This window comes from Podarcis liolepis, assembly GCF_965112155.1.
Source record: "Podarcis liolepis genome assembly, chromosome: 11".
NCBI classification, from domain to species: domain Eukaryota; kingdom Metazoa; phylum Chordata; class Lepidosauria; order Squamata; family Lacertidae; genus Podarcis; species Podarcis liolepis.
The window spans coordinates 2,265,266-2,336,599 of record NC_139565.1 but is presented as its reverse complement, the minus strand read 5'-3'; the positions used below and the strand labels follow the sequence as shown (position 1 = coordinate 2,336,599).

The window sequence follows — 71,334 nt, the reverse complement described above, 5'->3', positions numbered from 1 at the left end:
AGAAAGCAGCTCCGAGCATTTTATTCTCCCCCTTGCATAGCATTTTATATTGAGTTTAAACAGACAAACCCAAACACTAAGTTACCTTCATTATATGCTCTGCTGTCTTCCTTGATTTCTCTGTTGTTCCTTGATGCCATAATCTCGATTAAAATGTCTTCGTCAGTTCCAAGACCCTGTATGGCAGTAAATCAATAATATGTATTCCTCTAAAATGACTTTAATCTAAAAAGTGCATAAAGGACCCAGAACAGGTGGTATATCCAGTCAAAATCACAGCCGTGTCATGCATTCACAAAATAAGAGTTTATCTTCAACCTTGGGGGCCAATATGTTGTTGGGCTACATCTCTCGTGATCCCCAGCCAGCTTAGCCAATGGTCAGGGGTGATGGAAATTTGAGTTCAATGTCATCTGGTGACCCAAAGTCCATGGGACCTAATATATAATATCTGAAAGACTGCTGCCTTTCCTATAATCCCTCTCAGGCAGTAGGATCGGCAGAGAGGCGGCCTCTCTGAAGTTTGTGGGGCTGGCCCAAAATAGAACATTCTCTGTGGTAGACCCTAAACTATTTAATCCACCACCCCAGACATCAGTCTGGCTCCTTCATTCTGTAGTTTCCATACCCTGAACTTTGGCACTGGAGATACATACACATGGACATGTATATGTACATGTATACAGTTGTACCTTTCTCAAACAGAATGCATTCTGGGAGTCCATTTGACTCCTGGAATCATTCAAAAACCAAGGCACGGCTTCCGATTGGCTGCAGGAGTGTCCTGCAGCCAACTGGAAGCCGCACCAGATGTTCAGCTTCCAAAAATCGTTCAAAAACCAGAACACTCACTTCTGGTTTTTGATGTTTGGGAGCTGAAACATACGAGTTCCAATGTGTTCAGCAACCAACCTACGAGTATTATATATATATTTATATATATATATGTAAGCCGTGCTTTTTTTTCTTGAAAAAAATGTTTAGGGGTACTCTCATTTTCCTACTCATATTGAAATACTGATCCTCAATGAAGCCAAACTTAGATTCACAAAGCGTTTAGGGGTATGCGCACTGGCAGAGGAACAGGAATGCGTAGGGAGCGGATCACCCCCGGCACCACTATTCCACTAGGGTGCCATCGTGACAGGCCCCCGGACACGCACTGTGCACCCTCCCACACCCCAGGCATCACACCCTCACAGGCAGTGCATCATGCCCACAGAACGCGCGGGTGGTGTACCACACCCCGGGATGGGCAGCGTGCCATGCCCCTGGGATGCGCACAACGCCCCCTCCTGCTCTCCGCCCCCAGTAGTGGAGCATTCAGCTTTGCCACTGCTCCTGCGTCCCCCAGAAAAATCACTGTATGTAAGGTAAAGGTAAAAGGTATATATTTAGGACCCATCCTGTTCTCTTGACTGTAATTTGTTCTAACTGATTTTACTATTGTATTTATAAACTATTGTAAATCACCCTGGAATCTCATGGTGAAGGGTTGGGCAAGAACCACAGAGACCAGAAAGAAGAAATGGTCAGCCACAATCTACCTGTGCAGTTTACACAACAATATTTCTGCCTGTAACTGACCTGTACATGAGTGGAGCCAATGAGCTTCTTCGCCCTGCTCCACTCTCACACTTGAGGTTATACACATTTATTAGATTTGTTTTTGACTCAATAATGCTGAAGACCAGCTCTTGCTTGGGTACAAGACCCAGCTTATCCCAGTCAGCAGAGAGACCTACCTTCATGGCGTACCTGAGCTCATCGGCATCAAACTGGGCTGGAGTCTTCAGCAAACCCAGGACAACATCTTCTAGTTGGCTTTTAAGTGCTTTTTTCAAAGCATCTTCCAGGGGCTGTAACCGAAAGCAACATCAGTGTAAACTACCCATTTAAAGAGTTATTTGGATTATAAAATAAATATCTAATCTACTTCCCCCCTTTGACAACAATTCCCTCTCTGCCAAGAAGAATATTGTTCAAGCGTCAAACACTCCATATACTTGTGTCTATTAAACTTGTAATGCCATCTTAAACAGCCTCATTGCCATGTACAGAAACCTCACACATTCAGGAAAAGCCTTTTTTCCACTTGAAATTGGCCATAGCTTCCTCTCTATACCCCATTCTCATGGGTGCTGATGGAATCTGCCTTCTGTTGTTCCTGATTCATTTATCATTCATTTATGGTTAGAAAGTGGCATGGCATTATCCCTTCAGATTCTTTTATTAAAAAACAATTTAAAGAAGCCAAGGAAAGGCCCTCCGTTCAAATCAGAACCATGGTGCTGGGGGGGGGCAATATCCCTCCCCCATGCCAAATCTGGGACACATTGACATCCACCTCTTCAAACCTATATTCTAACAACCAGAAACCATGAGGATTTTAAAATGTTGATTCCTTTTTCTAAAGCAATGCATCATGATCTTCAAAATGCAAACATGTATATATAAGATAGTTCTTCAGGGTGATCCTTTATTAGCAGCTGTACCTTTCCCTTTAACTGCTGGTAGGCAGCTTTGATCTGCTGGCGTTGGGCATTGTTTCGCTTGGTCAAAATATCAATGATGGTTGCTTCATCAACTCCTGAAATGCAAAGAAGAAGTATTTGTAAGCCATAGCACTGTGTGCAGATCATTTTTCCTAATCATAATACTGAGAGACAAATAAAGTTTCAGCCATAACTGGCCCATGTCACTTTTTTCATGAACATTTTCAGCGAGTGAAAAGATGGGTTTTCACTACTCATTCTTAAGCCATTCACTTATGTTTTGCCCTTACTTCCCCTCCATTTTATAATCATGCTGCTATATCTGATGTCCTATGCAGAGCTGTGAAATCAACCTCTTCACAACACTTCATTGGGTGGCGTCATGCAAAAGAGGAAGAAACAGCAGCCAGGAGAAAATAAGGACAGATTTTTAAAAGAATGTTTACAGACTATTTAAAGGGGAGAATTCTTCATTAAGGTTAGTAAAAAATGATATTCTCAAATTTCCAGGGCTATTTGAGTGTAGGGAAGCCATGTGTGGAAGGGGGTTCCACTGAAAATTATTGGAATAGGGAGGAGGCAGAATGGATATATATTTGGATTTTTATAACTTTGTATTTGTAAAACCAAATAAAAATGATTTTTTTAAAAAGGTTTTTTCACAGAAACCTCTCCTGAGAAATGCTGGCTTGACCAGCTGTTACTTTCTTCATCCTAACAACAATCAGCAGAGAAAGGAGAAGACTGGGAAGAATAGGAAGTCAAACCCATTGATTTATTCAGCAATTTTGGTGTAAGATGAAACAATATTTAAACTTAATGCACACTTTTGCCAAAATTGGATAGGCCATTTTGCTGAATATTCTCCAGGTGAAGACTGAAATTCTCCAACAACTCAGATTGGGATTAGGAAAATTTGGGGGTTTTTAACTGTAAGAAAGAAGTCAACTCAGCCCTAATTTTCCACCCAACTAAGATTTCTAATTTTGACCAAACTTTGGAACTGGAGACTATCCAGCCTGAGGCTAAAGTTTGTAGGAAAACCTCACACATACCAGGCAGATAAAGGAGGATCTTTGAATCCCATGAACCATGATGGACATACCAGAACAATTTAGAAGACTGGGGTAACAAATTGGATGAAAAATCAGTTTCCATTGACAACCTTGGAAAAAGGACTGGTGATCTAATCTGGTCTTCAAAATAGCAGTCCTCACTATATTAGGGACATGTCGATGGAGGACAGTTTCAAACTGCTTCCACATGCATGATGAACAAGCCCATCTTACCTTTAGCTGTTATGGCCTTATCCAGGGCAGCAGCATCAGTAGATGGATCAAAGCTAGGATAAGCATGAACTGCAGAGCCACTTTTAGTATTTTTCTAAATGAAACAGAAGGACTGAATGAGAAACTTACATTTGCTTTAATTTTCTATCCTCTGAGGTTCAGGATGAATTGCATTTAGAACCAGGTAATTGAAGTATAAATTATCAAAAGATGCAAAATAATATATATATAGCATGCTACAGTTATTCCATTGACATATTGCCCTTACATTTTCAATGACAATTAAGGCTTGGATCTAAGGGACAATTATGAGTACCAAGCATAGCATTAATTCCATATTAACTAGAGTTGCCATATGTCTGGACATATACTGAATACTGCTGTCTCTAGCAGTGTCTGGGCGGAAATCGGTGAAATGTCCAGGAAAATCCAGGTGTATGGCAGCCCATGTTGCTGATTTTCCATTAAAAAGAAGCTCAAAAATGGCCTGGGGAAAGTGACCTGAAGCTTAGACCCTGCTCTACAACGGAAGGCTCCCTGTATAATGTAGAAGCATGATCATGTACAAAGAACCTACATGCACAGAACAACCTTTTCCCTTCAGATGTCTTCTCTCTTCCCATGCATAGAAGGTGGCAAAGACAGGCAAATAGGGACATGACAAAGGGGGTGTGGCCAACAAGTGATGGACAGCGCATGAAAGGGGCTCTTGCTTAAGCAGCAATAGTGCTTGTTAATAACACTGGGGCTCTTATAGGAAGACACATTGACAGGTCACACCCATGTTCTGAAATCTATTTGTGTTGACACCCTAATACGAAGTCATTCTCTGACTATGAAAGAAAAACCTCCCACAGGCCAAAAGGTATCATCCACACAAAGAGGGATGTATTTGCATACTTAGGGAAACCCCAAGATTTGTAAAAGTATAAAATATATTTAAGGAAAAACACCCCAATGAAGACTGAGTATTGTTTAGTGGCTGTAGACCAATGGCTGCCTGATGCTGGCAGTGGGAGTGGGGATAATGCATCCTGGAAAATGGTACAGATGGCTGACTGGCAGGAATCCTGAACAGCAGCATATTCCACATTGGAACATTTTGTTGCAGACCCCGTGTGATTAACTCTGTCTTCTACTTTTCTTTTTTTATGCACATATTATTTGAAAAATCTTACCACGTATTGTGCTTCATCATTTTCAATAAACCAGGCCTGTTTCAGAAACTCTTGCACAAAAGCCATGTTGTTTCAAGGTTCTGCAGGGAGAAAGCAAGGATTATAATGAAATGTTACAGCAGTCTCTTTTCATGTTTTCTAAGGTTAATAATCATCTATATTGTCAGGGCTTTCTGAAAGCCATGAAAAGAGATTAATGTTTCCCAACAGCCCTCTGAAGCAAATGAGACTATGACATTCTCATTCTATACTGGGAGGAGGGTGACTAGGTCAAAAAGATCACATATGCGTCTCACATGCTGATTTTAGCATTGGCACAAAGGGATAGGTGGAGGGGTCAAATTCTGTTTCTCTCAATTTCTCATTTTTCCAATCTTAAATTCAGTTCTCAGTTTAGAAAATTCATCAGTTTAGAAAATTCATCAGCATTTGGGTGAGAATTTCTCCTAATGTTACATTTTTTAGCATGATTTTTTTGCCCAATATACACATTTTTGCAAAGCAATTTTTTTGTAGTATGATGCATGTTTTGTATTTTATTTTTACTAATATATACATTTATATGCACAGTTTACTCCAGTACATGCAATTTTGTACACATCACACAGCTAAGAACAACACTGCAAAATTCAGAGTAATGCTGATTTGGAAGGATGGCTGTGTTTTAGTCCACTGAATTTTGTATGATTGCCTTTAAATACAAACTGAATTGAATTTCTCCCCCATCCCTTCTTGGCAGTGCTACTTCCATAGAGGAAGTGCCCAGCCCAAACATAGCATATGAGTCACACACCACTTCTAAGATGAAGTGAGAGAGGCAGAAGGAAACCAGGGGTTCGCTAAAAGAGACCCATGGGCTGCGCAGAAGGCCATCCCCAAGCTGGACCTTCATTAGGGACACAAACAAGGCATATTCAAAGAAGGCCCATTGAAATCAATGGGCAAAAGTTAGTTATAACCACCGTTAGTCCATTGGTTTAATTAGGTATAGTCCTGGCATGATTTAATCAGATACAACCCATAGTATATTCTTATTTCTTACACACACACACCCCATATCACTAGAGTTTGGGGAGGCAGTAAGAGGCTGGTAAAACAATCCTCAGCTTCATGCAACAGAGGAGGAACTCAGGCTCAGAACCACCAAGTTGGGCTGAGATAAGATTTGAGAGGTTAAGAAATCAAGATTCAGTGCTTTTAATCTTCTTGGTTCAATCACAATTCCATTCAGATATTATTTCAGCAAAGTCCTTCTTTTAGTGTTATTTATTTTGGTACTTTGTGAAAGATTAATTTCCCATTGAATTCCAAAAATAGGACAGCTAGAAAGTTTGTCACCAGTGGCCTACTTGGAGGGCTTTCCAGTGATGCAAAGTTTGCAGGAAGTAAGTAGGATGTATCCAGGGACTGGCCAGGAAGGTAGCACCCAATAACCTTTTATATCTCATCTCTGTGGTGGTTTTCACACGACAGTTTATTCCATTTCCCCAGTCCCCTAAGTGTTAATCTCCATGTTATGTTCCACAAGACCACAGGAGTCAACTCCTTGGGGCCGAGGTCCTTTTGCCCCCCCCCCTAAAATATTTGAGGGGGGCCACCCCCACAAAGATAATGGGCATTGCCCTGTACCAGACAAAGAAGAGTGGCTAACTAAATTGATGGACTATGCCAAAATGGCAAAATGGGTGGGTGTAATAAGAAACCAAGAGGAAAACAAAATATTAAAAAGTGGGGGAAATCTGAAAAATTCTGGCATGCAAGTAAGTTTATTAGTAGGGTTAACTTAAATCAAGTAGTTAAAATTATCATTAAGAGAAAAGGAAGAATAACTTAAAAATGGAGTAAAGTGGAAAATGCAGTGTTAAAATTTTAAATTAGAAAAGAAACCACAAAAGTGGGAGAGGGAAGTCATATATATAATTGTACTGCATGTATGTGTTTGCAAGGTGTGTACCTGTAAACTTTTGAAAACGGAAAATAAAAATATATATAAAAAGTTAATGAGCATTGCCATTCAAATGGTGTGCATGTGTCACATCTTGCTAGGCACCCCCAATATTTTATTCAAGTTGCCACCCCTGCAGAACACATACAGTAAAGGCCACTTCTGGAAATCTAGTGGAATACAGTGGAAGCTCAGCACTCATTTCCATGTTAATCCATTTGCAAGCCCATTAACCCAGAAAACTGTGAGAATAGTGGGGCTAGACAATGTACCACCAGTATATAGGTCTTTCCTGCTATTTTCATGAGTGAATCAGAGAGGAATCAATGGTGAAATTTAGCTCAACATGCTGGTATATCAGTCAAAAAGCCATGGCTCCATAGAACGGCCATGTGAAAGGAATGTTAGAAAATGGAACCGAAGTGCTAGCAATCAGGAAAACTAATGCAATGCTCTGCCTGTCTGGATGCCCCCTGTGCCCCCAGCCAGGCTAGAAGTTGCTCTAGATGCTTTGCAGTTTATACAAGACAGCTGCCCTCAATTCAGGGTTGGCTAACACACAAATCCTGCTAGTTAGATGTATAAAACCAAGAGTTCCAAAGCCATTTTTTGCAAAAAAACCAGAGTTCACATGCAATACTTGCATAACAAGAGGAATAATCCTGTGTCTACAAAAATGTAACCTGATGCAAAGGCCTAAGTATATTTCAAAGAGCTTCTTTTGCAACATTCCAACATGTTTACTAAGAAATAAATCATATGATGTTTAATGCCACTTTCTCAAAAGTAGGCACCCACCAGATCAAGTATATCAAAGTACCCTCACAAGGACACAGCTATTTATGGCATTTCATGTCCCATAGGCAATCTCCCCTCATGTCCAGAATGGATCAAAATCTTGAAAAACTTGTCCCTTGACTCAAAAGAACTACCAAGCAGAAAGAAACAGCCCCACCCTCTTTTGAAAGCAGTTGTGGAAAGTATGAATAGACTAGGGGTGAGATTCTGCAGTTCTTACTCATACATACACCCTCAGGAGGAGCCGTCTGCAATTTTAAAAAAGGAAGGGGACTAATTACTGGCTCCCCTGCCTTCTTTCTTGAAGGAGAGCTCACATTTTAATTTCATACCTTGGTAATGTTTGCAAGAAGTGACAACTCGGCTGTTATTAAAACAGTTAAGCAACGTCATAACCACAGGGTGCATGTTTTTCAAAAAAAAGTTTCCATACAAGGAAGTCACATTTCCCCCCTCTTAACTCACTCTTTTGTGGTTAAAAATAATTCAGTTTTCCATGGTCACACACATCCACACAAAAGCCAGTCCTAAAAGAGCTGGTTTTAGACAAACTAAAAAAAATAAACCTGCACTGGCAGCTTCAGAAGTATTGCTGCTTTTTCACAATCCCCCCCCCCCCGAAAAAAATACAGCAAGCAAACAACTTTTTTAAACAGACTACAGCCTTGTTCCTAAGCACATTTGGTTGAAAATAAGTACGTAATACCTGAAAGTAAATTTGCACAGGATGTCATCCCACAAGTTACACTTTTCTACAACTAACAAGCAGTAAAGAGCAAGGAATGAAGAAGCCATACCTTTCGATTTCCAAACTCAGAAAGACTCTTTTTTGCTCTGGAAAACTACAGACTGGAAGAATCAGACTGCCGACTTGTGGCTTTTATAAAGCTACCAGGAAGCCACACCTAGCAACCAATGCTTACTTCTACAACTCAGATGATTGGTTGCTTGGTGGGGGAAGGCTAAGAATCTAGGCAAAACTCACACCCAAACATTTTGGAAACAAACTGTCCACTGCAGTGAAGAAACAGATCAGTGAGCTAATGCTGAAACTGCTAGAACCAGATGAATAACTGAGATGGCTGAATCCTGAGACATTGAACTCAATGGTATTAACAATTAAGCTGCAAATTAGACACTCTTAACTGTTCAAAAATTAACACATTAGATTGCCATGTCAAAGTCAGTTTCTTTTTTGTACTGTTAAAAGCAGTTTCTTTGTAGACTGCCATTATTGTCATGGTTCATATACCCAAATGAGCACAGAAATATGCCATATGCATGCACACTCTGCCATAGGCTGGTTCATACCATCCTGTTTCAGGATGGACCTGCATTGTACATAATATCATGAACATCTCTGCATATTCCTTCGGCTTTCATCTGAAAATTTGTTCACATTTCTGAAACTTCCTTCAGAAACAGCCACCAGCTGCTACATGCATGGCTGACTCAAGGCATCCACCCATTATGATTTTCATACATGAAGAAGGATATTGATAATTGGTAAGCCACGACCTGGGATGCGGGTGGTGCTGTGGGTTAAACCACAGAGCCTAGGACTTGCCGATCAGAAGGCCAGTGGTTCAAATCTCCGCGACGGGGTGAGTTCCCGTTGCTCGGTCCCTGCTCCTGCCCACCTAGCAGTTCAAAAGCACGTCAAAGTGCAAGTAGATAAATAGATACCGCTCTGGCGGGAAGGTAAACGGCGTTTCCGTGCACTGCTCTGGTTCGTCAGAAGCAGCTTAGTCATGCTGGCCACGTGACCCGGAAGCTGTACACCGGCTCCCTCGGCCAATAAAGCGACATGAGCGCCGCAACCCCAGAGTCGGCCACGACTGGACCTAATGGTCAGGGGTTCCTTTACCTTTACCTTTACGCCACCACCAAGTGCTTCATTCAGCCCTTCCTCTGGAAAAGATACAGCCAGTGTGGGTTGTGAGCACAGGCATAGAGTCAAATGCAAACAAGTGAGATGCTGGACACTTGAATGTCAGTGGACAGATTAATGGGTAGGGGAGAAACATTTTTACTAAAATGACTTTTCTTTAAATAATCCCCTCTCTAGATCATCTACAAGAATGATCCATATGTTTGATGTTACTGAAGAAATCAGCTGATGGACAGAAGGGCAGGGAACAAGGTGGCACAGCAGGAATTTAATCCTTATTTATCAGATGAGCAGGATTAAAGCCCTGTGCCAAACACCCCTTGAAGCAGTTTGCTCACTTGCTTAAACTGGTCAACCATGGCCACTCATTGGTGGGCAAGGTTCGTGACCTAGCGCCAGCCCTGGAATCCTCTCGAAGGCACACCACTCCGCTGGCTGTTGCTCCGCTCCCTTGGACATAGTGATGCTTGCTGGGGTTCCTGCCAAACCCCAAATTCAAATTTGACCTATCCGCGGCGGTTTTGGGGGCGGGGCAAGAGGAATGGACCGTGTTGGAGCAGGCTTCACTCCAGTCCGCTCCTAAAGTGGGAAAGAAGGCCAGAGCTGATGCCAGAAGAGCAGTCGGCCCCCAGAGCCCACCCAGCCCTCCCTCTAATTTTATCCTTCTTTACAGGCTAACCTTTCTCCTTTCCAGGTCCATGGGCGTTACTACAGTCGTTAGTTGCTGTTTTTCTCAGAGCCAGGAAGGAATTTCCCCTGCTCTGCAGGTTTTGCCTTTCCCGTAGCAATTGTCACAACTTTGGCAGTTTTAGGCCTTGGGTGGAATCCTTTAGTCTAACAATCAAAGAAGGGGTGATGCGGTGACTCACCCCTTTTGTGGTGGCGATATCAGGGTTCCCCATTAGAGGGGTTCTGAAGGGAGTCTCTGACCACAAGCACACAGAGTGGGCTGTAGAACTCCCCTCAGCAATGTGGAAGGGGGCCAGCTGTGTAAATGCATGTTTTGCAATGTCCCCATATTCCCAATTAACCCTGTCTTGCCTCAGACCCCCAGTAAGGGGCTGAGAGGGCTACACACTCAATGCCTAAACCAGGCATTGCCAAACCTGGCCCTCCAGCTGTTTTGGGACAATTCCCACCATCCCTGACCACTTGTCCTATTAGCTAGGGATGATGGGAGTCAAAACAGCTGGAGGGCCAAGTTTGGCCATGCCTGGCCTAAGCTAAGGTTTCCTACATCTGAAATGTAATAAAGTTGTGGCCATTTTAATCCTAAATATGTTGTCATGTCTACTCCTTGATCCTGAGGTATGGCTCCTGGGGGGGGGGCTGTGCCTAGGCACGCAATTACATCATTGGCAATGGAATAGAATCATAGAATCATAGAATCATAGAATCATAGAATCATAGAGTTGGAAGAGACCACAAGGGCCATCGAGTCCAACCCCCTGCCAAGCAGGAAACACCATCAGAGCACTCCTGACATATGGTTGTCAAGCCTCTGCTTAAAGACCTCCAAAGGAGGAGACTCCACCACACTCCTTGGCAGCAAATTCCACTGTCAAACAGCTCTTACTGTCAGGAAGTTCTTCCTAATGTTTAGGTGGAATCTTCTTTCTTGTAGTTTGGATCCATTGCTCCGTGTCCGCTTCTCTGCTCCAGAGAAGCGGACACGGAGCAATGGATCCAAACTACAAGAAAGAAGATTCCACCTAAACATTAGGAAGAACTTCCTGACAGTAAGAGCTGTTCGACAGTGGAATTTGCTGCCCAGGAGTGTGGTGGAGTCTCCTACTTTGGAGGTCTTTAAGCAGAGGCTTGACAACCATATGTCAGGAGTGCTCTGATGGTGTTTCCTGCTTGGCAGGGGGTTGGACTCGATGGCCCTTGTGGTCTCTTCCAACTCTATGATTCTATGATTCTATGATTCTATGATTCTATGATTCTCTGGAGCAGCAGAAAACAACCTTTCTCCCTCCTCTATGTGACATCCTTTTATATATTTGAACATGGCTATCATATCACCCCTTAACCTCCTCTTCTCCAGGCTAAACATGCCCAGCTCCCTTAGCCGTTCCTCATAAGGCATCGTTTCCAGGCCTTTGACCACTTTGGTTGCCCTCCTCTGGACATGTTCCAGTTTGTCAGTGTCCTTCTTGAACTGTGGTGCCCAGAACTGGACACTGAACAGTGGACAGAACACTGGACAGAACTGAACTGAATAGCTTTTGCTGTGTATATTACCTGAATTATTTGAAGTCTTTTTTCAGCTTTCTGTACTGGATATATAAAGGTACTTTCAGGTGTTTACACATTTCAGGCTGTGCTGAATCCATGTACAGTGGTACCTCAGGTTACATATGCTTCAGGTTACATACACTTCAGGTTACAGACTCCGCTAACACAGAAATAGTGCTTCAGGTTAAGAACTTTGCTTCAGGATGAGAAAAGAAATCGTGCTCCGGCGGCGCGGCAGCAGCAGGAGGCCCCATTAGCTAAAGTGGTGCTTCAGGTTAAGAACAGTTTGAGGTTAAAAACGGACCTCTGGAACGAATTAAGTACTTAACCCGAGGTACCACTGTACTCAATAGTTGTTGCATGCTATGGGTGCACACAATGAGACCATCTGATCCCCATCTGAGGAAGCGGGACTTCTTATGGTGGTGGAAGGAGCTGCCATCTGGAAGCAAGCATGTTCTGGATAAGTGTGGCTTTGCCAACCTTGGTGCCTTCCAGAAGTTTTGGAACATTTCTCATCAGCCCCAGCCAGCACAGCTTGTTCAAAACATCTGGAGGGCACCAGGTGGGCAAAGACTGCTCTAGTGATATCTCTCTGCTACTATTTCACCTCCTGTGAATAGGGCAACACAATTCGGAGGGACATTTGGGCTCAACAGTTTACCTAGTCCCCTACTCTTTCACTTGATGTGATGTGCTAGGGTCAGTGGCGTAGCGTGGGTTGTCAGCACCCGGGGCAAGGCAAGTAATTTGCGCCCCCTAACCCGGTGCCCGGTGCGGCCGGCCCCCCCTGCACCCCCCACGCTACGCCACTGGCTAGGGTAGCCCATTTCAGTAGAAGTGCTGGGTCCCAAAATACAGGAGTATGTACAGAGTATCGCTTCCACACACTGAACAGCTGCAGTCTCCCCATCCGCTGTTTTCTGCCCACACCCAGGTAGAACCCAGGAGCAGTTTGCTATGCACTCTAGCCCAAGCAGAGCCAACACCCACTTCTAGTTTCTCCACCCTGTTCACAGGTGTTGAAATTGCTGGGCTTAATGTAGCAATTTTAAGGGGTATGCAAGCAATAATGCTCTCCAGACTTACTGACAGCATCTCTCCTCTTGGGGGCTGTTATTTCTCCTCAGGTGTTGCCTCAGATCAACACCTGCTAGTGAAATGTTATATTCAGTCCTGCAGTCACTCTCTGCCATACCAATCAACACATCCACCTTGACTCTATTGAGCTATTGAGGGTGACCAAGCTGTTCTGTGCATAGAGTCTCCCTTTAATTCAGGGCTGGAGAACCTTTTAGGCTCCATGGGCCAGATCCTTATCAGGAGCTGCCTCTCAGGCCTAATTTGACAGCTGGGTGGGGCTGCCCAACTGTCAAAATCCCTTGTGCTCCAATGTCAGAGGCTTAAGGGGAAGTGGGAAGAGACATGCAATGCCCTTTTCAAGTCTCCTTCCACTTCCCTTTTATGTCTTGGACACTAGAGACTTAAAGAGGGAGGGGGAAGCTTGCAAAAGGCTTTAAGACAACCGCCATGCTCCCAGTTGCCCCATGCTCCTGTTTGCAGGAGCCTGGAAGGGGGCAGTTGATACACACACACACACACACACACACACACACACACACACACACACACACGAACTAACTCACCTCACTCAAAATGGAGGGGGACAAGACTTTTAGTTTGTGACATTTCAGCTTCTAGTTAAGAAGAGCTTGGTGGTGGTTGATTTTTTTAAAAAATTGATCACAACTGCACCCCTCAAAAGAGTTAAGTCTCCAAATGCTGTCTCCTTTATCTGCCCAACCCTGCTCCTGGGTGGGTTTTTAAAAATCCATACCTTATCTGCTAAAGACCACAATCCTATACACACTTAACTGGGGAAGTAAGTGCTATTGAGCACAGTGGAGCTTACAATTAAATTAGCATAGATTTGTGCTGCAGGAGATCCTGAAGAAAACCTACCTGGAAGATCAATTCCACCCAGACCAACCAAACTGGTAGCTGCATTCATTGGGGAGGCTCTGTTAGAAATTCTGTCCCCACTTGTAGATTTGAGATGTAGCAGCATAGGGAAGAGCCTTTTCTGTGGTGGTTCCCAGGGTCTGGAACTCCCTCACCCTGAAGTTTTATCTGGCACCCACATTGTACATATTTTGGTGGCATTCTGAGGCACATCTTCTTACCCAGGCTTTCTGGGCTGGCTGAATATGAATTTTCACTGGTTCTGTACTGTTTTACTTGGATTGTTGTTTAATGCTTTCAGAATGCAGATGTGATTGTATTATTATTATGTTGTTGTTGTTGTTGCTGCTGCTGCATTGTTTCTGTGAAGGGCGGGCAACAAATATAGAATAAGAATAAGAAATCAGAGCAAGTTTCCACTCTGCGTAGAACAATCTGCATATCTTTAGCCTGGCCCTGACAAGGAGCAGCATCTGTGACTCAGAGGCACTCCCCCACGGCCTCTCCTTCCTTCTGGGGGAATAAGAAACTGCTTTCTTTGGCCTGCTACACATTCCAGCATTCCTTTTGCCAGCTCATCTTTGCAGCCCATTAGACTCTTGCTATTGCCAGGCTCCGTGTCCACGTAGCTCATTTCTTATGCTGAGATCTAGGAGTCCAATCTATTGTGAGTGTGTGGATGACATGCATTGTGTCCTGTGAAATTAGAGAGGAAAAAGCAACAAACTAGATGGATCATTCCCTGTGCTACTTCTGCAAATGAAAACCTTCCCATTATCTAGCAACCAGAAGAGAGACTGCAGTGGAATCCTGTAGTCATTTTCAGTGTCAAGGCTGCTGGCTGCTGTGTTTCATCTGCCACTGCATTCAAACCCCTGTCTGAGGAAAGACCCCTGGTAGGGGAAGTGCTGTGGAATCAGGTCTGCTTAAAGATTTTCCCTGGGAGACTACGTGGATATCATGATGGCACTGATGTCATCACCACATGCTGATTGATGCCTTATATAAATGGGTGCTGGGGTGGAAGGCATCAGCATGCAGCACCGTGATTGGTTGCTGTTGGAGAGTTGATGGAGGGAGCTGCAAGGATGTCTTTCAATGCTGTTACGCTCTGTCTTGTTTCTACTTGCGTTGTTTTGCTTTCTACTTTGCAGCTGGGAGTTCATAAGATCACACCCATGTTATGCCTGTGCAACTCTGGTACAGCTGCAGCATAGCCAGGAGTGCCAACTAAAGCCAGATAAAATATTGGGGGAGCAGGTAAGCCCTGCCCCACATAATTGATCACATGATGTGGTGCATACCTACCATTTGAATGGCAATGCCCATCACCTTTGTGGGCCCCCACAAATGTTTTATTGGGGGGTGAAGACCCCTCGGCTCCATGGAGTTGGCTCCTCTGAGCGTAGGAACTACTGTACTAGCAAGAGCATAAGAAGAAGGTAAATTATTTGTTGTTGTTGTTTAGTCGTTTAGTCATGTCCGACTCTTCATGACCCCGTGGACCAGAGAACGCCAGGCACTCCTGTCTTCCTTTAAATCAGAACCAGTGAAGGCGGTGAAGGTCCTGTGTGAGTGCCTGGAGGCGGTTGGAGGATGGATGGCGGCTAACAGATTGAGGTTGAATCCTGACAAGACAGAAGTACTGTTTTGGGGGGACAGGGAGCGGGTTGGTGTGGGGGATTCCCTGGTCTTAAATGGGGTAACTGTGCCCCTGAAGGACCAGGTGCGCAGCCTGGGAGTCATTTTGGACTCATAGCTGTCCATGGAGGCGCAGGTTAACTCTGTGTCCAGGGCAGCTGCCTACCTGCCCGCGTACTGTCTCGCCAGAGTGGTGCACCCCTTCTTTATGGTCCAGCTCTCACTTCCATACATCACTACTGGGAAAACCATGGCTTTAACTATACGGACCTTTGTTGGCAAGGTGATGTCTCTGCTTTTTAAGATGCTGTCTAGGTTTGCCATCGCCTTTCTCCCAAGGAGCAGGCGTCTTTTAATTTTGTGACTGCTGTCACCATCTGCAGTGATCATGGAGCCCAAGAAAGTAAAATATCTCACTGCCTCCATTTCTCCCCCTTCTATTTGCCAGGAGGTGATGGGCCCAGTGACCATGATCTTCATTTTTTTGATGTTGAGCTTCAGACCATATTTTGCGCTCTCCTCTTTCACCCTCATTAAAAGATTCTTTAATTACTCTTCACTTTCTGCCATCAAGGTTGTATCATCTGCATATCTGAGGTTGTTGATATTTCTTCCGGTGATCTTAATTCCGGCTTGGGATTTATCCAGCCCAGCCTTTCGCATGATGAAATCTGCATATAAGTTAAATAACAGGGAGACAATATACAGCCTTGTCGTACTCCTTTCCCAATTTTGAACCAATCAGTTGTTCCATATCCAGTTCTAACTGTAGCTTCTTGTCCCACATAGAGATTTCTCAGGAGACAGATGAGGTGATCAGGCACTCCCATTTCTTTAAGAACTTGCCATAGTTTGCTGTGGTCGACACAGTCAAATGAAGTCAATGAAGCAGAAGTAGATGTCTTTCTGGAACTCTCTAGCTTTCTCCATAATCCAGCGCATGTTTGCAATTTGGTCTCTGCTTCCTCTGCCCCTTCGAAATCCAGCTTGCACTTCTGGGAGTTCTCGGTCCACATACTGCTTAAGCCTGCCTTGTAGAATTTTAAGCATAACCTTGCTAGCATGTGAAATGAGTGCAATTGTGCGGTAGTTAGAGCATTCTTTGACACTTCCCTTCTTGGGGATTGGGATGTAGACTGATCTTCCCCAATCCTCTGGCCACTGCTGAGTTTTCCAAATTTGCTGGCATATTGAGTGTAGCACCTTAACAGCATCATCTTTTAAAATTTCAAATAGTTCAGCTGGAATATCATCACTTCCACTGGCCTTGTTATTTGCAGTGCTTTCTAAGGCCCATTTGACTTCACTCTCCAGGATGTCTGACTCAAGGTCAGCAACCACACTACCTGGGGTATATGAGACATCCATTTCTTTCTGGTATAGTTCCTCTGTGTATTCTTGCCACCTCTTCTTGATGTCTTCTGCTTCTGTTAGGTCCTTTCCACTTTTGTCTTTTATTATGGTAATCTTTGTATGAAATGTTCCTTTCATATCTCCAATTTTCTTGAACAGATCTCTGGTTTTTCCCATTCTATTGTTTTCCTCTATTTCTTTACATTGCTCGTTTAAGAAGGCCTTCTTGTCTCTCCTTGCTATTATTTGGAAATCTGCATTCAATTTCCTGTATCTTTCACTGTCTCCCTCGCATTTTGCTTGCCTTCTCTCCCCCGCTATTTGTAAGGCCTCATTGGTCAGCCACTTTGCTTTCTTGCATTTCCTTTTCGTTGGGATGGATTTAGTTGCTGCCTCCTGTATAATGTTACGAGCCTCCATCCATAGTTCTTCAGGCACTCTGTCCACCAAATCTAAATCCTTAAACCTGTTCCTCACTTCCACTGTGTATTCATAAGGGATTTGACTTAGATTGTATCTTACTGGCCCAGTGGTTTTTCCTACTTTCTTCAGTTTAAGCTTGAATTTTGCTATAAGAAGCTGATGATCTGAGCCACAGTCAGCTCCAGGTCTTGTTTTTGCTGACTGTATAGAGCTTCTCCATCTTTGGCTGCAAAGAATATAATCAATCTGATTTCGATGCTGCCCATCTGGTGATGTCCATGCGTAGAGTCGTCTCTTGTGTTGTTGGAAAAGAGTGTTTGTGATGACCAGCTTGTTCTCTTGGCAGAACTCTATTAGCCTTTGCCATGCTTCGTTGTGAACTCCAAGGCCAAACTTACCAGTTGTTCCTTTTATCTCTTGACTCCCTACTTTAGCATTCCAATCCCCTATAATGAGAAGAACATCCTTCTTTGGTGTCATTTCTAGAAGGTGTTGTAAGTCTTCATAGAATTGGTCAATTTCAGTTTCTTCAGCACCAGTAGTTGGTGCATAAACTTGGATTACTGTGATGTTAAAAGGTCTGCCTTGGATTCGTATCAAGATCATTCTATCATTTTTGAGATTGCATCCCAGTACAGCTTTCGCCACTCTTTTGTTGACTATGAGGGCCACTCCATTTCTTTTATGGGTTTCTTGCCCACAGTAGTAGATATGATGGTCATCTGAACTGAATTCGCCCATTCCCGTCCATTTTAGTTCACTGATGCCCAGGATGTCAATATTTATTCTTGCCATCTCATTTTTGACCACATCCAACTTACCAAGGTTCATGGTTCTTACATTCCAGGTTCCTATGAAGTATTTTTCTTTACAGCATTGGACTTTCCTTTCGCTTCCAGGCATATCCGCAACTGAGCGTCCTTTCGGCTTTGGCCCAGCCGCTTCATTAGCTCTGAATCTACTTGTACTTGTCCTCCGCTCTTCCCCAGTAGCATGTTGGACGCCTTCCAACCTGAGAGGCTCACCTTCCAGCATCATAACTTTTATATGCCTGTTGTCTTTGTCCATGGAGTTTTCTTGGCAGGGATACTGGAGTGGCTTGCCGGTTCCTGCTCCAGGTGGATCACGTTTGGTTAAAACTCTCCACTATGACCTGTTCATCTTGGGTGCCCTGCACGGCATAGTTCATAGCTTCTCTGAGTTATTCAAGCCCCTTTGCCACGGCAAGGCAATGATCCATGAAGGGGAGGTAAATTATTAGAATTGCTTAATTTGAAGTTATTGGCAGACATCACATGTCTGCCTAAGTCATCTACCATTTCATTCAAGGTGACAGAAAAAGTGTTTCAGATATTGGGCAAGCAGCTAATAATTAACAGGTTTATATGAATTACCACTTCAGCTAAATTGTTCATGGCATCTGGCCATTTTTATGGTCAAAATCAGCAACATTGCCCTCCAGGTTAAAAAAAAAAGTGGTGAAATACTACGCATTATGAACAATGAATAATAATCACAGGTTGCTATAGACTAGAGGTTTAGGCATGACATGATAGCATCTCAGAGTGCCTACAGAAACCTTACAAGTTTTTCTGGCTGGTTGCAAAATAGCTCTTTGTGTGGGATGTGCTCTTCCCTAGTTGCAGTTATGAAAGAATTTCCAGCGAAAGCTGACTTGGATGGCGTCATAGGCCCCTAAGGAAGGAAAACATGAAGCTCCTGGTGGTCAAATGATCTGCCCTGCAGCACTGCCAGAAAAAAGCAATTGCTGGCTTTATAGGGAGCCTACCCAAATTAGATAGTCCATAAATGGATGCCTGAAAAGCCTCCCAAACAGGGGCAACCAACAGTGCCAGGAAACCTGCAACTTTGACTGTTATGTCAAAGGTAGTATATTTGCAGGTACATTTTCTCTTACTTTTTCTTACTTAGCACGTGACAAGCTGAACGTTCTGAATATTTATTCCTGGAAAGTTTTGCATATATAAATGCACTGTTAGACAAATGGCCCATGTACTGTATCAATATCTGCTTCTATGTACAAGACAACAACAACAAGAATCCACCAACAGCATATGAATCAGTATGGCTAACCTGACTCAAAAACACCCACCCACCCCACTCACACACGAAAACAAAGTTCAACACAGCCAATCACGAACAAGCAACCGCACCCTACGCCAACCACAATTTCTCTCACCACCAAAGGAACACAAGCGAATAGCAAAGAGAACCTGCACAAACGACGCTGACACAAAACCCCACACATACATTAAGCAAAATAGAAATATCGCCTCCCGACCCCACCCCCACCCACCATGGCCCCCTCCACCTCTTCTCCCCTTTTTTCTTCGTAATGTAACCCAAATGTCTCAACAAATGAAACTGACCTATGGAAAATGTAACTTGAAAAAAGAGACATTGAGCATACCTTTGTAAACCAAGAAAACTTTAATAAAATATTATTTTAAAAATATATGCTTCTATGTGCATCTGGGGGCACACTGAGACCAACATAATCTTGTGCTGTTCATCTGATAATATTCTTTATTGCAGGCATGGTCAACTGCAGTCAGACACAGTCACCATCCTGGCAGGAACGACATTGCCAGTGGGCCTCCCCTTCTGCATTATGCGCTCCTTTTACTGGCACGACATGTCACACTCCTGCTCCGGACATATATGCCAGGGCAAGAGCACAGGAGTCACCTACTGGCAGGCATAGTCCAGACACTGCTCCATCTGGCTCTGTTGTCCTTGTGGAGCATCACTCAAGCAGGGATTGGCCATGTTTATTTCAGCATTGGGGATAGTCTTCTGAGACACCCTAAGTCCCACATGCGATTTTTGTGAACTTTGAATTGAATAAGCCCCTAGGGTGCACAGAAGAAACTCAGGGCTGCAGTGATGCCCTTTTAATTAATGGCCTGACTCCTGGCCAAAGAAGAAACCCGATTCCCTATCAGAAGCATGGCTTCATTTCCACAGGAAACCATATCCTAGTCCATGTCCAAAGACTCCTGCATTTTTAAACATGCTCTGTGTCAGATTCTTCCACATGAAGCAGCTTGTTCTTAAAGAAACAAAACAAAAAAGCTCTTGAGTGAATTCATTATCCTGAATCTACTGTTTGTTCACCATGGAAGAAGGTAAATTTGCTCAAGTTTTTATTTTCTTTTAAGTAAATCTTTTGTTCAGCTGGGTTAAGGCTTCCTGGGAGTGGCAAATGTGACTTGCATGATCAATATTTGTTCAGTGGCTTAAATGTGATTGCTTGTTTATAAAATGCTTGAAACTGGCTCATAAAACAATGTAGATTTTGCTCTCATACTCAGAGGAGCAAAAAGAGAGATACAATTACCTATATTTTAAATTAACATTAATTTGCTGCTGTGGGGGGACGGGACGGGACGGGACTGAGCCACACTTCCCAACTGCATAGATGTGAGAAAAAGAGAGAGAAATACAGGGACTTTGCCCTTTCTAGCACCAAAACTGGGAAGTTAGAATGTTTAAACAAAAGTACAAGTTTTGTTTAAACTTTTGTTTAAACTTTGCAAGGACTTTATAATTTTAGTATTAGGACAGGTGTTAATTTCAGATTGATTTAGTGGGAGAACATCCAGCCCTTATCATCTACTGGAACGTTTCCAAGATAAAGCTGCTCCTTAATCTGAAATATGCTTAAACTATTTCAAAAGGTCACTGTTTGCACGGTGCTTTCCCCCTGCCATCTCTCCTCCCCCCAACAAGCAATGCTGCAACCCATTCCTCCATGTCTCTTCGGTCAGAGACAAGCGTGTTGCATTTGCACTATGGCTTAACAATAATGATGAAATATGAACATCTACAGAAATAGCGGTTTGCCCACTTGGCAAGAAACCAAGCAAAATTTTCTGTTTGCAAAAAATGCTGGTAAAAGTTCAGTGAGGTATTTCATCTGATTTATAAGTAAGCAACAGCAAAAGTATTTTAGTAAAATAATGCGAGAGCAGGGAAGACTGGAGACCTTTCACCTTTAAATGTTTATTGAAATACTGGCACAACAAAATCAAACTAGCTTTAAATTAACTGCAGAGTTGCCCAAAGTGTTAACAAAAGGCACTTGGTAGAACTAAACCTCAGTGAAGTAAGCATTCAAAGGTCAAATCTAATGCCTAGAATGGTAGCCTTAATTTCAAAGACACTGTCTCAGACAGCCAGATGTTGGATTTAGCATTTGCTCCTTGCTTCAAATGACCTTGACACATCTTCCTGGCCTTAGATGGTAAACAGATGTGGACAGAAGTGGTGTGATGCAGTAGTAAGGACTAGAGCAGAAGATTTGATGATGGTTAAACCCCAGTTCCTTGATTAGCTATATAGTTCACTAGGTGGTTTGGTTTGAACACCACACACAAACACGCCCTTTCCTCACAGGGTGTCTATAAAGCTAAAGCATTTCTCTTGGCCTTTAAAGGAAAGGTGAGACACAACATGGGCAGAGGTGTACTGAGGGGATGGTGAAACTAGCCTCTGCTGGGGGTTCAAGCCCAGGGAGGTGTCTGTGTGGTGATGTCCTGCTGCCATCACTGCAAGATCAAAGATGGGAGAAGCTTCCCATCCTTCTCACCCAGAAGCACAAAGGTGTGCAGTTTTTTCACCCTTCCTTCTATTTACAAAGCTGGCAGCAACTAAAGCCCTCTTCCCACATTCCAGTGGTATTCCACACATTCAAAAATGTACTCAGTGTAGAAATATTTGTTCTCATAGATTTTTATGCGTATAGGCACCTTTCCACATAGTTGGGACATTTATTTGTTTATTGCCTTTATATCCCACCTTCTTCTTCCCAAAGGTGCTCAAGGTGACAGGCAGAGTTCTCTCAACTCCATTTTACCCTCACAACAGCCCTATGAGGTAGGTTAGGCTGGGAGGCAGTGACTGGCCCAAGATCACCCCGTGAGCTTCATGGGCAAGGGGTGGTTTGAACCCTTGTATCCCAAGGTCCTCAACCAACACTAACCACTACACCACACAGGTAGAACATTGCCAGAATGTCTGAAGAGGACTAGTATCTTCTTAATTACCTGTCTTGGAGTGGTATTCAGTGCTAGCCATCTCAGAGTAGACCAATTAAAGTTAATGGACATGTCTAACTTAGGTTCATTTGTTTTCCTGGGTCTACTTTGAGTAGAACTCAGTTGACTACAACATTTGATTTGGACAAATTGTTTCCATGCTAACAATTTTATCTGAAATTGCAATTCCAGGTATTTGGACAGTGCTAGCAATCCAGTTTTTGGTCGTTTGTTTTTAGTATTCAACTTTGTGTGGATGGAGCAGTTATTGTGTGGTACTGGGTGATTTTTGTGGATGAGCATTTTTAGTATATTACTTTTGTTTTAATTTTTAGAAGGATAAAATAACAATACACAATAAAAATTAAAACAAAAGTAATCTACTAAAAATGCTCATCCACAAAAATCACCCAGTACCACACAATAACTGCTCCATAATTGCTCCAGGACTTCTTTTGTGTGAACTAAATCATAGACATGTATAAATGTAATCTAATTCTCCACTCGGTCAGTTTTTCAAGCAAGACCAGAGCATATTATTGCCAATCCATTGCATTTTGGCATTTTCTGCATCCTCTTTTCCTCTTTGGAGGACATTTAAAGCATACACAGAATTGCAGAGCCAGCATCAGAACTTGAGGTACTGCTCTTCCATGAGCAGTTTGCAGAGGCATTAATAGTGATGACTTGGATACTGTTGTTGTTACAGGTTTGACTAATGAAGTGCCTGATGCATTGTCTAGGCAGAATTGTAAGAAGAGTTTTCAGCTTTTGAGGCCTGCTGTTTCTGGAAGACCACTTATCCTTGTTAGTCAGGTGGCATTGTGCGATAGTGCCTTCTCCATCCAGGATCTGAAAAGGGGCAGGCTCTTGGGGGAGGGGTGTCCCCAGCCAGTGAGACCCCAAAATGGACCTCATGCCAGTTGGAGAAGTGGATCGTGGTCTGCCTGAAAATTGGCCAATCATGGGCTGGCTGCTCGGTTGGCTCCACCCAGGAAGCAAATCAGACTGAGACTGTAGGCTTTGCCTCCTGGTTATATATGAGCATTCAGCAACCACCTCTCCATGAAGTTCCCTCCCGTATGGTCACCAACGCCAGATTTTGTGGGGTGAGGTGCTCAAAAGAGTGGTGGCAGATGAGCTGCAGACACCCTTGGAGAAAACTTAATTTATCTGAACCCATTTCAGTATAGATTCAGGCCTGGATAAGGGACTCCATCAGACGTCCCTGATGGATTGGGAGAGGGACAGAATCTTCATATCTTACTGGACCAGTTTAGTGACGGAGTTGTAGGCACTGTTTTGCAGTGTTTATGCTCCTACATACTGGGCCTGTTCTAGAGAGTGGCACTGGGACTGTTGGTCCCCCAGACATCTTGTCTCTGATGCTGTTTAACATCTATATGAAGCTGTTGGGAGCAGTCATTAGGCGATCTGGAGCACAGTGAAATCACCCAGCACTTTATCTTTCTCGCATCTGAGGTGTGGCCACACAAGTCCTGATCAGGTGCCTGGATGCACCAGTGGGTTGGATGAGGGCCAAAAAGATTAAGATGGAGGCCTTGTAGGTAGGTGGCTCCTAAGCCCAGGAAGTAGGCAATTTATCTATTCTTGATGGGGAGCAGATAGGTAGTCTAAGGTTGCTTTTACTCTTTACAGTTTCTGCCCCTGAAATTCATTCTTGTTCAGTAGTAGTAGTAGTCGTAATATAGTGATTCCACATGACGCTTAATACAGCACTGTCTTATCAAGGAATTCCCATCCCAATAGTCACCGCATTTCTATAATGTTTACTCAACAGGAAGTCCTGCTCAGCAAAAGACTCTGCAGCATTAATTAGTAGTTTTCTTTTTCCTTTCTGCCCCTATAATTTCTTCTTGTTCAGTGGAGCAGTAGCGTTACTAATAGCCTCAAATGCATCTTAATTGGCCATTTCTTGATTCCTAGATTTAATATATTTCATTTAAAACACAGTGGCAGGAAACATGAGCTGTCTCATTAAGGGACATTCAGGGCAGATTCTGGAAGGAGAAAGCTTCTAATAAAAAACGCAGGAGATTTTTGCTCTTTCTTCTGAATAAACATTATAGACTGGCATTGCAGGATGATGATACAGCACTATTTCAAGAGCTGTGTGGAGCCACTGTTTTATCGCCATTTCCAGATGACAGAAGAAAACTAATGTATCAAAAGAACTAAAGGACCATCGTGTGGAAGCAGCCAAAGTAACTGCAAATAACTTATCATACCTGTATGATATTTAGTGAATATAACAAATATTTCTAGTAAATATCAATGAAATATACTTTGTTCCAAAAATTATATTAGCTGTATTATCATTATCAAATTAAAAGCTGCACATAGATCAGTGGTAGTCTCTGTGTACAGAACTGGAGATCAAAGAGAATATCCCTTAATGGCCTCAGCACTGGGCACACATTAACAGAGAACAAAACTCAAATTACATTCCAATTTGAAAGCAACATTTGTCATCCTGATTGGTGACTGGTGTGTATCAGACTGATATTTCCATTAATGTGCTCAGTCTTGTTCAACAGTACTCAATGAACAGAAGTCATCAATTTAAGTTCGTGGGTGAGAAATAATACACTTTAATAGGGTTGTAAAGTAGTGCTGAAAACTCTGTTTAAACCCATATTAGTAGGATTTTTTTCTTAATTTGTGTGAGTCTCTAAACAGGTATTTGCAAATATGGTACAAAACTAAAAGAAAGGAATCAAAACAGTAATCAAAGAAAAAAGAATGAAAAGAATATTGGGGTATTTTGAACTAAACGGGCCATGACTTTACTTACTAGGCAATAAATACTTTGTATGGGAGGGCAAAATCAGGTCAGTTTAGAGCACAGTTCACAAAGATCCTATTCCTCAGGCATCTGTAGGATTTGCTGAAGCAATAAAGAGCAAAACTGCTATGTATAAGCCATCATTTATGACTGAGAAATCCAGAGTAAACACAACAAGAAATCATTGTAATCCTATGCATGTTTATTTAGAGGGAAATCCTCCTGTGTTCAGTGGACCAGGTAAGTGCGCAGAGGCTTGTTTCTTCCTTCGTGTACTGGTCAGAGGAATCCCTTTTTCCCCTCACAGAGCTACATTTCCCAGAGTTCCCTGGAAAGAGGGAATGTTAGGGGAACAATGCACAACACCCTTAAGGAACTGCAGTTCCTAAAATTCTCTGGGGAGAAGCCATGACAGTTCAAAGTGGTTCCATGGTGCTTTAAAGTATAGTGTGACTATGGCTCAGGACTCCAGCAAAGGAGAGGCTTTGGATCCAATGGACTCAGTGCCAGGGGCGGAGGAAGGGGGTGCAGTGGGGGGCGGTCCGCCCCAGGTGTCACCACTGAAGGGGGTGGCAAAATGCTGGGCGGCACTCACCGCAGGGCCTGCAGCGCGCCCGAGCCATGTGTCTCTCCTGGGAGTGATGTGGTGGCTTGGGCTTCCGCAGGCTCTTCGCTGCCCAAACGGTCCGCCCCCTGCCCCTCCCCCCAGCTGTAGGGTGGCTGTAGGGAGGCAGGCAGACTCCAGGGGCCCCATGGTGCATCCTGCCCCTATGGGATTCCTCTGCTGCTGCTCCGTGCCTCTCCTCACCCTCCCCTGATGCCTCTTGAACTCTTTCCACTCTTACTGCTTTTGGAGCATTGACAGTGCAGGAGTCATGGCAGCTGCAGAGGACTCCATGTGCTGAAGGTCGAGACCTACAGGGACAGACCTCCTTTTCTGCCTGCGGACTTCCTTCTCCAACCATAGACTGGGAGGTCCATATTATCCTGGGACCATAAACACTGCAGTCTCACTGTCACTCAGGTTTGTGGGAGGTCAATTATCCGTGCATCATTTTAAACACCTGACACCTATATTGAAATGTTAAGAATCCTTAACATAATTTAAGCAATATTCTAATTAGCAAAACAAGTACCTCCCCCCCCACTCAATATACCATGGATAATTGTTAGGGTAAATTGGACAGCTAGAACGGTTCTGAAATTTATTCCCTCAACATGTTTAATTTTAATTTGATCAGTTGGAACACAGCGCAGTGCTGCCAAAGGGCTCAGAAATAACATAAGCATAATAAATTACAGACAGTAATAATGGGAGGTATTAATTGCTATGCTCTTGTTCTGCTTTATCTGTTAATTGTATTCATATATCACTCCTTGTATATAAATTTGCCTTCAATTGTTTTTACTATCATAAAAGTAAGAATAAGAAGGCAGTCAGCCCTAAAGGCACATGGTGTTTTCTCTGTGGTTTTTTTGTGGGGTTTTTTTTTACAAAACCCAGCAGCTGGCTCTGAGTTTGGAAACAGTTCAGAGGGATATAATGAAGAACACAGTTGGATGATTCTTTTAGGCAACCTTATTTCCCAAGAACCTGAACAGTCAAGAAGCTATGTGGTTAAAAAAGAGTGGAAAACAAATTATATGTAAAATAATGTGGCGGCAATAGAATATTGCTTCAGCTGAGCTGGGGAGGAAGACAGAAAGTCTTAATGTATATTTGTGTGGTAATGTTGCAAACTTATATGGTTTGAAGATAAGGGACTTATCTTTAAGGAGTTTGTATTTCAGGATAACGTGACTCGAAAATGACCCTTCCCTTTGCCATGCATGACACACCAGCCATTGCTTCCTATGGCTTGTCAATATGTCTCTTTTTGTCCAGGCTTTTACTGGACCCTGTTTTGTGTGTTTGAATCTCTCCTAAAAGCCTGTTTACCGGTAATTGGTTTCCACCCTTTACCAAAAGGTCCCAGTCCAGGTTACAGCAAAGCAATGGTACAATTTAATTAAAATTAGGTAAAACCAATGTTTAATACAAATTTTTTAAAATGCATTTTAAATGGAGAATAAAAGCAGGTCTGAAAGAAATACCTCTGCTGTTAAAGGCCAAGGTAAAGAGGTTTGTCTTATGCATAGGATGCTGGTTAGACAATGAGGATACAAAACAGGGGAGGGGGGGAATTCAACAATTTGATCAGCAGGCACACACACCCTTCCATCAGATGTCAAGGCAATAAGCAACTGTCTTACTTTTAAAAACCATCTAAAGGCAGCCCTGTTTAGGGAAGTTTTTAATGTTTAATGCTGCATTGTGTTTTTAATATTCAGTTAAGTGTCTTCCCCACTATTAATAATATTTTATTTATTTTTTTAAAAAGGATCATATGTACAGATCAAGGTCTGGCAGAGGTGAGCCTGTGTTACAGGTTTGTACAGTCAGTGGGACAGGGAAATGATGCTCAGTGCCAAGGAGTGGCTGAAAACTGGGGAAGGAAGGAGGACTAATGATTTACAAGATGCTAGAGGGGAGGTCTAGGGCAGGCAGTACAGAAATAACATTGCACCTGCCTATAGAGCTGTACAAACTAAGCAGTTATGTTATATCATCATTGTCTGTCCTGGCAGGTTGCTAGAGGGACATTGGGCACACTGTGTGCATTTTGCAAACTGAGGTCCCCTCTCCTCCCTCACACTCACCTGCTCTAGTGAGCACACCTGAAAGCTCATTTGGTTCCCCCCTGACTTCACTGGTCACAGGAACATAGGAAGCCGACTTCATACCAAGTCAGGACACTGGTTCATCTAGCTCAGTCTGCACTGACTGGCAGCTGCTCTCCAGGGTTTTAGACAGGGGACAATTCCCCGCCCTGCCTGGAGACACCAGGGATTGAACCTGGGACCTTCAGCATCCAAGCAGGTCCCTCTGCCAGGGACTAGGCAGTTGGAAACAAGCAGAGGCCATGCTCAGCCTGTCGCAAGTCCTATCCTCAAACCAGCCTCAAACCTTTGCCTCTCGTTGGCTTGCTCCCTCTGTGGGAATGTCCCTGAACTTTCTGCCACTCCCCAGCCTCATCTTGGTTGGTTGTTCTGCTCTGCCTGGAACATACCCTGTTTTGCCTCCACCTGAATTTAATCCTACTCTAAACCTCTAGATTTAGTTTATATCAATTTTTTTCAAAACCAAACCATACTTTCATATTTTCACAATCCACTTTGAGATGTTATTACAATCAAGCCGTATATAATTGCCATGAAATAAATAAAAATACATACATTCATACATACATGCCGCATGGAGGGATAGCTTCTTCCTGCCTCCACAATCCATCTGTGTTGATGGAATTTGCTCCATCTCCTCCTCTGCAAAACTGAGACAGGAATGCAACAGCAAGAAACAGGCTGCCTTAGCAAGAGCAAAGACCAAGGCCGGCATTTCACACAGCAGGAACCTGGCAGGGAGTCTGTCTCCTCTCAGCTCTCCTGAAAGGAGGCTTGAATGGAGTGGTCAGCATGGTGGGGGCAGGACTATGGAGCCCCCCCCCCTTTGTGTCTGTGGCATCCACTGAGTTTTCTTGGCTGTCTCTTCCACCAGAGCAACCCAAGAAGTCCAACATGCACCGTTACATATTTTGTACTATTTGTTTGTGTCAATATTTTTAACATTGTAAACTGCCTTGGCTCTCTTGGCAGAAAGGTGTTGTGTTATGTAAGAACGCAGAAACTGCTCAGGGTCTAACAGACTCTGGATATTTAACATCTGGGTTAACCTTTCAGACATCAAGCTGATGTGCAGCTCATTAATCTGTTTATTCTGTATTAACTGCAAAACAGATTATAAGTAACATGTATGTCTCAGTCAAGCTAACTAGCTAGGTCTGGATTATTGTTGCTCATTCAAATGGCCATTATGATAAACAGAGATTCAAATGAATGAATGGTTGTAAGAATGATACGGGTATTTTACTTCTGTTCAGGCATGTACCTTACATCTGAAGAACATATCCCCATGTCTTCACGGTCTTGGCTCTCGAAGAAAAAAAGAAATTCTGTCTTCCCTGCTGCAGAAAGTCAAAACAAAACAGGTACGAATTAACCCAGTGTGTTTCCAAACCTCATAGTTGCAAAGTTGCAAAATGACTGTTAGGAAATTGTGAAACCCGAAGACAGCAAGAAACTGTTATATCATGGTCATAAACATACCTTCTTGGAAAACAACCGACATTGAGTTCAACAGAATTACCACTAAACAAACATGCATAGGATCACAACCGATGGCCTCAATGCAAATAAGCTTTACCGTTTACAATGCTTGTGATTGTGTGGAAAGAATAAGCAAATAAATTATGTTATATGGCTCTTTGATGAATTTAGGGATCCCTCCTTACTGTACATAACACACACACACACACACACAGAGAGAGAGAGAGAGAGAGAGAGAGAGAGAGAGAGAATTCAAAAACTGAGGGCATGAAGCAATACAGGGGGAGCTCACTGCATTCATTCATCTATAGAATTTAAATACTGCCCAATTAACCATGCCACCTGTGCGATTCACACATTGAAATTTCTCTCTCCAGCTAGGCCCTCTGATTTAGCTTGTTAAGGATGCTGAGAACTGAAGTGGGGTGTGGGGTGAACTACAGTTTCCAGAATTCTTTGTGCAAAGTAATGTGCTTTCAGCACACTTTCTATGTATGGTTTGGTCCTGGAATGAGGGTTGTTTTCAGGAGTTAGTGATGGGAGCCTCTATTCCTGTGAGGCAGCAGAATGAAAAGATTGAGAGGAGGGCAATCTGTGGGGGCTGCAGCCCCCAGACTGCTGGAGATGAGCAGCAACAAGGAGATGGGAGTGGAGCAGGCCAGGAAATGTAATGGTTCATGGTTACTTCACAATTTGAAGCTAGAAACTAGTACTGAGCCTAGTATGAGGATTAGATTTATGGGGAAGGGAAGCTATAGATCTCTTGCATTCCTGTAGTAACAAGGCAAGCCATTATTTCCATAGTATATTTGGTGACTGAAAGGTTAGACAGTTTTATGCTGTGACAGTATTAAGAGCAATTTTGGCTTCTAGCAACAATAAATCATGGCAGCAAATTCTCTCCATCTAAAGTCCTCCCATGTGAATCTAGTAAGTGTTTTGAGAGCTTCATGAGAAAGATAACAAGGGAGTATAGTTGCTGCATGCCTGAATCTATTTGGGGGCAGTGGTGCAATCCTGTGATATCTCCCTCATTGCCAAAACTTCACTATGGATTTAACTGTAGAATAATCTGCAGGCAGTGTTTTGGCTGATAAACTCCTAAACAATCTTTCATACCATCTAGGTGCTTACTCAGTGAGCCACGGGAGTTTCTCTTTTTCTCTCATCTGTACTCAGATTGTTCTCCCTCATATGCACTGATGCACACCTTCTTCTCTTCACCCCACCTTCTGTTTCTTTCTCTCAACATGTATTCCATTTATTACCTTCTTATCCTCTCTGGCCCATCTCTCCCCCCACTTTTTTACCCACCTTTTCTTCTTGGCTAATTTCTCTCTCATTTGCCTCTTTCTTTCTTGTCTCCCTTCCTTTCTTGCCCTTCTCTCTTTATCTCTCAGGCCCTTTCTGTCCTGGGTGTGTCTCTCACTCTCCCATTTCTTTCTTGTTTGCAAGGGCTCTCCTCCTGAAGGGAGGGGAGTGGTTGTGGGCAGGAGCCCGAGCCCCGCCTCTAGCAGGGGGCGTTAGCCCCCTGCCTCCCACTCACCTGGCTGGCGCCCACGCCCATCGGCAGGCACCCAACCGGGTGCCTCTGAGGGGGCGTGTACAGCAGCCTTAATACGGCGGCGCCAGCCCCTCCTCGGCCTCACTCTCGGCGTCCCGTTGCAATTCACCCACCCGCCACTCCCTTTGAGCTCAGGGACTTAGTTTTCCTTGGCCTTGCTATGGACCTTAGGTTGGTCGCCCTGGTTGTCCGGGGGGCCTGGTAGGAATTTTTCCATTTGGCATTAGGCTTTTTGGTTTTTACGCCTACCTCGTAGCAATCGTCACAACTTTCGTGGTATTGGTGGGTAGGTTAGGCATTGGAATCATGTGTCGTGGTGTCAAAGGGCTGGGTGTGGCCATCGCCTATGCCTTCAATTTTTGGGTATTCCGTTAAAGGAATCTGGTGGTCGTGTATTCTGTCCGATGCCTGCTTGGCTGGAGGCCATGGCACGACCCTCGGTGACATCAGGGGAGAGCCTATAGTTGGATTAGCATCAACAGGCTCCACCTACTGGTGAATAAACCCCCCTGGTTTCAGACTCACCCCTCTCTGAGGGGGTGGAGTCAGCTGACGTAATCCAATGCCTAAGCCAATACCTTTTCACTTGCTGTAATCAATAAAGTTGTGGCCTTTTCTTGCCCATTAACCTTATATCACGTGTCCTTGCGTATTCATTCCACTTTGAGGGGGATCGGGTCCTCGAACCACAATGAGACTTTACCACTGCAAGTACCATTTGAAGGGCAATGTTACGTTGAGTTTTACTCAGATCCATTGAAGTTAATGAACATAATCATGTTAGTTCCATTGATTTCAATTATTATTGTATCATTTTCATTTTGTAAGTTTAGTATTTGAAAATGTACATCTTTCAAAATTTAGTTAATAGTTTCTTGTAAGGGACATTTGGTAGGCTTCTGCTTTTAATGGGGATATTGGAATAGGGTGGGTGGGTGTGTGTGTGTGTGTGTGTAGCATGAAAGTCAGAAATCACACATCTTTAATTCCCAAGCTGAGAACATCAATTTCTACAAATTGTTCAGTCTCACTTGTATAGCAGAAAGGGATGTGGTTACTTTATGAGCTACATCAAATTCCAAATTTCTTCTTCCAAACCTATGAATTTTTTTCTACTGTCATCTAACTCTGATTATAATAGATGCTTTGTGTGTGGAATGCCTGCTTTTCTATTAGATAACCCAAGTGGGTTTCTCCCAAAGGGATTCAAGCCAAAATAGGGGAAGTATGATTTGGATTATGAACTAATTTGGGTTTATGCATGCATTCCACATATGAAAATCCGTGCAGAGGGGTAAAACCCTGAATATTTCCTTCAAGAAGCAAGATAATCATAATGTTACCAAGTCATATAGTTAAGAATCCTGCCGTGACATGAACTGCAAGAGACATGGCTGGCCTCATGACCTGATCATCTGATTACAACAACAGAGCCTTTTGTTAGGGTTGTAAAGCCATACAATTCTTAAACATAAATATATCTTTATCTGATAAAATAGCTGTTCTGAATTCACAATTGTTCTGAAGTTACAAAGGGGAAACAATGCAAAAAAGCCAGGAGAAAATGAGGAGAAAATGAACAGGAAGAAAAAAACTGTGAGGGGATGGAAGAATGGGGGAACATTAGAATGGATTGGGGCCACATACATGAGGTTGAGTGCACACATCAGTTGTTCACCCATGCTCTAAACAGAAATAATATGATAAATGTAATATACTAAATAATATAATAATAGGAGAAGCTGCCTTGAGAATTCTTTTTGTGGGGAAGGGGAGGTAGGATAGAAATCCTGAAATAATAAAATTGTTCTGGCAGGTTTGAAACTTGCAGTTCATATAGCTGTTGTATATTATAGAATGAAGAAATGGTACTTGCTTCAGGAGCATATATGTGTTCCCTCTGCACTAATCCAGGAGGCTGGATAAAGAATGCACAAGGGATTTGCATGCTCTTTATTATAATATGATAGCAAACTACAAAACTGAGCTCAGAGGTAAGACAAAGGATCTCTGCACATACTGAAAGGCACTTTTGTTTACCTCTGGTTCACAAAGCACTTAGCCACTACCTTCATGTAAAGGTAAAGGAGATAAAGGACTCCTGGACAGTTAAGTCCAGTCCAAGGCGACTATGGGGTTGCAACACTCCTCTCACTTTCAGACCGAGGGAGCCAGTGTTTGTCCACAGACAGCTTCTGGTTCTTGTGGCCAGCATGACTAAACTGCTTCTGGCACAACAGGACACCTTGATAGAAGCCAGAGTGCACAGAAACCCCATTTACCTTCTCACCGCAGAGACCTATTTATCTGCTCACACTGGTGTGCTTTTGAACTGCTAGGTTGGCAGGAGCTGAGACAGAGCAACGGGAGCTTACTCCAACCGCCTACCTTCTGATGGGCAAGCACAAGAGGCTCAGTGGTTTAGACCACAGCGCCACCTGTGTCCAATCAGAGGGTTGGCAGTTCAATTCCCCTGACGGGGTGAGCTCCCGTTGCTCGATCCCTGTTCCTGCCAACCTAGCAGTTCGAAAGCCTGTCAAAGTGCAAGTAGATAAATAGGTACCGCTCCAGCGGGAAGGTAAATGGCGTTTCCGTGCACTACTCTGGTTCACCAGAAGCGGCTTAGTCATGCTGGCCACATGACTCGGAAGCTGTACACTGGCTCCCTCGGCCAATAAAGCGAGATGAGCACCACAACCCCAGAGTCTTCCGTGACAGGACCTAACGGTCAGGGGTCCCTTTACATTTACCTAACGTAACAAAATACAGGTTCCAGCCTTGAGCAATTGGAAATACAAATTTCAACACAGGAAGGGAGGGGGAAAAGAGGGAAGGCTAGCAGAGCCTGATTTTATGTGATGCACTTATATAGATTTTGTTTCTGATGTGGGTAAGGAATAAAGGGAGGCAATGCCCAGGGAGATGTTTCAGGCAGAAGCAAGGGATTTGAGGAAAAGGAAACTTCTGGGGGTCTGAAAGGTGGTGGAACAAGAGGTGAGGAAGTTCCAGGCAAGAACAGGTCAGTTTATAAACTGAAAGATAATGTGGGGGAGGGAGCTTCAATATATATATATTAAAATTGTGTAAGATATTTTCTGTTTTAAGCTCTGAGAATCAAATACCGTATTTTTCGCTCTATAACACGCACCCAACCATAACACGCACGTAGTTTTTAAAGGAGGAAAATCCGTAGGCATGCCACCCATAGGCATTCCCTCCATAACACGCACAGACATTTCCCCTTACTTTCTAGGAGGAAAAAAGTGAGTGTTATGATGCAAAAAATATGGTAATTTCAACCTCGTGGCTTTCAAAGATGATCAGACAAATTCATGGAGGGTGAGGCTGTCAGTGCCCCGTCAGAGGCTGGGCATTGCAGGGGGGCAGAGCTTTGCTTGCAGGCTTCCCACGGGCATCTGGTCAGCCACTGTGAAAACAGGGTGCAAGGTGGGCCATTGGGCTGGTCCAGCAGGCTCTCTTTGTGTTCACCACAATGAAAACTGAAAAGCCTGCAACTTTAAAATCCAGCAACAGGCATGGCCAGCCCTGGGTCTGTGGGCTGTCACAGCCCTGCCTTAAGCCAGTGGAGCCATCCTTTGAACTATAGGGCTTCATTAGTAGAAGTGGGAGCTTCGGCAGGTCCATCTTTGCATCTTCCTATGGCCACGGTCTGAAACATGCTTGTTTATATATGCTAGCAAACTGTAATTCTCTTTATGTTGTAGCCTTCCTCTTATAGCCCTGCTCCTGTTTCTGTATGAATGACTCATGTCATGCTGTTCCAGAGGCCTGGGTGCAAACAGTGATCCCATCAAGCTCTCAAGTGACAGAGGAGTCATCGAGAAGTGATGCTGAGCCCAAATCACAAACAACCATCAGCTCATCTATCCCTCTGCCGGGCAGTATTATGGACTACATGCATGAGCTGCAAATGCATCCTCCATGTGCTGCAAAAAGCGCTGCCATTGTTGAGGAAGCTGGACGTGGTAAGCATTCTGTCCCTGACACCAACAAAATCGCACAATTTGTTTCCGTATTGTACACATTAAGCCCCTTAACATCTGACACAAATGAGCAAGAAATGTTTGAAGTCCATGGATTGGATGGGTTGGATCCAGAGTGTTCTTCCATTGGCTGAAGCTCCTTTGGATCCAGCCATATTTTTCATCATTATTCAGGCAGATCTTCATAATACTTTAGATGGAGATTTCCCAGTCATGGCAACTATTTTAGATTCTCACAGGAAACCTTCTGTGACCATAATTAAAGTCATTCTGCAGAACCCAATAAAGTATCAGCAGGGAAGAGTGAAGTATTAGGCTGTTACCCTGTATCACATAATGAATAAGATACAGTACATTGATGCCATCATTTGATACATTTGTGTGCAATGAAAGAACTTGGAGATACATTCATATAGATAAGGTTGCCAGGTTGCAATGTGGAGAACTAATATGAATGTTAATACAGTAAGACACTATTAATTTATGCAGTGACTGTACCTCTTGCCATGGCCTTTACAGCGGAACCTCGGGTTGTGGGCGTAATCCATGACAGAGGCACATCCGCAACCCGCAGCATTCATAACCTGCAGTGCTGTGTCTGTGCACGCACGTGACGTGATTTGGTGCTTCTGCGCATGCATGAGTGGCGAAACCCAGAAGTAACCCTTTCCGGTACTTCCAGGTTTCCCGTGGTCCGCAACCTGAAAACACGTAACCCGAAGCATTTGTAACCCGAGGTACCACTACTCTTGTTCTTCCACTTAGCCTCCTCTCGCCTAATGTGAAGAATATGTTCAACCCTTGTTGCACACTTCTCTCAATTTTGTGATGCAGTTCTCCAAGCAAATAATGAGTACAAAAATGTGTCATTTCCGGGTTATGGCGGGCCCTACAGAACAGATCCCTGCTGTAACCTGAGGTTCCACTGTACATTTATGTTGCTACCAGACAGAGGCAGCATTGAATCCACATTCTTCAATGGATGTAGAGAAAGTGGAGAGGGAGCTGCTTTGCTTCCACGAACTCTGGGTCATCTAATGAAACTGAATGTTGGGAGCTTCAGGGCAGACAAAAGAAAGTTGCTGAGAATCACAAGTGGGATGAATGACCTTGCACTCAGGTGCTGCCTTCCCATACGTGTCTATTATTCGGCTGCTGTGAAAACAGGATGCTGCAATAGGTGGATCTTGTTCCAATTCAGCTGAGCTTTTCTTCTGTCCTTAATGTGGTTTTGAGATGGTGTTACAGGACCAGTGGCAGAGCTTAATGCTCTGGCACCGGGGGGGGGGGTGGAGAGCAAGCGGGGGCAGGCCTGGCGGGTGTCCTGGGGGCATGGCACGCTGCCCGCAGGGGGGTGGTGCGGCGCCTGCGGGGGCATGGCGCCCAGCACGGGGGGGGGCAGCTCCGATGGCACCCCACCGGGATCGCGCTGCCTGGGACGGTGCGCTCCCCCGCACTCCTCTTCCTCCACAGTGCACAGGACTTTGACTGTCGTCAGCAGCAGCCCAAGTGGGAAGCACTTCATATGGACAGCAATGGTCTCTCTTGTTTTGAGAACATGTTTAGTTGCAATGGGTCAATCAGTCTGGACCCCAACTATCATGGCCACTCAGTGTCACTGGCAAGTATGTCAGCCTTAAACTCTTTCCAAAGTTGCAAGTCCTTGAGCAGGAGAAGCCAGTGTGGGGAGCTCCAGATGTTGCTGGAGTGCAGCTCTCAGTATCCCTGACCGTGGGCCCGGCTGTGTGGGGCTGGTGGGAGCTGGGGTCCAGCAGCTTCTGCAGGTGACCTCGCTGGCTTCATCAGCACTAGAGTTTATGCATCATGAGCATTTCAAACTTCAGAGGAACGCTTATTCTCAAATGTAACTGCAAACAAAAATGTCTGAGTGCATTTCCCCCCTTTTCTGTTTAAGCCAAAGACAAAACACACTGTAACCCAAAGAATGGAGATTGGAAACCCAAAGGGATCTTTCCATTCAATAATAATGTGACAATTCACTACAGAATCACACAAGGCTTGGGGTTTTTTTGCACTTAATTTATTTATTATTAATGTTGCAATACATATATGAAATCTTTACATATTGATAAAGATATATTATATTCGTAAATTCACATTTTCACATTTCATTATGTACCAACATTTATCCATTTCTTATTTCTTGCCCTGTGTCTTCCCTCCATCCATGCGCGACTTCCTTGTTATTATTTTCTAACTTTATTATTGAGATTGTAATTTTGTATCTTAATAATTAAACATTTAATCTTATATATCTGCTTAGTTTAGCTTAGCTTAACTTAACTTTGTGACATCAGTCTATACACATCAATAAATTCTTGATGGAGCATCTTTTGGTCATGTATTCTTCCACACATTTCCATTCCTGTTTGAGATTTTGATTAGATTGTGTTCTAATTGTTGCCGTCATTTTTGCTAATTCAATCATTTAAAAAAAATTATTTTGCCAATCTTTCAATGTTGGTACTTCTTCTGATTTCCAATTTTTTGCAATCAGTAACCTTGCAGCAGCTGTTGCATATAAAAAGATTCTTTTCATGTCTTTTGGGTTGTCATTTGTTATAATTCCTAAAAGGAATGTTTCCGGCTTCTTACACAAGGCTTGTTTTTACAGGTGAAATTGGGCAGGGCCAATCTTGGTTGAACAAACTGAGCTTCAGCAAGAACAAGCTCTCATTTGTAACATGCCTGAATGAAAGGAAAGGAAACAAAACTGCACAAAAAGGTATTTCGACAGCATAGGCTGAAGCATATATTCTGCCTGACATACATTCCATTGTACCATTCCCACGGTGAGACATGGGTGTTTCCTTAGAAATATATCCTATTTGTGGTAAGTGTAAACTCCTCTTGACTCACCTCATTTTTGTGTCTGTGACCCCGGAAGTCATTCAGGAGTTCTGGAGAACTAAATCTCCTAGGAAGCCATGGGCTCCTGAGTTCAGGGAAAGAGCTTGCTGCCACTGCTGTGACTTGCCTGCTGCAAATTGGGAAGAAGGGATGCGGTTGGCGGCAGGAAATGAGACGCTGAAGGAAGAACAGAGGCTGACGGGCAGGCAGCGATGCCACCTGCTTAGCTCTGTAGAACTAGCGCATTTACAAGTCCACATAATGTTCATTCAAGCATTTGAAAATCCTATAGTGTGACAACAACTAACCTTTGGAACCCCCTGTCCATTAACATTACATGGGTACCTCCACTGTATTATTTTCATAATCTGCTAAAAACCCTTTTTGGTTCAGCAAACCTACCCAGCTATGTGACTTTAGTGTGCAGTTTTAACATGATTTTAATAAGTACAATTGTTTTAAAGAGCTGTTAAAAGAGCAGGCAACTTGCTTTAAATGTTTGTTTTTACTAGCATTTTAAAAGATTTTTTAATTGAACATTTTATATTGTCTTTTCTATACTGCTTAGTAGAGGTCTTTTGTTTGCATGGTAAGTGGTATATAAATTTTATGAAATAATAATAAATACAATATGGTCCAAACCAAGCCCAGGGGCAAATCTTGGAGTGTCTATGCTTGTGTGGGGGAGTTTGTGTATCAAGCTTCTCTAAGTTGTGTATCATAAGTGGGGGAGTTTGTGTATCAAGCTTCTCTAAGTCAGAATTCACCACCAACATTAACTTTACACACATTAGGTCAGGACTGGTGAACCTGTGGCCTTCATAAGTCACCATGTGGCCTTCCAGATGTTGTGGAATCCAGCAACCATCAGCCCATCCAGCATGGCTAATGATCAGAGACGGTGGGAGTTGTAAGCAAGCAACATCTGCTGCACCTCTAGGTTCCCCAGCCCCAAATTAGCCAAATTTGAGTAATTCCTGTGCTATGTCAGGATTTATAACGTATTTTGCATGGTCTGACTGACTTCACCTTACTTAAAGTGCTTTTGTCCTCTCTCTGCTGGTGAGTGCATAATAATGCATTCTTTATGTTTAGTGGTTAATATTGAGTGCGATTGGATAATGGTAGAGGAAGTTTTCAGCTATGAGCATTTCTGGTTCATTTTGCTTCATGTCTTACATAGTCAAGAATTATATTTATATATACATATCCCAGGTCACCCCAGTGCTCCTAGAGTGCTCTTTCATGACAATCAACTGGATGGATGCCTGTCTAAAGAAGAACAGCTTTACATTCCATACAGACTAGCAAAATTATATATTACCAAGGTAAACAAACAAACAAAGTAATTTCTGATATGAATTGACTTCAGTAGATAATTAACTGCCAATGCATTACTTCTTTTTATAAACGCACTAATGTAGAGAAAAGAGTCTTTCTTCTACTTTTCCTACTGGAGGGTACTTCTCTTAGGGCAGGTAATTAATTTATTGTTAAATCATTTTCTCCATTTAAGGGAAGGCCAACATGAAAAATTGTCTGTTGCACTGTTAGCCATGACAGATGTTTACCAGTTTTTGTGTTTTGTAAGTGATGTCCCTAGAAAACATTGAAAATATAAGTTTATTTCAATTTCCTCAGGAATAATAATACAGTAAAAATAATAATAGTAATAATTTTAACTGCTGAAATTGTTCAAATATGATAATATGTTCAGGTCCTGATCCTTTGGCAAGGCATATTTTGTTTCCTTTTTAATGTTTACTCTGGTGGAAGCCTGGCTTGCATCCAATACACAGTGTTTATCCAAACTAATACATTTGTCCTGGGATCAGGGCATCTGAGGTCGGATGAGAAGGGTGGCTTTGTGTGCTCATCCCCTAAGAGACATCTTCTGTCATAACATTGTGTAGTAGGTATGAGTTACTCATGCGTAAACTGGTGCCTCTCTAGGCTAATTTGCCTTGTTAAACCTTTCTGACTGCGCAGCCCCTTCTCATAGTGGCTGCCTCAATCGCTGGCAGAATCCGTCAGTGGGCGTTTCTTGAACCTCTTCCAGCATAAAAGTTGTTTGATGCCCAGTCTCCGCCTTCTCTCACTGCGCGGGAGCCTCCTGCGCAGGGAGGGCGTGGGCAGCGGAGGACCTGGGCTCTCCTCACTGATGTCCAGTGAAGAATCCTGGAGCCCTCTCTCCGATTCCCCCATCAGCCCCCCTCTATCCCTGGTGTTGCGCTGAATTGCTTCCCCCTCTACTGGGCTGTTTCTCCCCCTGCTGCTGGGTCCTTCTCCCGCATCATCAGAGAGCCTCCCCTTCGCCTCTCGCTCTGATGTCAGTTCCCTGACATCCACCTCCCCTCCAGGACCCCCTCCACCCCTGGACCGACCTGTGGAATCAACTTCGGCTCCTTCGTCGGCGGACAAGGCGGGAAACCCTCGGAAGGAACTGTCACCATCTTCTGTGGATTCGAAACCCACTTCCCACCCGCTCTTATACCTGCCAACAGGGTGGTCCTCCCAGTCTGATTCTTCTTCCTCCGAAACCTCTCCTCCCTCCTCTTCTGAGTCAGAAAATCCCTCAAAAACCTCCTCATCGCCTGTGGTTCCAAATTGCTCCTCCCAGAATCTCCTTAGGGGTTGGGGTTTGTCTGGGAACTGGCGGTGGAATACCTCCACCAGATACCTGTCGCCGAAGGCTTCCGCAGGAACCCACGTGTTTTCGGACCCGGGTTCCCCCTCCCACGTTACCAAATACTCCACCTGATGCCCTCGCCACCTTGAGTCAAGTATTTCCGTGGCCCTGTGATGGTGTTCCCTTTCTTCTACCTACGGGTGTGTGGTGACTTCTTCCTCTTGCCCCTGAAATCTCCGCCCCTCCCTGTGCGGTGAGAGCAGGGACCTGTGGAACACCGGGTGTATTTTCATGCTGTCAGGCAGTTTGAGCTTAAATGCCACGGGATTTACCTGCTGTGTTACCTCAAAAGGTCCCAGCCGCCTGGGCTGCAACTTCTTGCACCCCCTTTGAAAGGTAACCCTTGGGTGGACAGCCACACCCAGTCCCCCACCCGTATGGTTTCCCCTTGTCTGCCTGCCTCTTGTAAGTTTCCTTGGCCCGCTCCAAGTTCATCTTAAGTTGCTGGTGCAGGGCTTCCATTTCTTCCACAAACTGCTCTGCTGCGGGTACGCTCCAGCTTCCCTCCCCACTCCCCGGGAAGGCCCTGGGATGATACCCATGGTTGGCCATGAATGGGCTCATTCCCGTGGACACGTGTTCCACGTTATTGTATGTGAATTCAGCCAGTGCTAGTTTCTCTACCCAATCGTTCTGCCTTTCGCTGACGTAGCAGCGTAGGTATTGCTGGAGTATACTGTTCGCTCTTTCTGCTTGCCCGTTGGTTTCCGGGTGTCTCGCCGTCGAGAAACCCACCTCGACCTGCAGCAAGCTCATGAGCTTCCTCCAGAACCGGGAAGTAAATTGTTTTCCGCGGTCGGAGATAACCCTCAAGGGGGCGCCATGCAGCCTGAAAATGTGCTCTACAAACAACCGGGCTGTCTCCTCTGCCGTTACGGCATGTGAGCAAGCTATAAAATGGCAAATTTTTGTCAATAGATCGACCACTACCATGACCGCTGTTTTTCCCCGGGACTTGGGCAAATCTGTCATAAAATCAATGGACACCACCTCCCAGGGTTTTCCCGGCGTGGGTAAGGGTTCCAATAGACCTGCGGGGGCAGTCCGCTCCCCCTTTGCCCTTTGGCATCGGTCGCACCCCCGTACGTATTCCCGTACATCCTCCCTCACCGTAGGCCACCAGAACTGCCTGGTCACAAGCATCATGGTTTTGTGCTGTCCAAAGTGCCCCGCTGTGGGGTTGTCGTGGAGTTCTTTGAGTACCTTTCCCCTCAGGGTCTCCCCCGGTATGTACAGCGCCCCCTATAGTACAGCACCCCTTCCTTCTCCTCAAACCCTTCTTGGGTTGCTCCCCCACCCCGGAGTTCCCGGATTTTTGTTTGCGCGAACTCGTCGTTTCTGGTCAGTCCGGCTAGTTCTCTTTTCCCCACCAAAGTCCCCCCCCCACACACCCATCGGTCCTCGGGGATCACGTGTCATTTCTCCGGCAGCCCCTCTCCTTCCAAGTACTCTGGTTTGCGCGATAGAGCGTCTGCTCTTACGTTTTCCTCTCCGGGCACGTATCGGATCTCAAAGAAAAACTTGGAGAACTCCTGTGCCCATTGAATCTGTCTCTGGTTGAGTACTCGTGCGGACCTCCAGTACTCCAAGTTCTTGTGATCTGTGCAAACCTGGATCTGTTGTTGCGCCCCTATCAGTAGATGACGCCAACGACGAAAGGCCGCATAGATCGCCAGCAGTTCGCGGTCATACACGGTATAGTTTTGCTCCAACTTGCTCAGTTTTCTCGAGAAAAATGCACACGGTTTCCACTCCTGCTTGCTCCTCCCTGGTTGCAAAAGGACCGCCCCAACGGCTCTGTCAGATGCGTCAGTCTCTAGCCTCATGGGTTTCTCCAGATCCACGTGCAGGAGTTGCTCTTCCGATGCGAACGCCTTCTTCAGTTTTTCAAAGGAATGTTGGGCCTCCTCTGTCCATACAAATTTCTTTTTGCTACTGAGACAATCCGTGATGGGTGCTGTCAAGTGGGCGAAGTTCTTGATGAACTTCCTGTAGAAGTTGCTGAACCCTAGGAACCTCTGCACGTCCTTACATGTTTTGGGAGCCTTCCACTCCAGCACTGCCTGCCCCTTTCTTGGGTCCATCGCCAGGCCCTTGTCAGACAACTTGTACCCCAGAAACTCAACTTCTCTGGCGTGAAACTTACATTTTTCCAGCTTGACCCACAACTGGTGCTTCTGCAACCGTTGTAACACTTCCCTGACGTCTCTAACATGTTGCTCCTCGTTGTCTGAATATATTAAGACGTCGTCCAAGAAGGCTACGCAGTTCTTGTACAGCAGAGACCCCAACACGTGGTGCATGAAAGCTTGAAAACAGGCGGAGCCCGACTGTAATCCAAAAGGCATAACTAGGTACTCAAAGGCACCTAGGGGTGTGAACATAGTGGTCTTCCATTCATCCCCCTCCCTCATCCTAATCAAATTGTATGCGCCCCTGAGGTCCAGCTTGGTAAAAATCTTCCCTTTCCTCACTCGTGTTAAAATGTCGTCAATCCTGGGTATTGGGAAGGTCACGGGTTCCGACACCAAATTGACGGCCCTATAGTCCACAACGAGCCTGGGTTTATTTGTGTCTTTTTTGTCCACAAAGAAGATAGACTGCCCCCCACCGCTTTTGATTCTCTGATGAAACCTCTTTTCAGGTTCTTGTCAATAAACTCCCACAACTCCTTCATCTCCCTGTCCGACATGGCATACAGCTTACCCACTGGCAGCTGAGCCCCCAGGAGCAAGTTGATCTGGCGGTCAAAGGGCCTATGGGGTGGCAGTCTATCTGCCTCCTTCTCACTGAAGACCTCTCGCAGATCTGCATATTGCGGCTGTTAGTTAGAGGTGGGGGGGGGGGTTCCTAGGTACATCTTGTCACGCAAACTACTATTCCTGCTGAAATTTCCTTGAGTACACAACTGTTAAAGGTGCAAGAGTCTGCCTTCTTTTGCATCTGTCTACTGTACTTTGTTTATTAGTTTGCAGTAAGTGCTGGTTCTTGGGAGGGATGAATAAAATGTTCCAATCTGCTGCTGCTTTTTTTCTTCTTTTTAGATTGCTAAAGACATGCATCAGATGAAAATTGGGTACACAAAGGCAATCAAAGAGCTGGAACATGTAGGAAAAGAAAACCAGGTGATTTTTTTAAAGTTGCAAATAAACTCCAGGGGTCCAATTCTTCCATTTACTGTGAGAACAGGCAAGGCTCAGCAAACCACGTTCTACTTTTGTTGCACTAACACATGATGCATCAAAGAGGGTAGTGCAGGGGAGGTAGAGATAATTTATTTGTTCAGGTAGAAGTCCTACACACAATTACCTCAATAGGACTTACTTCTGAGTAGACATGTTTATGATTGCAAGGGTAGCTTCTATCCTGCTTTACAGAGGACAGTCCTCTGTTGGACAGGCTGTCAGATCCAAGCCCAGATGAAACATCAAGAACCGTAAGAAGGGCAAGGAGGAGTCTTGAAGTTGCCCACCAACACTTAGTGCCTGGACAGACTGAGCAGGCATACAGGCCCCCACTTTGGTGAGATGTTTTGTATTGCTAGGTAAATGATAGTAATTATTTCCTAAGTGCACGTCTTTACATATAAACTAGAATTTGTACTTTTTATGCAAATCTGGCTTTGAGTTTTCTTTCCCTTTCCTTCTCTCATTTTTAATTTTAATTTTATTTTTTATGATACAAGATGGCCACCCTAAGATTAAGGAGATTTTAAACTACATTATATGCAGAGATGGACATCCCTTAGCCTGTTGAAAAATGGGTTTTAGCTTGTTGAATTTGGCATAGGTGTAGCTAACTTTCTACAATGGTCTTGCTTCCTTTTTAAAATGTGTGCAAAGTCAGATTTATTATGAAAGTGTGAAGATGAACACTAGATTTACAGGTGTATTTGTCTATTCTTCATAAATATTCATGGAAGTAAACAATCATGCAGAATAGGAAAGAAAGGAATAATCACAACTTATACTGCCCTACTCTCCGTCTATTCATGACACCACACCTGTTTCATCACCTGTGCTCGCTTCATACCTGATGATGCACACACAGTTGATCCACACCTGAGTAGATTTCCCAGAAAGAGAAGGAATTTATGCACAATGAAATGTCATGCTTCAAAAGCGGAGTCATTGTTCAGCCCACAAAGAACAACAGACAGCCTGGTTTCTGGGTGTATTTGCTATTTATGTTTCATGCAGTTGGGAAGGTAATAGAATGCGTTCAGTTGAACTTGGGCCGCTCCATACATTTAAAGCACATCCAGCACATGGTTTCCCTCAAAACCTCCTGGGAACCTGAGTTTGTTGAAGGAGCTGAAAGTTGTGGTTCTGTAATAGAGAAACTACAGTTCTTAGGATTCTTTGAGGGAACTCAAGTGGTTTAAATATATGTTGGATGAGCAGATGGAATTCTTTGCTTTGGCCTGTAAGCATAGAATCTTAGAGCTGGAAGGGATCCAGGGGTCATCTAGTCCAACCCCCCTGCAAGGCAGGAATCTCAGCTCAAGCATCCATGACAGATGGCCATCCAAGCTCTGCTTCAAAACCGCCAAGGAAGGAGAGTCCACCACCTCTCTTGGGAGTCTGTTCCACTGCCAAACAGCTCTTACTGTCAGAAAGTTTTCCTGGTGTTTAGTCAGAATCTTTTTTCCTGTCACTTGAAGCCATTGATTCGAGTTTTACCCTCCAGAGCAGAAGAAAACAAGCTTGCTCCCTCCTCCATGTGACAGCCCTTAAGATATTTGAAGATGGCTACCATATCTCCTCTCAGTCTCCTCTTTTCCAGGCTAAACATACCCAGCTCCTTCAAGCACTCCTCATAAGGCTTAGTTTCCAGGCCCTTGACCATCTTGGTTGCCCTCCTCTGCACACCTTCCAACTTGTCAATATCCTTCTTAAATTGTGGTGCCCAGAAGTGGACACAGTATTCCAGGTGTGCTCTGACCAAGGCAGAATATGACTGATCTTGATCTGGACACTAGATTGGGCTGGTGGGTCAGTGCCCCATTCCCCCTAGTGGACCAGCCCCCACTATATTAATCTGCATTTATTCTATATAAAATGCTATATTTGCTATCTTCCCACACCCGGCTGAATGCTAAGCGCAATTTACATGGCAGTGTTTAAAACAGTTTTTGTATTAGATGGTAGCTCCCTCTGGTGGTGTTTTAGGTGTGTAAATCAGACCAGCTGCAAGGATTAAACTTGCAACAGGCAACTGCCTTCTGTTAAGTGCAAAGCAAATTTAGATGTTCTGCCACTTAGCTGTGTGGTATCAGTGGAGTACAGAGGTCCTGGCCCAAGCAAACAACCAGAAAGAGGGAGAGAGAGTCTTTTGAGGAGCAGCATAAGTTATGTCTCTTGATCCATACCCTTCAGAGATCCTTTAGAACCGAGCAGAAACTAGGTTGGAGAACCCTGGGGATGTCAGACGATTTCTATGAAAACAGGCATGGGAGCAGAAATTGCCAGGGTTTGCTTATTTGTCTCATGTCTAGAACAGAAATTAATCCAGCATTTGCTGCTGCTTTTTTCTTCCCATAAATTTTATGTTAACAGTGACACGCACTCACCCCTATTTCCACTGTCTTTCCTTTGGATTGAAACAAATGGCATTTGCATTTAAATGAATGGTGTTGATAATAATAATAATAATAATAATAATAATAATAATAATAAATGGTTTTGATATGAATGGCGTTGATGATGATAATAATAATAAATGGTGTTGATATAATAATAATAATAATAATAATAATAATAATAATAATAATAGTGTAATTACCTGCATAAATTCTGGCACATCACTACTAACTTTGTTTTTGTCAGAAGACAAACTGCAGCAGAATGGAAATAGTGTTGCATGCATGGGTTAGAATGGAAACCAGTGCCTTCTTATAGCCCTATTGAGTACTGTGTCCAGTTCTGGGCACCACAGTTCAAGAAGGACACTGACAAACTGGAACGTATCCAGAGGAGGGCAACCAAAATGGGCAAAGGCCTGGAAACGATGCCTTATGAGGAACGGCTAAGGGAGCTGGGCATGTTTAGCCTGGAGAAGAGGAGGTTAAGGGGTGATATGATAGCCATGTTCAAATATATAAAAGGATGTCACATAGAGGAGGGAGAAAGGTTGTTTTCTGCTGCTCCAGAGAAGTGGACACGGAGCAATGAATTCAAACTACAAGAAAGAATATTCCACCTAAACATTAGGAAGAACTTCCTGACAGTAAGAGCTGTTTGACAGTGGAATTTGCTGCCAAGGAGTGTGGTGGAGTCTCCTACTTTGGAGGTCTTTAAGCAGAGGCTTGACAACCATATGTCAGGAGTGCTCTGATGGTGTTTCCTGCTTGGCAGGGGGTTGGACTCGATGGCCCTTGTGGTCTCTTCCAACTCTATGATTCTATGATTCTATGAACCCCAAGCCATGGTTCAGTTCTCTCCTCACTGACCACAGACTGTAGCCAAGGTCTGTTCTTCATCATAGCTCATGGTTGATGAGGAGAGACCTTCAACATGCTAAACTAAACCTGTTGGAGTAACTAAAATTAGGGAAGGGGTTGATTTCTTTCATAAGCATTAAAAAGCCCATGGATGAGCTAATACAAGTGCCTATTCAGCCACGCCAGTTGCTACAGCAATGGCCCAGTGCCAATTATATATGTGATTAAGGCATGCCAGCTCATTAGTCAGTCTTGTTGGTCTGTCTGAGGTCAGTGAGTGAAGGAGTCTGTCTGTGAATCAGAGTCTGTGTTAGTCCTATATCACACCCTCATTCTAAGATGTAGGCTAGCTTTATTCCTGTCATTTTTTCATTGACGGTTCAACTCTTTGTTTTAATTATTCTTGAAATGATTGATTATGGAAATGTTGTAAAATAGTGATCATTGTTTTGCCCTCTTGTCCAATTCATTGGCTTATTTAAAGGTAATGCAGTTATGAGAACAACCCACAGAGTAGCTTGTGCATCTCTCCTTCCCTGCTCCTCCATGATGGCCATTAGAGTGACTAAACCTGGCAAACTATGGTTAATCTTATCTATGGTTGGTGGAAACAAGCCAACTTCAAACTAGGGTTTAATGAAGTTTGCTTGTTCGAATAGTTAAGACCAGCAATAGTTTAGGATTCGGATGACACTCTAACTTTTAGTTAGTCTAAAATAGAAACTCCTCCTCATGGCCACTAGAAAAGAAGAGTGGATTGAGCAACATGCAAGCCCAGAGCTCTCTGAGGCTCATTGTTGTAATGCTAAACCATGGCTTGGCTGCTAAACTTTAGCATTATATCCAAACAATTAGCAATTAGATAGCAATTAGAGGCTATCAAGTGTCTTTATGCTGAGTACAGAAAAATCCAGAAACCAATGAACTCTTGTTAGCATTTGCTCAAAGCTGAAGTCAATGCCCTAGAGCTTTATCCAAGTAAAGAAAACTAACATAGAAAGGTGGAGAGGTATCAGGAACCATGATTCAAAGGTTTTGGTTTATACCTGCCACTCCTTTTTTAGTTGCCTTTAAAGCTAGCTTATTTTCTTAATCATAATATTTTGGATAGGAACAAGCTATGATGGCTCTGAAAAATCAGTATAGCAACAAAATGAAGAACGTGCGAGCTCAGCTGGAGGCCTATCAAGAGACAGTAGACAAGAAAAACCAATACTGGCAAGACACAACAAAGGTAAAAAGGAAAATACTGACACCTTGAATGGATGGGATACATCTTCTCCCCTAAAACTTCATGAGACTATATGAACAATATTTAGGACTAGTAGATCAGCAATCTGCAATTTCACATTTGCCCTTTAAGTTTATAAATAAAGGGCAAATGTGCAATTGCAGATTGCTGATCTACTAGTCTCTTTATTAAGGAAGTAAAAGGTAAGCTACTTTGCACAAAAATATTTTCATTTCTTATGAGCCGTGAAGATCCTGTGAGGTTTGCCACCATCACAACTTCACAGGCATGAACTTGTGACCCAATATTTGCAGATGTGCAAAAAATCTTTTGAAAGAAACCATGGTGGTCGGGGGGGGGGGCAGCCCAATGAAGCCAGATTGTGCTCTGTGATCATGGAATGTTGACTGGCTATTGCTGGGAGGGGGAGACAGAAAACATTGGGAGAGGAGGGGAAACTGAATGGGGGGTGGCTGGAGTCCTACGGAGAAGCTATTATTCGATCTGTAATAATAATAATAGTAATAATAATTCTGGATGGCTTCCAGCAGAATACAAAAACATAATAAAACATCATATGCTAAAACCTTCCCAATACAGGGCTGCCTTCAGGTGTCTTCTAAAAATTGTGCAGATCTTTTTCTCCTTGACATCTGATGGGAGGGTGTTCCACAGGGAGGGTGCTATTGCCAAGAAGCCCCTCTGCCTGGGTCCCTGTAACTTCACTTTTCACAGTGAGGGAACCAGCAGAAGGCCCTTGGACTTGGACCTCAGGCTGAATGAGCGGAGACGCTCCTCCAGGTATACTGCAACCTTTTGTTATAGGTTCCATTTCTACAGTATGATTACTGTAGCAATTAGAGCAAGCAAGCAGGTTTCTCTCTTTGCCCGTCTGGTTAAGATAATAGTCTCATTTCTGTATAATTATACACCCAGAAACTGAAGGAAGAAAATAGAATACTGAGACAAGAGAAAGAAGAGCTGGCAAATCAGATCACACTGCAGAAGGAAAAATGGGGTGATGAAAAGGTAACTCAGAAGTAGTTTGGAGTAATTTGACTTTAAAAAACCCCAACTGAAATTGTATAAAGTTTTCTCCTTTTTTGACTAGCAAATTTAAACAGATGTCTGCACACATAGATTAGGACCTGTAAATTAAATTAATGGTCCTTAGATTAGTCCACTGGCATTGCATTTTCTGATTTCAACCAAAGTCATGTTCTCTCTGCTTTGAGGATCAGGTGAATAAATACATTGATCCCTGCCAAATCTAGCACTTTCCTGGTCACAGTGGAGCTGACCCATGGGAAGAATGCATGCCTAAATGCACCTAGTTAATCTGAGATGCCTGCACAATATACCAGTTGCACTGAAGCAATAGATAACAGATGAATAATGGTAAAACGCAATCCTACAACATCAGAGCAGGCTAACGAGGTCCACCATAAGCTCAGGTGAATTAAAAAAAATGTCTTGAGCTGGCAAGAGAAGCTTACCAGGAATGCAGCAGTTGGTGCCAATAGCAGGAGGGGGTGTCTGGGCAAGTTGGCATTTTTTGATTAAATGCTTACCAAAAAATGCATATTTTGTGAAAAATACGTTCAAATATGTGAATTTCCATGGAGGTTTTTTAAAAAACAAGTAAACAGTTTAATTTAGAATTCGGTCAGAACAAAGTAATGAATAAATACCTGTGAAAGTGACACGTACTCTAAACAGGCAGGTCCCTGCACCTCCAGGGCCAGTGTTTGACCTTCAGCCTAGCAGCCATCATCATTCTCTGGTGCTCTGCAGGAGAAACACATAGCATTGCTCTTCTCCTCACTTAAAGTGTGTATTATTTGCAAAGGAGTATTATAAGTGATTTATATCAAAACCTATCCAGCCCTGAAGCTTCAGAGCAGGTTACATCACAACTAGGACTTCCTGGATTTAAAACTAACCTTTAGTAATATGTTGTTCTATTTTTCCATGGTGTTTTCCTGTGTTGGTTTACAGTGTTATTTTTGTTTTAATATATACCACCGTACTATATTTTGTAAACTATTTAACTGTGAAATGAAGGAAAATATATAAATATTTTAATAATAAATAAATAAACCACAATATATATGAGACATTCTTCTATTGATCTGCAAAAGAATTGAGAACTGAACAGTTATGATCTTTTGCAGGCTTGGCTGCTCAAGAGCACTACTCAAAAGCTAGACTGCCTGCATAACCAGCACACCTTAAGTAAGTGTTTCCCTTCAAAAGAAAGACTGCTTGAAGGAATTTCCTTTGTAGCTCCAAACTGAGGTCTCTTCCTCAATGGGAAGTCTCTCAGTGGACTTTTATTCATGTCATAATTGAAAAATAGAGTTGACAAAAGGACTCCTACAATGTCCAAAGCACAAGGTTTCATTTATCACATTTTAGAAGCCCTGGTTGATAACTGAGCATGCAAACTAGGCTGCAGTTCCCCCCTCCAAAAAAAATGCTGTCTTTCACATGCTTGTGTGCATCTCAAAGCCCAAACCAGACAATATACCACTTGCTCTTTGTGTGAATGGTGTTGGATCATAGTTCTATTTGCTATGATAGAAGCTACAGGCAAGTAAGTGTACAACTCTGGAGAATTATTCAGAATTATTATTACAATTCTTTTGTTAGAACTGTTTCTTTCCTCTTTAGAAGTTATCTTTGTTGTTGTTACATTCTCCTATTCACCCCCTTCCCAGCTATTGAAGAACTTCAGAGGAGCAGAGTAAACCTTGAAAAAGTGGAGAAAATTGTAGATTTTCAAATGGACTTACCCTGTGATCAACGAAGGGCATTAATTATATCAGATGAGGTAAACGTCTTTGTGTTGCAGATGATGAAATAGAATAAATGGTCAGTTTTTCTGTTTTGAAAATAAGTTCCTTTTACATATTTGATCTATTTATAAATCACTTAACTGGCAGAGAGATGGGTTAGAGTGTTTTCTGTAGTAGCAAAACTCAATTGCAGGTGATTTGGGAGTGTTCTAAAATATATAAGTTTAATGTGGGCTGATTGGACCCCCTTTCTATTATGGATTCAGTTTGCAAACTTCACCAAGCTCACTTTCTGTTTTGTTCACCCAAATCTGATTGAAATCAGGGGAGAAAAATAGCATATGTTATGTCAAATATTCCTTTGGAGGCAAAATTCCATTCTGCAGTGCCAACAGTTATACTAGCAGTAAATGGAAATGTTCTTTTGGTTGCAAAACGGGTGTGATTAAACTGGAATGTATAAAAAAGCAAGTTTCTTTCAGATAACAGAAAAAGGAATCACAGACCATAATGCGGGGGTGGAAAAGTCTAATGTCACAACACAGGAGTCAGAGACTACAGAGCCTGCTCAAAGGTCTACATCTGTTGTGGTAAGCCTTCCATCCACTTTCCTTTTGCCAGAACATATTAAATCACAGATATGCATGGCAATGTGGTCATAAACTTGCAGGAGTAATAAACTTGCTGCTTGTCACTTCTGTTGCTCTTGTTGCTTCAAGAGCCTGGACCTCATATCTGCTAGGTGAGGTACAGCACATTGGTGTGCTCAACCTTCAAAAATGGGATTCATACGGGAGTTAAAACTGCAGTGTCATGGGTAAAATCTGAAAAAAAGCAAGTCCAGCTCAAGCATCACAGCAAAAAGATTCTGGTCTCATTAACCAAAGAGATTCTGGTCCCAGTGATAAGCTCTGCAGGGTGGAGGAGGGTCGTGGGTGCCTTTCACCCATGAACAGGGTTTCTGAGTCATCTTACTTTAGATTCATGGAAGAGCAATGGTGCAGGGCCACCACTCCCATGAAGCCTATTGCTGTGAGGGATCCAGAAATCCTGACACTGCTCATTCAGCCACTTCTGGAAGCACTGGCTCAGAGGCGCCGACTTGGGTGTCCAGCAGCGCTGATGTAACGTGTTGTCATGGTGTCAGATTACATCGCTCCTGGAAGGGGCGTCAGAGGTCCTGCAAGGCCTAGGATGCCACTTTCAAGGCCCCATGAGACCTCAGGTGGGACATCCAGGACCTCATGAGGAATCGGAGGTCCCATCCGAGGCCTTGTAGGGCCTTGAAAGTGGAAAGTGTAGGCCTTGTGCGGTCTCTGATGTAACTTCCAGTTCCGCATGAGGAACCAGAAGTGGCACTGGAGGATCTGCAAGGCCTAGGACACCACTTCCAAGGGCCTCGGATGGGACATGGAAGTCACGTCCAAGGCCCCACAAAATGTGTGCTGACCAGACACAATTATGTTTTTGTGGGTGCCTGGGCCCCCAGGGCCCCCTCGAGTTGGTGTCAGTGCACTGGTTCTAGTAGCCGGGACCCATTTTTCCACACCTGTTGCTGCAGATCATATATGCACGAGAGCGGGTGGCGCTGTGGCCTAAACCACTGAGCCTCTTGGGCTTGCTGATCAGAAGGTTGATGGTTCGATTCCCTGCGATGGGGTGAGCTCCCATTGCTCTGTCCCAGCTCCTGCCAACCTAGCAGTTCAAAAGCATGCCAGTGCAAGTAGATAAATAGGTACCGCTGTGACAGGAAGGTAAACGGTGTTTCCGTGCACTCGGGCTTCTGTCATAGTGTTCAGTTGTGCCAGAAGCGGTTTAGTCATGCTGGCCGCATGACCCGGAAAGCTGTCTGTGAACAAATGCTGCTCCCTCAGCTTGAAAGCGAGATGAGCGCGGCAACCCCATAGTTGCCTCGGACTGGACTTAACCGTCTAGGGGTCCTTTACCTTTTTTATTAAAAAAAGGTATGAAACAGATTTAGGAGGACAGGAGGGCGGCTTCACCAGACTTTGTCTTTAGACAAATAGGCTCAGTGTATTGATACGAGTCTCCTCTTTTCAGGCCAAGCAATGGATATTTGGGTCCCATCATGGATTTTGGCTGGGGATCTGTGCTGTGCCTAATCAGTGATGTTGCTGGCACCATGCAGAGATCTTGACTGCACTCAGGCAGCCACACGCCAGACTGCCCTTCAGATTGCACTGGTGCCAGGAGCCAGGACTCAGATTTAGGTGTGAATACAAGGAAAATGTGGCACCCTTAAAACAGAAGTACTTTCTTCCAGGCAGGAATATATTTGGATTTCACACAAATAATAAGCTCCAAGTCTTTATTTATTGCACTGTACACCTGAAAATCTGGGAAAGTCCTGAGAGAGTGCAGTCAAAGAAAGAGCTACTTCAGATTACAATAGTGTGTGGTTTATTTCATTTCCTTCTAAACAAGTTTTAGAAGGTTTAGAAGGTTCAGTGTAGTTTCAGCCTGTCTTGGTAATTTAGATACATTGTCACACATTATGCTAGGTACAGTACTTCAATTGTCCGAGATGGTGATCAAGATTTGTTCCTCTTCCTCAGGTGGAAATGGAGGAAGCGCATAATGGTTTGCCACAAAAGAAACTTCTGTTGGAAGTGAAAGCCACCTTGGAGCTGGTCAAAGGGTCTTTACACAAACGGGAGACAGAGATCAGTGAACTTCTGCAAAATGGACATTGGTGTAACTCTCAAATTACAGATATGTTGTTGACAGAGTCTAGCTAGTGAAGATACATTTGCTTAGTTAAGACACAGACCAGATATGGGCTGATGCTTCTATCCTAAATGCTCTTTGGACTAGGATTTAGTTTACACTGTCTGTCTCTAATAGTGAGCAAAACTGGTCTCTGAACACAGATCCACACCAGACATTTAAAGCACATGACTTCTCCAAATATCCAGAACTATAGTTTACCCTCATAGAGCTACAATTCCAAACACCCTTAACAGCACCCTACAGATCCTAGGATTCTTTGGAGGGAAGGTTTAAAGTTTTAAATGTTTGGTGTGGATCTGCCCTAAAACGAAACAGGAATGTTCTGCTCCCTCACCATCTCCATGAACTGGGTGAGAGCCAGAGTGTTCCTCAAAGCATTGCCGCTTGTCTTCTCTGCCCTGGGGGCGGGAAGATGAGCAGCAATGTCACGTGCTGGAACACCCCTCTTGCCTGGGAGGGGGTGCTGCAGCGGCAGCAGTGGGGCAGGCGGGGCGCCGCCTCTTGCGCTTCTACTGCCTGAAGCAGGTGCTTCCCCCTCCCTCATCGGTGGGCCAGCTCTGGGAGCGTGGACCCAATGAAATTACTAAGCATGACTAAGTTAGATTCAGTGAGTTTACTCTTCCCATGCATTTAAAGCACTACTTTATCACTTTAACCATCAAGGCTTCTCCTAGGGAATCCTGGGCGCTGTAGTTTGTTAAGGTGCTGAGAATTGTGAAGAAGTGCCTATTCCCTTTACATAACTACAATCCCCAGAGCACTTTAACAACTGAAAATTTTGCAATGCAAAGTACACTATGCAAATTAGCCTAATTTGCACAGGAAAATTATCCTGTTCAAAATTTCTCAGAAAACCTGCTTCAATGTTCTAAACAGAGAGACATAAAGACTTAGATTAAATGCTATTTATATTTCTTTTTGATATGCCTTCTTTATGTTTTCTCAAATAGGAGGGGGGAGGTTTTTGATTTGTCCCCAGGTTGTTGAAATCTCTAACCAGTCTTATCTGACTGCTGCAATTTGCTGCTGTTCGTACAATCATATATGCATCTGTTCATAGTAAGGAAACTGAATAGGCCCATGTCAGCCTACAGATATCTAAGTACCTTGACTTACTAAGTTTTGAGCAGGTTAGTCGCTGATAACAATATGAAATATCCTAGTGTAGTACAAACATCTACAGAACATTTACCTCATCTTTTTCCTTTCAAAGATAAAAATAAAACATGTTTAGTTTTACTGACAGCACTCAAAGGTCCCCTGCTGTGACACTGTGGTGCCAAAATATACCGTACTTTTCTCTCTATAACACGCAGATTTTTTTCTCCTAAAAAGTAAGGGGAAATGTCTGTGCGTGTTGTTGAGCAAATGTGTGGTCCCTGGAGCCGACCCTCCCGAGCTCTGTGAGAGAGGAAGCTGTTGCTTTCCTGCATTCTGCCTCAGGGTCTTACTGCCCACCCCCTTCTGTTTCGGTTCCTGTTTGCTCAAACGGAACAAAGAGCAGGCAAATCCCATCCCCTCCGCTCCAGGCAAGCAGAAGGGAAAGGAAAGGATCTCCGTGCTCCGGTGCTGCTGCATCCAGGGAAGCATTTTAGGGACTCGCAAGCAGCCGGAAAACATGCAGGTGGGAGAGAGGGAGAGAGAGAGAGAGAGAGAGAGAGAGGGCTGGCTTGGGTGGGTGGGTGGGTGGGTGGGGGAAAAGCTTTTGCCTTCCTTTCCTCCCTCCCGTTAAACCCCTCTCCTGCATTCTTAGCCAGCTGCTTCTCTGCACACTCCTCTCGTGCTCCTTGTCCCTTCTGTGTTTTTCCTTCCCTCCCCACTTAAAGCATGGATCCACATGGATCCTAAGGATCTTTGCATTGGGTCACCCCAAATTCACCATCAGATCACATAGCATGTCCATGGCTACAGCCTGCACCAAAAAAATCATGCACCCACTGTTGCCTGGGGTGCAAAAAAAAAAAATGGTGCAAAAACGTGGTTACAAAGCACGGATCCACATGGATCCTCAGGATCTTTGCATTGGGCTACCCCAAACTCACCATCAGATCACATGTCTGTGGCCACAGCATGAGGCACAAAAATGATACATCCACTGTTTCATTCAGAATTTTTCCCCTTGTTTTCCTCCTCTAAAAACGATGTGCGTGTTATGGTCAGGTGCATGTTACAGAGCGAAAAATACGGTATTTGTTGTCCTCCAACCCCCACCCCCACATTTGTCCATTTTTTAAAAAGCCGACTAGTTCCACAGGTACCCCACAGTGAGGTTGTGATTCCAAAAGTTTTTTGCGACCCCCAAAGCCCCCCCAGATGTGTCCATTTTTAAAACCTCCTTTGGCCATGTTTGCTCTGGGGCCAGGACCCCTTTGACATGTGCCGCCCAGAGGGTTGGGTACGGTTCAGTGCAGCCCTTGGTCCAAAAAGGGGTCATCCCGGGTTTAGTGAGCTACCGTGAACCTCAGGTTCACATATTCACCTCTCCTGCCCTACTTTCCTTAGCCTGCCAACTGTGGTTTGTTCCAAACTAGGCAGCTTCACACCACTGTTACTGAATCCAGCTTGGACTCATAGGATTGTTGAGATGGGAGGGACTGAGGGCCAGCCCCTGCAATGCAGGAATAGTTTGCCCCATTTGGGGCTTGAACGCATGACACAAAGATTAAGAGTCTCTTGCTCTACTGACTGAGTTTGTATAAACTTATAATAATCAATATTAACCACTGTTCCAGGCCCAAATAACACAGCAACTTGTGGCTAATCAAAAGCAGAAATGAGAGTTTTTGAACCCTTTTCTCCTGTGAGGAGTGAAAGCTGCAGCTCATTCTGCTAAACAGGCAGAATGATGTGAAAATAACTTATGAATGCCATTATTGGCTAGAACTAAAAGTAAATGAAATGATAGTCCAAACATACCGCAGGGATTCAAAACTGACCACTATTAAGTGATATCTCTTTCTCATAAGTACATGGCACATTCTGTCTACATATGATTGTTGTCTGAATAGAAAGAAGCTGAAGATACTGGTTTCCCACCACAAAGCATGTTGCTGACATATTCTCTGTATGATCACTTACTAAGAAGGTCCATTTTTAAGATTTATTCATAAGATTGAGAAGCTGCTTGATCAAAGAACTCTGCAGAGTACAAATAAAACTGTAGATAACATATAGCTAAAATCCACAATTAAAAAGCAAATATACATAAGATGATGATTCAAGCACTGATAAATAAAAGTTTAAAAACAAATATAGTTAGCTAAAGTTATTTATTTGCTTTCAACATGTAAAATCTGCTCTTTCCACCTTCTACACACACTTCCTCTTCCTGATGGCAGTTTGTGCAGTGAAAGTACAGAGCTCCTTGGCTCCGTGCCTTGTTTTCATTCTAACTTGTTGCCCTTTGCCCAGCGGTACTAGTTTTACCCAGTCCTCCCTCCTACACTGTCCACTCTGCATACCTGGGATCCTTTCATGGATCTGGCCTCGGCTTAGACTACAACTGTCTTGTTCCCTCCTGTTACGGTGCTGTGCCACCTATCACGCCTCCAGAAAGTGAGATGAGAAGCAGCTGGCCAGAGTTCTCCCAGGCTGGAATTAAGATGAGAGAAAAAGAGCCAGTCTTCATGGGCTGGTCTTTTCCCTCAACTAACCATCATGACCAAGCCCTCTCCTCTGGTGAGATGCATCCAGGCAACAGTGCCTGCCCTCTTACCTACCACCTGAAACTCTGAACCTGTAGCAAATCTTTCTGAATTCCAGCCAAGAACTAACTTATGCCACCACATCCCACACTAAAGTGCAGATCAGAACATAGTTATGCTTTGCATTTTGCACTTCTCCAAATTTTGTGTTTCAGTTCTTGGTTCAATAAAGCAGCAAATATACATTTAAAATACTTAGTTTAGAGCCAGGGGGATTTAGAACTGTGTATTTTGTGAGAAGGGGGGTGGGGTGGTAAAATTAGAACTACATATTTTGTGAGAAAATATGCCAATTTTCATTCTTAATTTTTTGATGAAAAACAGGAGAGGGCAGACAGGATTGATGAAGTTGTGCAAAAGTGATAGAGGCTGATCTGTCCAATCACCCCCACCACCCCCCCCCCAGGGCGCAACAGTCAAACACCTTTGGCAGACTAACAGAGAATCTGATATATTATTTCAAGCAAGGTAAACGAAGAACAGGTCCTTGCCATCAACATTCATTACCTCCCAATGTTATCAATGACCTTTCTTGCTGTCCTGTCTATTTCATTACCAGTTTTGCCATTTTTCTCTCAGAATTACATTGTGCTTGTTATTGTACATGGAATATGCTTTTGGCTGATGAATTAATGAAGCTTGTTAGGAAAATATGCACTGTACCCATTTTGTGAAAAGGACAGAAATTGTTCTAAGCACAGAAAGTATAGCAGAGATGAGAACCTTTATGTGAAATTGCAAACCACGCAACACCAAAAAAAGAGAAAGAAATCCACTGAAATATGCCTGTTTCTAATGTACAAAGTAATAAACATTATTTCCCCCACATTTTTCAAAACAGCGAATGCAACAGTTCCAGGGACAGTTAAGATAAGTGCCAGGAGTTCAACAAAGCAGGAAACTCAGGAGTGGAGATTCAGCTAAAAATGTATAGAAAAGCATTTAAAAGCAGAAGAGTTCAGCTGACTTGGAGAAAAGAACTTGGTGTAAGAGATGTTCAAGTTGTTTCAATATGTTGTTTCAAGAAAATCGCTACATATTTTTCCTTTTTCTGCATTACTGCTTCAAGTGTGGACTGAAAGAAGCCTGCCCACCAACTAGGCTCACACAAATGGAACATGAGTTTGAACTTTGAAGCTCTCAGCTCATTCCTTTCAAAATTAATGTGAAGTAGTTCTTGATATTAGTCACTGTCTGCTGAGAATGAATATAAATCTCTGCTCTGAAAAGGATTGTCCTTGGAGTTGGAGAACAAGCTATTCTCAGACTTTCCTCCCCAACCCAAATTGCTACCCCCTTCCTAAACTTAAGGCAAGTTTCCCCCAATCTGGTGCCTTGCAGGTGTTTTGAATTAGAATTTGCATCAGCCACAGCCAGCATTGTCAATTGTGTATTTATTAAAATATTTATAGACTACACTTCCATAGCAGGACAGAAGGTGGAATACAGCATACAGAATTACAATAAGAAGAATAAAAATGTCAATAAAAACATCAGGTAAAACATCAATACTGGTTAGTGAAAAGAAATTCCCATGAAAAAGGTCTGACTAAAATCATTTTTAGAAGATATCCAAAAGGCAGCAGGAATGAAAATTGCCAAGTCTCTACTAGCAAGGAGTTCCACAGAGCAGGGCTGACACACTAAAGTCTCAGTCCCTAGTAAAGGCCAATCAAACTCCGTGGCCATCGGGAACCATCAGAAGTGCCCCATCAGACGATCTCAGTGACCCAAACCAGAGCATAAGGAAACAGACAGTGCTTGTTAGAGATGATTTAAGAATGATTAGAACTGTTGTCCAAAACATCTGCAGGTTGAGGAAGGCTGGTTCAAGCATTCAACAAGCCTCAGGGGGATAAAGAACTGCCAACACATTTTATTTTAGAAGCAATCTTGAAAATTCTTTCCTCATTCATTCTGGTTAAAGCCAAAGATTGTGTTTTGTGACTGCCTCTGCCACCTGCTTGCTTTTTAAATGAACTTTTAGTTCAAGCCAGGTGAATGGCTTTTGCCTCATAAGAATAACCGCATAAGAATAGTGGAATACCCTAGGCTTACATTATAGATATAGCTGGCCCTGGTGTCTATCAATTGTTCAATGAACTAATGTAAAACAAGAAGGCAAACATAGCTTAAAATAATGACAAGACTGGTGGGATCTTTAAAATAAAAAAAAATTATTTGGCCCAACCAGTGCTTTTTTCCCTAGAAAAATAGGTGCCGGTAGTCACCATGAAGTTGTTAACACTAAGTGTCACACTTCTTAACACCAACAACAAAAGAGGTGCTAGTCCTGGGTATCTTTGAGTACCCCCTGGGGGGGAAAGCTCTGGGCCTAGCCTTTAGAGGACCCAAGCGCACGTTGTCAGATGCATGCAAGAAGCAACAGACTTGCATCAGCCATAACCGGTTCTGGCAACAATAACGAAACCATGGAAAGTTGTTTAGGTAACAGTTTACAGCTACCTTGTTCCGTTACAAGAGCAATGAATTTTTTATGTGGGGAAGTATATCCATTTGCTAATGCTATTTCACCAGAGAAAAACTGCAAGGTAGGAAGAAGGCATGGGGGGAGAAGAGTCCTGAGGCCAAACACCTTGCACCCTCTTCCCCAAGCTGGTGCTGCCCGGATGGTTTCAACTGCAGCTGACATCAGCTCAGCACAGGCACCAGGTTTTGGAATGGTGCCAATACCTTCCAGAGTAAGATCTCTCAGTCTCTTTCTCTGCCCTCTGTCACATGCTAGGGAACAGTCTCTTGCTTTCCACTCTTTGCTTAGATACACATTCCCCTTTGCTTATTTCTTAGCTTCGTTCTCTCTCTCATGGGGAAATCCCCACTTCCTGTAATGGAATCCCACTGTAAGTGGCTTCATCAGGGGAGCCACAGAAAGAATGTGGTTCATCAAGCTGTGGGCTCAAAAACCTCTGGGTCACCTTCTTACAGAAGCCATTAGATGTAACATCAGGAGACATAGGAGCCAACGCCCAGGGGCTGTGGTGGCTTCGGCCCCCACAATAAAATATTTGAGGGGGCCTCCACAAAGTTGATGGGCCTTCCCATTCAAATGGTGTGTGTGCACTGCATCGTGTGATCAATTATGCGGTGTGGGGCTTACCTGGGCCCCCACAGTATTTTATTCAAGTTGGCACCCCTGTTGGGAGACCCAGTTAAGAGCAGCAATTCCCTCCAGCAGCTCAGGGTCTTGGCACTGCAGAAGAGCTTTTCACCCTTTCACTCATCTGCATGTCCCCTCCTCCCATAGTTCTATGCCCTGCAAGACAAAACATGAAAGATATATGGGCAACTTGCTCATGAAGAGCCTGGATTAAATTCGCTCTCTAGCTAACCTCATACCTGTCATCAGAGTGATTTTAAAAAATCATAATAAGCAAAAAACCCAGCATGGTTCTCCTGACAGATGCAATATGCAGAAGGTTCATGGATTAGTTCTCACTGCATCAACTGCATTATCATTGAGTTTTGAAAGCAAAGCTGCTGCCCTCATCACAATCAAGTGCGTAATAATACTTTAATTCGGTATGGTTTAGGTGACATGGACAGCCCGTAAATTGGATTCAGATCTAGATGATCTTCAGGAGGTTTCTCCAGCTTGAGCTGCTGCAAGATGGTGGTGAGGATGACAAAGACTTCATTGCGGGCGACTTCTTCTCCCAAACATTTTCGTATTCCCATTCCAAAGATCAATACCTTCTCAGCCAAGCTCTTGTTGAGCTCTCCATTTTCATTCAGAAATCTTTCTGGTTTAAACAAGTAAGGGTCTTCCCATAAAGATCTGTTGTGAAAAGGGGGGAACACACCATATTTCAGAGGTCCCAACTCTTACAAGAAGCAAAGTTGGCTGCTATAGTCAATGTAGGACACTTTATTTAAGTTATGCTTCACATAATTTAGCCACACCTAAGCAATGAAGAAAGCAACATTCCACTGAGATTTTTAATTCAAATTTTTGGAAGCCCACTTTTACAGTGGAAAAAACAATGTCCCTTGTGGAGGCAGAGATGAGTTTGAAATGGATTGATAAAAGTCCTAAGCTTTATTTGCTGAAAAGACTCAAAAGCAAACAGGAAGTAGAGAGTAGGTCACCCATCCATGGGATATACACATAAAGGCAGGTGTCATAGGAGAGTGCAGAGCGCCTCTTGCATGCAGATGGTCCCAAATTCAATCCCCAACAGGTAGTGCTGGGAATGTGCTTGGAGAGCTGCTCCCAGTCAGTGAAGAGCAGGTGTTGGGAAACTCTGGCCCTCCAGATGTTGGTGAACTACAACTTCCGTCATCTGAGGCCACTGCTTGTTTAGGCTCGCAGGAGTTGTAGTTCAACAACATCTGGACAACCAATGGATGCCCTTCTGTAGACAATACTGAAGTCGATGGAGCAGTTGGGTATAAAGCACCTTGCAATGTTCCTATCAGTGGGGCACAGAGAGATGGGCTCAGAAAGAGAGAAAGCATTCGGTTTTAGTCCTGCTCACCACTGCCTTTGACCCACTGATGTCCTCTAACAGATTGCCCCCAAGAGAAAAATGGTTGCCCTCCCCTGTATTGGGAGATGCTTGAAATGCCCCTTGTGTTGCTGGGAGAGGAGGTCTTGCAGTGCTGCAACCAGAGAGGACACAGGCAATATCCCTAACAAGCAAAGGTAATCCCTGATTAAAGGGAAGTCCTCTTTCTGCATATAACTGTTAGTTCTCCTTCTGCACAAACTGCTCCATTATGGGGAAGCCTTGCTCCTCTTTTCTCTTGCATTCTGGGAAAGTCTTGCTTACAATCTGCTTCTGCACAAACTGTACAAAACTGTTCCAAACACCAGGACATTCTTTTCCTTGTTCAGTCATCCTAAGCGCATGGAAAACAACATGACCTGCTCTCCATGCCTAGCTGACCACATCTACAGAACTTGATTGTTATATTGTTTCGTGCCATATTAATCTCTAGTTACAATTTAATTAGGAGGCTTCATGCCTGTCTAGTTCCAGCTTCGATTCCCAGCCTTTACTCCATCGATGATAAATGATCACATGTAATCCCCACCTCTCACATGTAATTCCCGCCTTAGTACTTATGTTAACCAATCACAAGTTTCTTTGTGTATGTATCAACCAATCAGCCACAGGCCCACCTGTGGCAATGCTTGTAATATTCAATAAAAGAGGATCTCAGGGTCCGCCCAGACAGACGCCTCATGTTACACCTGCCTCTCTCGTCTCCCGTGATTTTTCATTCCTACACCTGATAGCAACCAAACAGGGAAGATGCATGGCTTCCACTGACAAGAGGCCCCAAGGTGGGAGTCAAGAGCAGCCCGCATGGAGGGACGTCACTGTGCACCTTGCCTCCTGGTAGTGGCACAGTTGCCAGCTGCTAAGATGGTGGGATGGGGTTGCCAGTGCACTACCACAGCCAACGTGGCACTCCTGCCAGTCTGACCACACAGCACTGACTTCCCTGCCACCTCTCCTCTTCCACTCTCTGCCTGGAAAGCAGCAGGGAGGTCTCTGCTCGGAGACCAGGTGTGTGTTACTGCCCAATGGTCCAATAGGAGCTTCTAACTGCCATGCTCAGAAATGCATCATGCCCCCCAAGACAAGTCCCTCTCCGTCACGCCCTGTCCACCCTACGTTCTAAGCTTATGCACAGCAGACACAAGAAAAAAACAAGCCTTGACTATAATGCCTTTTCTTAAAAATAGTATTGTTACTTACTCATCATGATTCACTTGATACATATTAACGAAGACACAAGTCTTTGCGGGAATATGGTACCCATTCAGAGTGGCATCTTTGGTGGTACTGGAAACAAAAACACAAGTGCATACACATCACTTTTGTTCAACACTGTGATATGTGGAGCTGCACAACAGCTTCACAGCAATCTGCAGATAGTGGTGAGAGATCAACCCGTGGCCCCCACCTATCAGAAATATATTTTAGGATTGCCCCACACTGATCTACACTTCCTGGGTCCATCACTGATGACATAAAGGGTCACTTAGATGTTATGTACCAGCATTACAGATCTTGGCTTCTCCAGTTGGGGATTTAAGAGCTTTCCAAATGTCATGGAACGTTTCATGTGAATGAAATACTGTTTTCCTTATTCATTGTTAAAATAAATGAAACAAGATGAACGAAAGAAGAAATAAACCCCACAACCCGTGTTTCATTTGAGCTGAGCAATGGTTTCTTATTTTGCCCTGTTTGTAGTACAGGCATTCCATGCTTACATCTCCTGAAGCATTTTGGGTTTCACCTTAACACAGCTTTTCTGAATTCTGAACATGAACATTTTCTCCATCTAAACTGCCCTCAAAGCTTCTGTCAGGCACCTGTGGAGTTTTTTCCTGAGAGGGCTAACAGCAGAGATCTGGGTGGGGAGGGTGATTCAGCGCTGCCTCCTCCTGAACTCTACTTTAAAGTAAAAAGTTGGAAACATCAGGAGATCCAGAATGTAGCTTGGTTCTTGGTGAGGCTCGCAGAAAAGAAGTTTATAAGGCAGCTTACAAGACTGGCTGATTCTCCCACGTTCTTGCTTTCATCCTCAAATTTCACTTTCACTCTCCCACTTAATCTTGTTTATAAATTTGCTAAGTTCCTAAAGGTTGCTAAGTCACATGACAAAATTGATTTTGAATTGGTGCAAGTTTCTCTTCCCTCTCCCACCCCATTTTGGGTGGCTTAAATACTGTCAGCTGAGTTGAGGTAATGGACTTTGCTAGCATATATCTGGCAGAGTCCCAGCTCAGCTGGGAAAGCACAAGATCCACTCTCATCCTGGTGGATTTTGAATTTGGGTGGCACTCATTTTTTCTTCAAATTGTTTGATTAAAGATGTCCAGCCCCTGAATTATTATTTGTTAATTGATGTGTTTTATTTACAAATAAATATAGGCCATTTAAACAAATAAATCTTTTTTGGTGGTGCTGCTGGTGAATTTTAAACAGTTCTGCCTGAGTGGCTTTCTTGCAATTGGTCACTTTAGGGCTAAGAACATTATAGTATTGGGGAATGACCAGGGGATCTAAGGGAACTGTAACAGGGTGGACAAATATCCTAAGCCACATCTTTTACCTATAAGCTAGGGAAACTCCTCATAAAATAAGACACTTCTTTCTTCAGTACTCTACTGGACACAGAATTCAATCGATGACGGCAAAAATTATCTGGAATATTACTTCTGTGGTCAAGCCCCAGTGTTAAGGCAGAATCCAGTGATGGGAAGTTAGGGAGGGGTGGGGCAGAGTGCTAACTATTCCATGCGGTCAGTTAAGGTAACTTGGCAGTTCTGTCTGTGTTGGCAGCACCATGCAAAACATGAAGTAGTCATATGAGCAGAACTCTGAAACAAAACCACTCTCCAACTCTGCTTCTTACCAGTGAGGAATAGTGAAGGGCAGGAAGGAGGCGTGCCTAAATATTTCATGAAGGAAAGCTTCTGTGTAATGCAGAACTTTTCGATCTTTAAACCTTGATGGTCTTTCTCCAATCTTTGCATCTGCACAGAACAAAATGGAACATGTTTCAAGCAATGTGCTTCACAGGATTGCTTCAATTTTCCATTTAATCAATTTAATCAAGAACATTACCAATTTCTTCTTGAATTTTTGTTTGAATTTCCGGATTGCTTATCAGGTACAGAAATATCCATTGCAAACATACTGACAGTGTAGCAAAGCCTACAAAATAAAAGAAGTGTCAGGATATGTTGTGGTTAAATTATTATTCTGCAAACAACACTTTGGTATTTCTATATGCTGAAATCCGTTGTAGGCATAATGCACAAATCCCAAGAGATATTCCATCACGAATGTATGGAATACATACATCCATACATTTCCATATAAAATTGACTAGATAGTTATGATTTGACATGTTTTGGTACTACTGGTAATTGCTAATGGTTCACTTAAATCCAGGTCCTGGATATTTCCATGTCTGCACGAGCATTTTCCCCACCAGGTGTGCCCTGTAACGGGGGCCGAGCAAAATTTTGAAGGAGGGGGCTGGGCACCCTCAAAATCCCACAACCACACGCATCTTCTGTCAGGGCTGTGACAGGGTAAGGTGTCTTTGCCCTGTGCGTCCCTTTCACAATGGCCAGGGTGGGCGGTGGGGGACAGCAGCTGAGCCACCCTGGTCGGGTGGGAGAGATGGCGTGCATGTGACATCACGCATGCGTGACGGACTCCCCTAATGTTGGGCACAACTCAACGCTTCTGTTCCCCACAGTTGCAACGCTTTGTAGGATGGAGTTTTTGTCATCAGGTCCTCAATTTCTGGCCATAATTTTATTTAGCCAAATGCCTAATTCAGGTCACAGATCAATTTTTGCTGAAATTTACAACCAGTCCCAGTTTGACAGTCAATTTTGCAATTCTACCCCTTGCAATTCTACCCCAAGAAAATGTTCACTCAAACAGTACTTTCCTATCAAACGTTAAAATGGATTATGTTGAGTTCCATTTTAGGGGGTGAAACCAATTCCATATTTTAGGTGTTGGAAAAAATTAACACACTTTGCTGAAGTTTGTCCATGTTGACAATGACACAAAATCCATCTACACAGAAGACACTGGGCAAGAGGTCTACAATTAATTAATGTATACTTTTTAAAAATCTCATGAATTTTAAGTCACACTAAGTCTATCCACCAACAAAGATAGGAGCCTTTATATGGGCCCCACAAAAATTTCACCTGCTCTTCACCTAAAAGATCAGCTGTCAGTCAACAGCAGGCAGCTGTGTTTTAAGGGTCATGTTTAAAAACTCAGAGTGGCAAAAATGTTCCATACTTACCAGCCCCAAAAATGTCATTGACTGTAACTATTATTTTCTGATGAGATAAAGCTGCAGCTTTCCCATCCTCTCTTTTTTCATCGCTAACACTAATGAGGGCATCTGTGATGTCTCTGAGATGGTTCTAAAGGAAACAAACAAAACCCTTGATGCTATTTTCAACCAATCACTTTTTACTTGGCAACCTACAATTTGTTTAATCCTACATATAACGAGTCTATCTTGTTTTCCCCCCTCCCAGCCAAATCAAGGGCTTCAGACTCTTAGGACAAAATTTATTTTGGAAAAGAAAGCAGCAAGTATCAGCTGTTAAAAATGTCAAGCATAGTGATAAATTCCTTAGGCAACAATCCCAGCCTGACTTCATAGCAAGCTATTGGCCTAAGTAACATTAAAGTCACAGGAATTTACTGCCAAGTCAATACACACAAAAGAATGCTGCTAATGGTATTTCTCTTGACAGTACAAGAGTGTTATCTTCTCCCAATCTCACATAAGGCTGGACAGAAGTCACATTAATCTGTGACTTCTGTTTTAAACTACAGTGGTACCTCCAGTTGTGCATGGGATCCATTCCGGAGCTCTGGTCGGATCCCGAGGAATTCGCAACCGGAGGTGCCACTTCTGTGCATGTGCGCAGCATGGTAGAGTGCTTCTGCGCATGCACGTGCAGTGAAACCTGGAAAAATACTTCCGGGTTTGCTGCATTTGCATCCTGAAGGATACGCAACCGGAGGTGTACATATCCAGAGGTACCACCGTACACAAAAATGTGCATTTCAAAATGTTTCCCCTTACAATGCACACAGAAACAGAATGGTAGAGTTGGAAGGTCATCTAGTCCAGCCCCCTGCAACACAGGGATCTCCATTAATTCATCCATGACAGATGGACACCCAACCTCTGCTTGACAACCTCTTACCATCAGATATTTCTTCCTGATGTTTCGTAGGAATCTCCTTTCTTGTAACTTGAAGCCATGGGTTCAGGTCCTAGTCTCTGGAGCATGTATCATAGAATTGTAGCGTTTCCAGACCCTTGATCATCTTGCTTGCCCTCCTCTGAACACATTCCAGCTTGTCAATACCCTCCTTAAATTGTGTTGCCCAGAACTGGACACAGTACTTTGGTATGTTTTTCGAGCCAAGAACTGATATGCAACATTCCCCCTCCTCAGATTTCCTGATACAAAATCAGTATCCCAGAACTCCAGGGGGTGGAGATGGGGGGTGGGGGTGGCCAGGGATACAGACACCAGCATTGTGCCTGTGCAGTCTCCCCTCCAGAGCTAATAGCAGTTTTTGGAGGTACAATTTTGCATCAACTGCTGCAAAATGCTGTTGCCCAATTAGCATCTACCAACAGTCAAACACAGCATCCTGCTCCAACTTCCCATCATCTGCACAGTCTATTACTTTCTAGGCTCAAATCAAGATGCTGATTCTTACTTTTACAGCCCTACATGGTTTAGGAACTCAAGTGGTGGGGCAGGGAATCCTTCCCCATATGGAGTGCAACCATTTTGGTTGTGGGGCTCCAGTGTTTTGCTCTTTGAGTGTCTAGTTAACACCTGGCTCTTTGAGGTTTTTAAGCCCAACTGATTTGCTGCCTCTTGTTTTTCTCTGCCCCGTTGCTTCTATTTTTTCTTTTAGTTGCTACTGCTCCATTTGTAGTGCGTTTTTAATTTTAATTTGAGTTTTCTTTAACTAAGTTGTTTTCATTTGGGGAGAGTGAGCCGCTTCATTACATTACAATGCATTTCATTTTTTTAAGATCAGAATTTTAAAAATAATTTTAAAAATATTTCGTTGAAAACTAGTAGAGAGAAACTAGATAGAATATTTGCATGTCCAGGAAATAAAAGATTTATATACCACTTGACTGTAATAAATCCTCAAAGTGGTTTACAAAAAAAAATGTAATTATTTTTAAAACAGCTATTTACAACATTCAAAAGTGATTAAAATCAATGATAATCAGAAAACTAGATTAAAACACATGTCAACCTTCCACATGTCTGGAATGTTAGGAATGTTAATATGAGAAATGTGATCTAAGTTGCCATTCTACTCTGCCACAAACTGTAGAAATGCAGTGTTTGAACAGAAAGACTCTGCATTCCTGTATTCACCCTTTTAATGTTTTTGGCAGGCGTGATCTCCTGCCATGCTTTGGTTTGATAAGTGTCATGCTACCTGAAGAACCACCCCCACCCCCGGCGTTTTCCGCCTCCACGGCCGAAAGCTTACCTTATCATATGTGGTGTAGTGGTCTTCTACACGTTTTGCAACAAAGTTGTTGAACTTCCTATAAAACTCTCGAGCAGCCTTTGCAGCAGGAAGCGGGAGGTAACGAAGGGATGGTATAAAATCAGCTGGATTGAAGACACCTGATGCTTTTATGAAATCATCGTTTACCTTAAGCATGCCTTGAAACTCCTCGTCATCGTGGTCATACCTTTTGTTGAAGCAGAGGGCACAGACAACATTCGCAATTGCACAGGTAGTGGAGGCAGCAGGGTCAAAGCTGCCAGCCTGTTTGGAGAGCTCCACAAAGGTTTTCACCAGTTCCAAAGCTTCAGCACAAACATGCTCTTCGAGCAGACAAGAGCAAGTGGAAGACGTGGCTTCTGATTTGGTGAGCGACCTTAAAGCTTTGCTGGCAATTTGCTTCTGAAGCTTCCAGCTTTCTCCGTACTTCACAGAAAATGACAGGCTCTCTCCATCAGCAAAAAAAGAAAAGGTGTGCATGTCAGGTCGGGCAGCAAAACTCTCCCCATCTCTAAGCAGCACCTGTTTCACTGCATCCAGTCCATTAACTACCACGACTGGTACCATTCCCAGCTTTATCTGAAACACATCTCCGTATTTCTTCCGCATGCGCTCAAATGAAATGTAGGGATACTCTCCCAGCTGGAGAAGATTCCCCACAATTGGCAGAGACCAAGGTCCTGGTGGCCGAGGTTGCCTGCTCTTCATAAAAATTCGTATAGAAATTAAAATGGAAGCCACCGTAAAGAAGGCAATGGTCACCATTGGAAAGGAAACTTCTTCAGCTGTAAAATTCATTTTCAAATAAGAAAATACCTGAGAAGAAAAATGGCAGACTGAAACTCCTTTAAAATAAAATAAAACTTACAGACATGTGTAGATACATAGATTTCCGGCAAGACATTTTGCAGCTCCATCCCCTTCTACACAGTAGAACCCATTTGCTTCATGGCACATTATCTCCATGCCCCCCCCCTTCCCAATGCAATTCAGAGGTTCTCTCTGGTTGCCACAATCTCTCCATCTACAAGTGATTCTAGGATCTTTTCCCCACACTTTTGTATCTAGTGATATCATATGGTAAAACCACTATCTATCTATCTATCTAGTGGCAAAGCACACTCCCAACTCATTACATTTTAGGTAAGAATCCGTATACAACTCTGACTCTTAAATTACAACCAAAAGCACCTTTTATTGGGTAGAGCACCCTAATACTTACAGAAGAGCCAAATAATTAAATGTGTCTAGATATCTCTTGGGGAACACAGCAATGTTTCACCAAAGTCAAGTTGTTCATAATATATAGGCAGCAACCCTGCGGTACCTCCGGATGGCTGCTTATTGTGGGATCAGTCTTGCTCAAGCAAACAAGCTTTTCACAGCATCCATACGATGTTGTCAGCATCAAAATACCAACCCATATTTTTGCACTATTAATCTGCCTGAAGTGTGTGCACATCCTGGTTAGACAGGATTTGGTCATCTAAAGGTGGCCTCCTCCTTGTTCCATGAAAACAAACCATGACTAGGGATCTGCAAGCAGTAGGCTGGATTTAGCCCTGGCTCTAAAGGATGTAAGTTGGCCTTTCTGTGCCAACTTAGAAGCAATGGGGATATTAGGAGACGCAATGGTTGTGGAATAAGACTTGCTTGGATTCCAGCGGGGGAGATGAGGACCATCCATCGCCTCCTGAAAGCGGCTATCTTGTAAATGAGATGATCAGAACAAGCAACATGGGATGAAATACAAGGAAGACAAAGGAGCTTGTGGTGGACTTCAGGAGACAGAAGAGCAATGTCCAGCCACTTTTGCTTGATGGGGTCTGTGTGGAGAGGGTAACAACGTTCAGATTTTTGGGCATTGAATTACAAGAGGATCTGTCCTGGAGTGTCAACACAAGGGGGCTTGTGAAGAAGGCGCAGCAGAGACTGTACTTTTTGAGAATTCTAAGGAAAAACCATCTTCCGCAGAAACTGCTGCTTGCCTTCTATCACAGTGCCATTGAGAGCGTGCTCACTTATGGCTTATGTGTGTGGTACGGAAGCTGTACTACCCAGGACAGGATGGGGTTGTGCAGAGTTGTTAAGGCAGCAGAGAGCATTGTTGGCTGCCCACTCTCCACCTTAGAGCAGATTTATGCCACAAGGTGCCATAGGAAGGCACTGGACATAGTAAAAGATCCATCGCATCCTGGTCACTGTCTCTTCGAGCTCTTGCCGTCGGGACGGAGATACAGGACGATGAAGACAAGAACAAGCCGTCTTAAGAACAGCTTCTTCCCCAGAGCGATCTCGGCCCTGAATGGGAAGCCTGGACTTTGAAAGTCATCTAATCTTCCTTGCTGTTTTATACTGTATTGCTTTAATTAGTGTTTTTATAGTTGTTTTGATTTTGTGTGGAGTGCCCTACCTGGGTGGATGGAGCAGCCAAGTAATTTCGTTGTCCCCGAGAGGGGGCAATGACAATAAAGATATTATTATTATTATTATTATTATTATTATTATTATTATTATTATGATTCCTTTGAGGATGTGTGCAGGCAAAACAGAAGGCTGGCTATTTAAGAAATGGAATGAGATGTAACTGTTTTGGGGAAAACATAGTAAGTGGCAAATTCATCCCAAACTATTTTCTTTTTAAAAAATCCAAAAACCAGAACATGTCATTATTTAATTTATGGATGGAGAAGTCTGCACTTTGGCAATGATTGAGCTGAATTCCACCTCTATGAATATTCATGGCAGTGTTGCACTTTGAACCAAGTTCTGGCTCCCCCACTTGTGCCTCTAAAGCAAGAATTGTTTACTGCAAACTGTCCCTTCTCCCGTGTAGAATTCCTGGAATCAGTCTCAGCTTCTCTCCCATAAACTGAATCATGAAGAGGCGTGTGAAGAAACTAAAGTTAAT

The 71,334-nt window shown here is 43.5% G+C and overlaps 3 protein-coding genes across 5 annotated transcripts in view; 1 reads left to right on the top strand and 2 right to left on the bottom strand.

Annotated features, from left to right (window-relative positions):
- Positions 1 to 8,657, bottom strand: part of ANXA1 (annexin A1) — a 14,037-nt gene extending 5,380 nt beyond the window's left edge. The window contains exons 1-6 of the mRNA XM_083465025.1: positions 8,503 to 8,657; positions 4,963 to 5,042; positions 3,785 to 3,878; positions 2,496 to 2,590; positions 1,746 to 1,859; positions 86 to 176 (exon numbers count right to left, since the gene is read on the bottom strand). Coding sequence (XP_083321151.1) covers positions 86 to 176; positions 1,746 to 1,859; positions 2,496 to 2,590; positions 3,785 to 3,878; positions 4,963 to 5,028 — 460 coding nt within the window. The 5' untranslated portion in view covers positions 5,029 to 5,042; positions 8,503 to 8,657. The remainder of the gene's footprint in view (positions 1 to 85; positions 177 to 1,745; positions 1,860 to 2,495; positions 2,591 to 3,784; positions 3,879 to 4,962; positions 5,043 to 8,502) is intronic.
- Positions 8,658 to 20,317: 11,660 nt separating this feature from the next.
- Positions 20,318 to 54,554, top strand: LOC310688448 (uncharacterized protein). Of its 2 annotated transcripts, XM_083464964.1 has the most exons (12): positions 20,318 to 20,362; positions 29,057 to 29,164; positions 34,632 to 34,832; positions 37,486 to 37,596; positions 38,937 to 39,049; positions 43,455 to 43,535; positions 47,964 to 48,086; positions 49,020 to 49,112; positions 50,258 to 50,318; positions 50,804 to 50,916; positions 51,364 to 51,471; positions 53,458 to 54,554. In XM_083464964.1, the coding sequence occupies exons 1-12, from the start codon at positions 20,353 to 20,355 to the stop codon at positions 53,638 to 53,640; spliced, it is 1,305 nt and encodes a 434-aa protein (XP_083321090.1). In that variant the 5' UTR covers positions 20,318 to 20,352; the 3' UTR covers positions 53,641 to 54,554. The 2 variants fall into 2 exon arrangements, with proteins under 2 accessions (XP_083321090.1, XP_083321091.1); XM_083464965.1 differs by lacking the exon at positions 20,318 to 20,362 and having other exon boundaries at positions 29,076 to 29,164; positions 34,572 to 34,832.
- A 4,159-nt stretch (positions 54,555 to 58,713) lies between these two features.
- The window catches only part of LOC310688438 (cytochrome P450 1A1-like), a 29,086-nt gene continuing 16,465 nt past the window's right edge, over positions 58,714 to 71,334 (bottom strand). For both annotated transcript variants that reach the window (XM_083464931.1, XM_083464932.1), the window contains exons 2-7: positions 68,403 to 69,239; positions 66,154 to 66,277; positions 64,944 to 65,033; positions 64,732 to 64,852; positions 63,063 to 63,149; positions 58,714 to 61,132 (exon numbers count right to left, since the gene is read on the bottom strand). In XM_083464931.1, coding sequence (XP_083321057.1) covers positions 60,850 to 61,132; positions 63,063 to 63,149; positions 64,732 to 64,852; positions 64,944 to 65,033; positions 66,154 to 66,277; positions 68,403 to 69,239 — 1,542 coding nt within the window. In that variant the 3' untranslated portion in view covers positions 58,714 to 60,849. The remainder of the gene's footprint in view (positions 61,133 to 63,062; positions 63,150 to 64,731; positions 64,853 to 64,943; positions 65,034 to 66,153; positions 66,278 to 68,402; positions 69,240 to 71,334) is intronic.

Excerpts from the sequence above, each read along its gene's own strand:
- LOC310688448 (XM_083464964.1), top strand. Across the intron at positions 49,113-50,257 it reads AAAAATGGGGTGATGAAAAG|GCTTGGCTGCTCAAGAGCAC; the intron begins GTAACTCAGAAG and ends GATCTTTTGCAG. Across the intron at positions 50,319-50,803 it reads GCATAACCAGCACACCTTAA|CTATTGAAGAACTTCAGAGG; the intron begins GTAAGTGTTTCC and ends CCCCCTTCCCAG.